Source organism: Lagopus leucura, unplaced genomic scaffold (genome assembly GCF_019238085.1).
Source record: "Lagopus leucura isolate 7727_CA_CO unplaced genomic scaffold, USGS_WTPT01 Super-Scaffold_73, whole genome shotgun sequence".
Taxonomy (NCBI): domain Eukaryota; kingdom Metazoa; phylum Chordata; class Aves; order Galliformes; family Phasianidae; genus Lagopus; species Lagopus leucura.
This window is the reverse complement of record NW_024962252.1, coordinates 85977562-86048408: the sequence shown is the minus strand read 5'-3', so window position 1 is coordinate 86048408 and position 70847 is coordinate 85977562. Positions and strand designations below refer to the sequence as shown.

The window sequence follows — 70847 nt, the reverse complement described above, 5'->3', positions numbered from 1 at the left end:
AAGCTCTGTTCCTCAAATACTTGAGAGCATTGCATGCAGTTCTTGATTGTCTGTAAGCGCTGGAAGTTTGAAACTGCTGCATGAAAATATGAATGTGATCATTTGAAGCAAATTTTCTCATGTTTCTCCCTTCAGAAGTTAAAAAGTTTCTTACTATTAAAGTGTTTCTTGTCTCTAGGAGTTGAGAGTTTTTAAGTGTCTGTCATTACTGTACTTTTCAGAAGAAATTAATTTGAGGGAGGAAAAAGGGAAGCTTGTTTTCTGCTATTTTGATCATCTTTGAAAGCATGCCTCTGTTCTTTAATGTTGATGTTTAACTGCTTTAATAAAACTGGTTACAATACAGATAACTGATGTAGACTGTTACCTGAAAAAAAAAAAAAAAGAAATAATTTAAGTTGTTCTCCTGTGTCTAAATTTCATATAATTTAAAACAGATAACTTCTAAATATTAGATGTCTTTATTCATAAGACAGTGATAGTTTGCAAGGATAAGTACAATTCTCTCCATCTTCACGCCCTTCCTTCCCCATTTTTTATTTTTATGTGGGTGAAGGGATGGGTAGGAGTTAGTGCAGTCAGCAACTGGAAACCTAGTAAAAGGCTGTTACAGGTAAGGAGAGATGCTTTGTACTCTGTAGCTGTTCCAGACTGCAGCAAAGTGAGAGCTAATAAAGATGATAGATGTCTTGATTAAGGAGAGTGCAAACAAGATGATACTGCAGGTAACTATTCAAAAACAGAAAATGAGATCTTTTAGGTTTGAATTCTGATCTGTTACTCATACAGTGTGACTCAATGCATACATGCAAGAAGAATGAGGACCTAAAGTTTAGATGACACAGTATATAAAAAACTAGGATGCATATTTTGTGTGTGTTTTTTTTTTCTTTTTTTTTTTCTTGTCTCTCAATATGGCCATGTCAAAATAATGGGGGTATGTACCTGCTTTTGAAATGTCTGTTCAGTGAAGGGGTTATGTATGTACTTTGAAAACTCTACTCCTGTTTTAATTGCTGATTTTTATAAAGTGCTGTAGATTCTACAGTTGAAAGCACTGGAAGATGAAATGGCTGCTCCCCATTTGTAAACTTCAGATGTGTTTTTAAAAGCTACTTGTGGATGTTGGATGGGGAGGATGTGGATGGGGAGAAGACAGTCTGCTATTTATTTCTGTTTTCATCAACACAACTGAGTGCTGTGTATTAGCAGTATAGCATGCGATTAGCCATGTTTACTTTTCCAGCATGTAAGATACAGCTGTCTTGAGACAAACTTCAGACTTGAGTCAAGCATAATAATTAATTTTTTTCCTTGGGTAGCACTTAAAAAATATCAGTTCCTAGTTAGCCCAACATTTTGCTTACTTTTGAGCTGTGCAGGCACATTTTAACATCTGTCTTGGGGAACCAACTGAATGTGGGATAGAATCTAGATATCCTATGTCTATAGTTTTAATCTAGAATATACTTCACAGTTGTGCACTTTACTTTTTTTCCCATTTACTTGAGTTTTCCCCAAGTTCTGAAAGTATACAGCCTAGGAATGCAGCATAGAAAGTTATTGACTAGTGTCAGTGAAGTGCTCCACCTGCCTGTGTGGCAGCTCTCTTGCATTGAGAGGTGAGCTCCATTTAAGTGACGTGATTTGATACACTGGATGCCTTGTTCAATTCTGTAGGGCAGAAAATATTCAGATCTTTACGTTATCAGGTCTTACATTCAAGTTTTGGACGTAACAGTTGTTAACTGTTTGTATTTATTAGCGTTGTGGTTTTACAAGACTGTCCAAGTGCTAAAGATAAAAGTCATGGAAACCAGGGGCTTAGTGCTGCAGGCCTGTAAGTAGATAGCTACTGTGTTGAGAATATCTGTTGAAACATCAGGTGATCACTTCAACATGTCTTCTGGTTACCTTTTTTTCATTTCAAAGAAGAGTTGTTTCGGTATTTTGAACCATAGGCTCTTAGTACAGTAGAGTTGTCAAGATATGCAGGTCAAAAATAACAGTAAAATCTAACCCTAAAATTATGTACTTATGCATCCTGGTATTTAAACTACTGAAGATTTACTACTGTAACCAGTGTCAGAAAAATCTTATTTTCTCAACTATAGTAGGATACTTGTCCTGTCATCTTCAGTTGTTTTAACCTTTAGTTTGTGCTGGTGAATCATGCTGCATGTCAGGCTTCCTAGAACTTTAGGTTCTGCAAGGGGCTTTTCTGCTAAACATGAGTGTTAGTAAATAAAGGCTGTAGTTTGGGTGTACATACTCTGGTTTTGCTTTCTTCAAACAAAACCAGCAACTCTAGTTCTATTGAATGTCTGTGTTTTGCCTCAGGATGACCAGAGGCCCAGCCTGTACTTAAATAATAACCTCTAGAAACAGAAGTAATGTACTTTATCTTCATCCTGACTGTAGCGTTGAAAGACAGGGTGAGAGGGTGTTAACTGAATGAGAACAGTCAGGCTGGTATGATGAAACTGTTGTATTGAGACTCTTCAATGTTTTTTTGTAGACTGAAGAGACTTTTCTATCATTTGCTATAATCTTAAGTGGTGGTAGTATCTGGATTGAAATTGTTCAACAGTAAAAAATGTAATGATGTTGAATTTCCATTACAAACACTGAAATGGTAACAACAAATTCCAGGCATTTCCATTATATTCTGTGTGGTGTAACTCAAATTATAGTAATTTTCATTTCCATTTTTCATAAGGCAGCTAAAGAATATGGAAAATGAGCAAGTTGTACTTGGTGAGTGCACTGCATCTGGTCAGTTTTAGTTTCATTGAGATAAATGATGGGATTTCTGCTTTTGAGCTACAGTTGTCGATGTACCAAACAGTTCTCTTTTCTTCATAGAAGTGATTGTTTAGGTTCTAGAAAAGTTGTTATGCTCAAAGTGGTCTTATCTGCCCTGAGAAGATTGTATTGGAAGTAATTAGCTGTTGTAGGGCATATGAAAGTAGCTGAGAGAAAGGGAAGACAAAACTCAGTTATTCAGTGAAATGTTTGTCAGGCAAGAGACAAGAGTTGCACAGAAATAAATAGTGGGAAGGAGTGTTTTGATATACACACACATGCACACAGGGGGCAAAAAAAGAGACTTGGAAGGATGATGTCACTGGAATCCTTCTGCCTTGAGGAGAATGCATTCATGGTATTGTTTGAGTATGCAATAGGGTAAGTTTTGGAGCGCTTAATAGCTTAGATATAATAGTTTTCCTATTAACACTTCAGTCTCTGCCTTTATGCTGTCATTATTTTACCATGTGAAGCCGTTTATCTTTTATTCTGATTCTCCATTATTTTAGCAATAGCAGAAGTCTATGGTACTACATGTTCTGAATGCTTTGTATTCCCAATACACAAAATGTGCACCTGGCACTGATGACCCTTCTTGGGAATTGTATTTTCTAAATCAAAACTGAAATTACACTTCTGTGGGTGACTTGGCAACAGTATTCTGCATGGTAATATTCCTGTAACAGTTTCATGGCACTGTTGAAATTGGCACTGCAAAAACTGGTTTTTAGGGATTTTGTGTGTCTGTCTGTATAAATTGTGTTTTCTTTCCTCTGAAGAAGTGAAATTAACATGTTGCTCTCTAGAAGTAGAGAAGAAAAGAGTAATTAAATACAGGTACTGTTACTACATTTAAGAGAGAGATAACAAGAAATGAGTAAATACTACGTGCAGTGACCTAGAGAAGAAGAATTGAAGGAATTATAGTTTTTGTTATAAACTGGAAACATCAGACTATTTTTACCTTTTAGTGATCATCAGTGTGAGGTGACAAAGGAGTGAAAAAAATGGTACGTGACTAGCAGCCCAGCTCCTCCATGCCTCCTTCTGAGCATGTGCGCAGCTGGGAGACGAAACTCCTAACCTTCCTGCTGCTGCTGAGTGCGCAGACAGCGTGAGGCCTGCTGGCCTAGTGGATGGGAGCAACCACTGAGGTTGGGTTTGGCTTTTGGCTTTTGTTTTTGTTAGTTGGTTCTCTACCTGTCACCCAAACATAAAAAGAAACTGTTGTTCCTGGAGGAAAAAGACAACTGTACAGCGATGCTCTATTTTCATGTTTTGTTGTAAGATTCCAAATCCAAACTAACTGAAGAGCTCTATAGGGGATGTAATACAGGCATGCCCTTCGCATACAGACGGTAGATAGTTGAGGCTTCACGAAGCTTTGTGATAATGATATAAGACTGTATATGGAAATGTTATTCTTTTGCAGAACTGAAAGTCTCTGGAAGTTAAAACTGCTTTGTTCTCTAGCTAAGACTTTACAGATTTGAAACCTTAAACTTCTGCATAAGCTTTAATAAGACAGAGATATCTTAAACTTCCCAATTATCCCTTTCCTTAAGGAGGCCAGCAGTCCGTCTGAAACTAACAAGTAAACATTGACCAAATATGTGCATGAAAATAGTGAGGTGGTGCTCGAGATCTGACAAAGCAAAGGAAACTGGTGGTTGAATTTGTTTGGTGTGTTCCTTACAGAAGCAAATATGATTTGCTACACGTGATTTTTATTTTGTTTTTCACTGATATGTGTATGAATGTAAGTTTTCCTCTTTAACCTGATGACTGGAGACCTCTTATCCCTCTGATAAGTGCTGGCAGTAACAAAGATGTGCAAACACTGAATAGTTTTGTCCAGAATTGGTCAAGCTGTCTAAGAATTTGGTATAACTGTAAGTTTCTAAAGAAAAGGCCTGCTGTTTTTTAACTCCACATACTTTACTTGTTAGAGTAGTAGGGTTAATTGTTTACTTAAAAACAAAACAGGAAAGAAAAACTTGGAGGAGGTGAAAGGAAAATGATGAAAGAACAAGAAATAAAGTGATTCCTGAATTTCGGAAACTGTTATTTATTTTTATTCTGTACTCTTGAAAATTGATCAAACACCCAAGGAAAACAACTGAATGTGGTTCTACAAAACAAGACCTCAGGCAGTGTCAGTTTTTTTTATTGCCATATGTTACACAGCTATGCAAACAATCCATGTCAGCTCCTTTGTAAGCAGTATGAGAACTTGTCAAGTTGGCTTCTTGTGTTCTGTGCTGTCATGTGGTCTGTAGTATGTGACTAGTTGCTTTTGGGCTTTTTTTCTTGAGCTTTTCTTTCTTCTTGGGCTTTTAAGTTTGGGAAGCCTCTCTAATTCAGGGCTGGAAGAACAGTGACTGAAAAGAATGTGAATATGAAATGGAGGCAAGTTGAAGGGGGGATCTGAGAAAGGAGGTAGGAGGATGCCTACATCAATAACTTAACTGCAGCAGTGTTGTTGAAAATCCAGCAAAAAGAAATTGAGTGATGAAACATTAGATATAGCTGTGTTTCTGAAGGGCATAGTAGAATGGTGTCTACTGTTCTGTTTAGGCTCAAACGTTTTCTGAAACTTCAGTCAACCTTTTTCCCCTGACTGCTGCTTTCTGTCATGTCAGAGGATGAAGTTTTTGCTGCTGCAGCAGAAGTACCTGGAGTACCTGGAGGATGGCAAGGTCCTGGAGGCACTTCAAGTTCTACGCTGTGAACTGACGCCTCTGAAATATAATACAGAACGCATTCATGTCCTCAGTGGGTAAGTGCTTGGACTTGGAGAGGACTTTTTGAAGAAATACTGTAGCTTTTATGGTAGCTTGTAGTGACTTTGTAAGCTCAAACTGCATTAAAGCTATTATCCTTTTGATAAATAATCTGTAGTGAGATGCACTATCTAAAGCGGTGAGTAAAGAAAAAGCATTCAGTAGATGATGTTATATTTTTAGATGCATGCGAGTTACTTGATATGATTTTTGTACTGGAACCCAAGCAAATACATATGCATGTATGCTCATTTGATCTTGAGAATTATTGGTCTGTTATCTTATAACTAAAAAATATGCTTAAGTTGGTGAATTTAGTCTAGATTGTACTTAGATGAAAATAAGGTATTTTTACCTTTCTGAAAACAACCCTCTTGGGGCTCTTTTTATTTTCTTATCTATTGACAATGTAGGTGTCTGTTCTGAAATATGTCTGTATTCTTTGCCTTTCTTCCTATCATTCTAAGCTTAAGTAACTTGCTTCCAGATAATATATTCTGAAATTAAGAATGTTATATATCATGCTTAAAAGTGGAAAGAATGATTCCAGAAAGAGGTGTGTTGGCGTGTGTGTTTTGTTTGTTTGTTTTGTTTTTAAACAGGTATCTGATGTGTAGCCATGCAGAAGACCTGCGTGCAAAAGCAGAGTGGGAAGGGAAAGGAACAGCTTCCAGATCTAAACTTTTGGACAAACTCCAGAGTAAGATATTTGAATGTTTAGAGTTTATTTCCACCTCTGTAGTTCAAATGCATACTACATAGTCATGTATCGCAGGAAATTAATTCTAACTGCATTTACCAGTTGTTGGTTTTCTTGTAGTTCTTTATGTGCCTCTGGGTTTTGGTCTTTGAGAGCTAAAGATTAGCTGTAATTACTTAGTTCTGTTGCATGCATTAATAATGTAATTTAGTGATGAATTCCTCCATTGGGTCAGGGGGAAGTTTGATTTGTAAATGCCAGCTGTAGTGAGAGGCTGAAACTGTCCTAGAACCACTGTGAATACCAGCAGTAGTTAACAGTGATCTCAAACTGCGCTGTGGATTTCAGTTTCTCCTCTGGTTTCTTGTGGCTTGTGTAACACCATGGATTTTTGCAGCTCTGACACATTGTATTCTTCATTTTGATAGTCTTAATTGAGAACTTCTCAGATGAGCCCAACTGATGCTGCTTTATAATCTGACAGATTTTGTGAAGTACTGGGTTGTGAGTGAGCTTGTGTAAATGATGTTTGCTTGCCAAGACAGCATATACGGTAGCTGTAAATATCTTACAGCTCTGTTTTCCAGAGACTCATGCTTGCCATGTCTACAGGTATACATCTGGAATTACAAGCTGTGTGCACTCTTTTTCGGCAGCTTTTTGCGTTATTCACTGAAGTCTCTTCCAAAAACACTCAAATCAATAAGTGCTTTTACTTTTAACTTGGTTCTGATATATGTATTTTTCAACAATTTTTTTAATAGCATACCTGCCCCCCTCAGTGATGCTTCCTCCAAGGCGTTTACAGAACCTGCTGCGTCAGGCTGTGGAACTACAACGGGACCGGTGCCTATATCATAATACCAAACTAGACAGTAATCTAGATTCTGTCTCGCTGCTTATAGATCACGTTTGTAGTAGGTAAGAAGCCCTTTCTACTTGTAAGATGGATGGCAATATCTTCCCTGTGTTTCTTAAAGTAATTTAATTGTGCCTACTGTTTTGAGGGTTGTGAAAATGATTCCAATGTGTTTAACAGTTCTGGGAAAAGGCAGGCCTTATAAATTGAATGGTAGAGGTGGAACTGGATACATTCATACATTGCGCGTATGGAAGGCTTTGGTAGCTGGATATGAGGCAATGGTGCCATACTTAAACTTCAGAATTGTAATTGGGTGGGTATGAGTAGGATATGTTTTTATGCTAAGCCTTAGCTACTTGTTTGCTCCGTAACTTTGGGCAGCCATTCTGTTTATTAGTCAATACATGACTGCCACATTTTAACTAGGCTATCACCAGTACGTTAAATAGGTTCTGCCTTCAAGCTTACTGGGATGAAAAAAGCCTACTGAAGCACACTAAATAAAGTCAACTTTTAGCTTTTAATGGTAAACAATAAGGTGCTTCTAAGATTTACGGGTTGGGGAGCTGAAATATGCAGTATACACTTGTTTAATGTCTAATGTGAATAAAAAAAGTTTGGGAAAATAGTTCTTAATAAGGTAGTAAAAACTGAGGATCTCTTCTACGTGCATATTGGTGCTGCTTCTGGATCCTTAAAATGCCGTGCTCTAGACAGAAGCAGGAGGCTCTTGTTGTGGTGTATTTTAATTTATTTTAACAAATACCTAATTTGACTGGCTTTCTTTATATACTGAAAACTTGGCCAAGGATCTAAAAATTCAGTGTAGTTTTTTTTTTTTTAGAAAACTGGTGTAATACAGTAATTCAGGAATGAGGGTTAGAACACCTGCAAAACTGAGCCTATAGACAGTACCCTTCTATGTTTTTCCTTTTTCATTTCTTTTCTTTCATGTAGCGGGCTAAAACTTGGGCTTACATGAGACTTTTTTTGAGTCAAGGTTAGTTCATCTGAAAAGTTAAATTACTGTCTGATGAACTTGCTTTTAGAGATCTTATGAACTTGGCTGCTTTGAATGCTTAGAATCTATTTTGAAAGATACAGGCTTTTGTAGTACTTGCTTGTAACCATCTTAAGGTTTTAAAATTAATATATCTGGTACTTTATTCAAGTATGTGTTTTTAGATTGTTGTTACACTTTGTCTGCTGCATCACGTTGTTCTAGTGGTTTCTCATGTGCATGGACTTCTGACTGTTGCTCATTTTAAGAGCTATTGGAAGTGATCAGATAAAGGAATTGTGGCTTTCCCTACTTCAGAAGTGAGTCTTAAAAACAAACTAGCAGAGTGGTTTAGTCTTTTCACAAGCCCATAAATAACAGTAGATGTTCTGTAGAACATCAGTGTGTTTAATCAAACCTTAAAGAGCTTAAAGTCAGCTGTAAAAAGTGTGAAGGTGGACTAGGTAGAACTGGATACCACATGATAAATGTGGACTCCTATTCCACTGATCTGAATCTACTTGCTAACATGAAGGTTTGGCCAAAATAATATTTAAAAAAAAAAAAAAAGCAAAAAAAAAAAAAAAAAGCAACAGAAGCTCTTCAAAATAAAGGCTTCCATTCTGTCCTCAACTCAACCTGTTGTAACTACCTATTGCAGGGGTCTGAGATCAGTATGTGATACGCTGTACATGCTGCAATGCTTGGGCATAATGAGGTGAGTTAAAGACAGTGGAAGCCAAAATTTGATTAAACTGACAGATGCAACAGTAGTCTAATAGTTTAGACAACTTAAGTACTGTAACAGCTAAATAAACACTGACAACTTTCCTTTTTTAGTTGGAACTAATGTTTTGGACTTCTGGCAATACTTTAAGCAAGCATGCTTACAAGTGCACTAATGGGTAGAATGTTTGACTAAATAACTTCACAAGGGCAGGTGGTAAGAGAGAGGAAACTGCTGGGAGTGAAGGTGATACATGGAGTCTTACTGTGCATTCTGTTTTGATAATAGATGCTATTGGAGGGGGGTGATCACTTCCATATGTGGGTCACTCTGGAAGTAATGCCTTCTGTTTATGTACAACAGACACAAAGAGCACAGTAACACTATTTGATAGAGTGAGTTCTCAGCTACAAAATGCTATCTGTCAACACAGCCACCTCCATGAGCTATGCATTTTTGCCAGTGTTAAACAAGAGCCTGCATGCTGCACTCATTGAAGTCTGGCTGCCTGGAACATGGCTTGTCTTTCACATTGCTGTTACTACTGCTGAAATGCGCTGCGCGCCACCTCGCTGTGCTGTTATTCACTGTTTGGTCTCCATAAATGCTCAGCAAGCATTGATGAATGTCAGTGGGCTCGGTTTTTTCTGCGTGGAGGAAATCAGTCAGACTTCTTTGCTCCGTTCGCGCTTCCATGTCAGATGCCATTGTGTCAGAGTGTCCCTCTGCTGCCATCTGTTGCACAGCAACAAAAGGTAGTGGAATATGGGTGGGAAGGTTCCACCTCTACTGCCATACCACCACCACCTGCCTCTGATGTTGTGAGCCAACATAATACAGTAGGAGGCATTACTTTGGGAGCAGCCCTTGTGTTTACATGTATGAATTTTTACTTATTTACTTATTTTTACTTGGAAAGCCTTTAGGTGGTTTTTGTTTTCCCCTGGAATTTTCTAGCTTTCATGTAAATACACCTAAGTCTGAATTCATAGTGAAACCTGAGAGAAATGAATGCTGTTGCATTTCTGCATGCTTCTAATAGGCTAATGCAGCATTTTTGAAAAAGAACTCTTGTAGAAGCTGAAGAATAAATCTTTCATTCCACATACAGTGAAAAGTAGCTGTTAGTAGTAGTTAAATTTAGGGTTCTGTACATGCAACAGTGGATAACTTTATTAGATACTTTATTTCAATATGTGAACAACGTGACTCAAGTATGTTGCGCTGAACAGAACAACTTGTAAGGAAACAAAAAAGCAAAACAGTTTGAGTTAAAATAGCATCTCATTATATAGACAAGAAACTACTCAATAACTGCAGCATTATTTAATGTATCACTTGTCTGTGAAGTAAATCTTGCTGGGTTCTGTTTCATTTGGTGGACTTTTGAGAGAGCTCGGATCTGACTGCGTTGTGGATAGCATACTTCAACATTGGATGGGTCTGCAGCTGTGATATTGGCTGTGCTTGTTAACTTTTTTTTTTTTTTTTAGTAACCTCAAGGCTTCCTTTCTGTGGAAATGGTTTACTCCAGCACTGTGCTGCTGCTTCTTGTCTTTAAGAAAAGCACCCAGGGTTTTAATTTTGAAAAAGCAGTGCTTGTATTTTAGTTGAGTGTTTCTTTTAGTGGCATATGCTGGAATGGATGTCTTGGGATGCAGTACACCCTTTTTACTTTGTATGAATTATGGATAAAGAAGCTAACTTTCAAGAAGGAACTGCTGCTCTGAGGAGAAATGTTAATTTACTACAACATGGCTAAATAATAATGAAGCGTAGCTCTTGCTGTAGGTGCAGGTATCTGTGTAAGGACTTGTTTGCCTCCCTTTAGGCTTCAATAAAACAAAGTCATCTTTCATGGGTGGAGCTTTTAACCTTGGACTCAGGGCTGTTCCAGTGGCAATTAGACAACTCCTGGTCAGCTTAAGGCAGAATAATACAAAATAGACTTGTGTTAGTCTATTAGAAGTGACTAGACATACCAAAGGAAGATGGATACAGGTATGTGTATATACAATGTGGTTATCCTCCCCTATCATAAGACAGGAAATGAGGGGATGTGTGGTGGTTGAGTGTTGCTCAGTGGTCTTTAAACACAGGCTGGGATGCATCTTCTAATAGAAGGAAATGAACTGAGAGAATGCAGTCATTGTATTAATCAGAAAATTCTGGTTTAAAAAGTAGCTTTTCAGGGTGTCTGCTAGCTTGGCTACCACCAACTGTATATTAAAATACAAATGTAAGGAAGTAACCCTTCTTAGGCCGGGTTTTTCTTGTAATGAGTGCAGCTGTGCATTTGCATAGGATATTGTTTTTAGAGTAGTAACTTAATATCTCTTTAGAGCTGTGTTGCCCTGTTGTGCTGGCATCATAAAAACTCACTGAAAGATTAACACTCTCCAGTATACCTGTAGTTCAGGAATAAATGTTAATGGTTAGGCGTTAACTTTTAGTGCATCCAAACACTGAACTTCATAACTGCAGTATTATTTAAAGTCTTTTACAGTCATCTGCCCTAAAAGCCTGCTTTTACTTTAGACTAGCTCCCAATTACTCTTGTAATGGGCAAGCAGTGAATGAAACAGAATGTATCTCCTGATCTGAATATTTTGACTGTTAGCCTTTCCTCAGAATGTAACTAGAAGATTAAATATTAGCTTTAAGGAAACACTTGATCCTTTCAGTAGTTTATCATATAATATTTAGTTTGATAAGTATTTAATGCATTACAAAATAGTGTGGCTTTGGTCAGGGGAACACTTAAAGCGTTATTAACATGATGAGGATGGTGAGGCCCTGGTACAGGCTGCCTAGAGAAGCTGTAGGCATTCAAAGCCAGGTTAGGTGGGACTTCGGACAGCTTGGTCTGCAACCCTACCCATGGCAGGAGATTGGAACTGGATGAACTTCAGAGTTCTTCTCAAACCAAGCCATTCTGTGATTCTGTTGTGTTATGCTTAAAGTTGTGTGTGTGTACAAGGAAAATGTAAAACAAACAAATGAAAAACATGCTACGCAATGAAGAAAACCCCACAACTTACTGCAAGCTCCAGTTCAAGAAAGACTATTCTTTTATTCAACTTCTAAGAATTATTTTTAAGTATCTTGCATGGTCTGGCTATAAATACATTAAAAGATTTTGCATGTTAATGAAATTCTTTGTGCATGATTCCATGAGACTGGCTCTAGTATTTTCTGTACATCATAGAAGTGTACAGTAAAAAAGCTGTCCCTGTCCTAATGAGGTTAGGTTTATTCCAGGTTATATGAAGCATAATGAATTATGTGAGGGTAATAAGACTATCTCTACAATTAGTTTTGTTTACTTGATACTTAATTTTTTCGGACTTGTCTAAGTTACCTGATCTGGCACTTAATACATCCTTAATTTTTATTAGACTGGTTGGGTTTTGTCTTGTTGTTTATATGTATCTTACTACTTTCTTTCTTTTTGTTTTGTTTTTGCTTAACGCGTCCCTTTCTTTTTTTCCCTAGGAAACAGTTCCCTTGCTATACACAGCAGATACTAACGGAGCACTGTAATGAAGTGTGGTTCTGTAAATTTTCCAATGATGGCACTAAACTAGCAACAGGATCCAAGGATACAACTGTTATTATATGGCAGGTTGATCCAGTAAGTGTGCAACATACGTTAAAATGTGTATGAGATTTTTTCCCCCTATATATCCACTTTTTTGCTAGAATGGTTTGATTTTATTTTTTTTTCTAAGAATGACTAGCATGTACTGTAGCCCTCTGAGTAGGGTATTTGTCTAGGATGGAAAAAGCTGAAGATCACAGTTTAAGTTAGTGAAGACACCTGAATACCCAATGCCTGTAGGGCCTGAAATGTTGGCTGCTAGAATGGGAACTCCCTGTGCCCCCTAACCAGCACTGCTGAGTAGAGCCTGCTAGTGCCCTCCAGGGGTGCTGCTTAGCTTGAAAGCTTTGAGAAGCATTGGTGAAAGTGGAATGAGCATGGCAGTGTTAAGAGATAATCGCTTTCTTCTAAGTGACTTGCTAATATATGTGATTAAATCTGTTAAATTAACCCGTGGCTACATTTGAGTTTAAAGAAATCTGTCCATATCACATGACTTCTGAGTAATAAAATGGTGTGTGCTTAAAGTTGCATTATTATATCACTTCGCATTAGTTTCTGTTTTGTCTTAGTTTGAGCTGACAATTTAAATGCTTGGCAGAATCCACTCGTGGGAGACTGTACCCAGCCATTTCCTTACAGGCCACGTTTTTAGCTTGTATCAAATGTGAGCCACATTTCCTGTTATATCAAATATCCAACAGATACAAGATTTGTATTTCCTACCTGTATCTATTCTTACCTAAATAAAAAGTTCAAGTGAATCCAAGACTACTGTCTTCTAGAAATAGGATGAAAGTATGTCCCTATCTTTCATAACAACTGAGGGCTATCAATAAACTTTAATATATGCACACAAGTAGCTGGAGTTGTTAATGCTTATAAAACACTATCAGAAATAAGATTCCTACAGGTCTTAACAACATATTTGCAAACTGTTAAGCTAAGCAGAAGATCAAAGGTTTTTATGGTCCCATACAAATTTCAGTAGGATTTGAGAACTGAATTTGATCCTTTTCTACAATTTCACATTGAGTTAAGCTATATAATTTTAGTCCTTTTTGATGTTCAGATAATGGGAGAACTTACAACCTTTTGATTGTGTATAATTATATGCATCTTATAAATTAGCAAATTTTCAGGTGTAGAACTGTTGTTTGGCTTTAGTCCTGTTACTGGATCCAATGTGCTTTGAGCTGAGAGATATACAGTAACATAATGTGACTTCTGTGCTCAATGTGATTTTTGAATTAAAAGAAAGAATCAACAGCAATTCCAATTAAATTGAGGATCAAGTGGCTTTGCTGTTGATTTGTTACTTGACTTTGTATTGACAACTTTTAATTCACAACATTCTTATGGTACGTTTCATGATGAATTGCCACCTAACCAAATAAACATATTGTGTTTTAGGTTATCTTAACACTTAGATTTGTGGGTTGTTATGGGAACAAAATCTCCAGTAAAGAGTAGAAAAGCTGTGTACAGTTCTGCTTTCTGTGTTTGAGTACAAGCAGGGGGGAAAACCTCTTAAAACATTTCAGGGAGGTAGGCTTCTAAATAATATGAAGCCACGTAACTGTGATTTCAAATTTGCCAGAGCATACTTTTCACATTTCCTGTAGCAGCTGACAATGTCTTTTGAGTAATAAATTTAATCAGATTCTCCTGCCTTTAAGTAAATAAATTTATTCTAATCTGCCTGTATAAGCTGTAAAGAAACAACCATCCAATTCTGGGCCAGTGATGGGGGCACACTGTTCTAAATGTGTTTCTTTTCCATACTAATGTATTACTAATATATTACTTCCTAAGACCCATGTATTTGTCATCTAAACTGTCTTAACCCATGCTTCTGTTTTCATTTTCGTTTGCTCATTTTGCTGTTCTTTCAGCAGCATTAAATAATACCTTGAGTAAACTAGATTTGAGTGTGGAATGCATTATTTGACTGTTACAAAGTGTGGCAGAATCTCTAAAGCACAAACATTAGACATTGTCTTGTCTGGAATGCATCTTCCTTTGGTAGAGTTTGCCTTTGACTTGTTTCTTACTGGAACTTGTTTTTTACTACACTTTCTCAAAAACTGTTGACGGATGTTTGACTTCTCAGCCAAGGAGCTTAATCATTACAAACTTAATAGCTGAATAGTCTTTTCTTCTTCATAACAAAAATTTGGGAAGTTATATGTAAGGGTAGAATTGCTAAGATTTATTTAGGTGACAGATGCGAAGCAAACTGACTAAATTTGGGAACGTTTACCTGAAATACCTGCTGTTATAGTGAGAGCAAGACAAATTATAGCAGTCCTATTGTATTTGTAGAAAGGGATGAGAGCAGTAGGAGAGTGACAGCCACAATTCCTATCATCGTAAGGAAAAAATGATACGCATCCTGTTCCTCTTGCCTCTCAAATGAGGTGCTGTGGAAGTGGCAGGCTACCCTTCCACTGGGATTAGTTTAAAAAAAAAAAATGCAGCAGTTGCAGACAAGCTCCAGGATGAGAGGTGTCAGATGTGACTCAGTTCCTTTTCAGATCGGTTCAGATAGAGACCTGGCAGTGTCTAATGTAGACCAAGGAATAATGAACAGAATGAAATAGGAGAGGCCTTGAGAAAGTCTGTGTGTTTGCTCCTGTTATTTCTGTTCTTTGAAGATTGTTCTTAGCCCATTTTCTTTTGGGGCATTTTTCAGCCAGCAGAATGAGGAAAGCTTCAGGCTGATGGAGTTGTTAAGTACCTTGCAGCTGATCCCAGAAAACAGACCACGTCAGGCTCTTTCTCTGTTGATGATGTTCTTTCTCTGGAATCCCAAGTCAAGAGATGCTCTGCCTAATGCTAAAACAAGTGAAAATGGGACAGTTAGAGAAATCAAACACCTTCAAATGAGTCAGATTCATTTTGAAGAGAAGTATGAGGCAAGAACAACCCCCTCCCCAATCATACAAAATCAGAAAAAAACCAACCAAAGAAACCTTCACAAAAATTGTTGTAAGCAATTCAGCAAGTTCTATTCTATGCAGCATGTTTACTGTAATTCAGAAGTTAATGTGTGATTTTTTTTCACGGTATCTAGTTGTACTACTTATCCTCATAAGAAGATGCTTGAAAGTCAAGTTCCTTTGACAAATCAGCATTAGAGCAGTTGTAAGATAAAGCTCATGTAAGATACTTCTGTGTGTGCAAAGTATGCTTCATTCACAGAGTCTGGTGGAAAGGGTGCAGAGCTTGTTGTAGGCAGCGCTTCTGAGAAAAAGAATACCTCACTTGTGAGCTTTTAAAGACATCTGTGAAATCTTTTTCTGACTAATGCACAAATACACTCGGGTTATTTAAAAAAAAACCTTAATGATGAGGGTTTTGGTTATTAATTCTGCTTAACTATAACAGTTTTCCAACATGTTTGTGCTTTACTTTTAAGAAAGTAACTTAATTCCATAAAATATGGATAACCGTACTTCTGTATCCCAGTAGAGGTAGGGACTTGTTTTGGCATGTAAGGTTTCTGTAGTATTGAGTGTCATGTAACATAAGACTTTGTACACAACAACATTTTGTGAGTTCCACGTTCAGAACAGTCATGGAAGGTTAGAACCAAATACCTACATGTTCTTGTTTGCTTTTCATTTCTGGCTTTTGTTTCTATTTTTGCACAAGCTTTTGTCTGATGGTCATACTCTATAAACTATCAACTGCTTTTCCAGTAAGAACTTATTCACATGACTTGTAAAGTGGACTTGTAAAATGCCTGTGCCAAGTTGCATAAAGCGAAGTGTCCGTGCTGTACTTGAACATGTTGTACATATGAAATGTGGTAGGAGCTCGTTTGTGTTGCCTCAACGGAATCTCTCTTGTTTCAGGATACTCACCAGCTAAAACTACTTAAGACATTAGAAGGTCATGCATATGGAGTCTCTTATATTGCTTGGAGTCCAGATGACAACTATCTTGTTGCCTGTGGCCCAGATGATTGTTCTGAGCTTTGGCTCTGGAATGTACAAGTAAGTGGTGACTCAGAGTATAAAAAAATAAAACTGTGGTCAGCTTGCAGCTTTTTTAAAAGAAGATGTATGTTAATGTAGATATATCTAAATCTATTAAGCATGAAGGATATGAATTCTTCAAACTTTCCGTACGAAAGTGTGAGCATATAGAAAACAGACTAAACTTCTTCCCTAATTTGGGAAACAGCCAACAAGTTCTGTACTCGTTTTGTACAGAACTGAAAATAGAGTTGGAGTCTGAATGCCTGAGACTGCGTAGCAATTCTGGTGTATCTGATGACTGACTCTTCATTTCTAAGAAGGGATTGCACAATTCCACAAGACCATAGAGAGCTACTGAAGAGAAGAACAGCAGAAATAAAAAGAAACAGGACAGAAATACAATCTAAGGAAATAAATAATTAGCAGAAGATTTTAGAAATAGTGTGCATCTTTTAATTTGTTTCTTGTTGTTTTGTGTCACCCTCCCAGTAGTTCTAGTGAAAGGTCCACAGAGACTCAAACTTCTGTCTTTCAGTCAGAAAATAGGGAATTTGGTTATTTTCTCCATGTCTTTGAAAACCCTTTTCTGCTGTTGATTTTTATGGGCAGCTGAGTTGATACAAAAGCTTCACTGGCTTCAGCTGTGGGCTGTATAGTCTTTATTGCACTGTTTAGACTCTGAACTAATTTAGTTCCCTAGAAACAAAAAAAAAAAAAAAGGGTTTTTTTTCCACCCTTGAAATACTTTTGTTCTGTTTCAATTTATTTAATTGGCTTAGTGAAGTAAGTTGGCTCAGTGAAGAGCATTAGAGCTGGCACAAGGGAATAGAGAGAAACCCTTACTGTTTTGGCAATGGTAAGCCATTTGTTGGCTCTGTGTCCTGTGAAACAGCAGTGTTATGAGCTGGGCACAAAAGCTGAAGTTTGACATGAAGAGCTTCAGCTTAGTGAGGAAAACGTTGTGAATATATATGTATATTTTTACTAAACACAGTCTTGTCATCTGTTTTCTTTTGTTCTACTGTAGCCTTCTCACTCCCCACATTTTGGTTTGTTTCATTTTGTATTTCTGAGTTGAGTTCCCCTCTTTAAACTGTAATCTCACAGTTGTCTGATGTACCCACTACTTCACCCCTCTGGATTTGAGGGACAAAATGATAAATTTCCCCAAGTCTGAGGAAATGCTTGAGATGCTGTGGTAACTCTCTCTTTTTATTGCATTATTCATAGGGTTTTTTTGTTTGCTTGCTTGCTTGTTTTGTTTCTTAAATTAGTGTTGAGATGTGTGTACTTCCAGGTACTGCAAATTAGATAAAGTTATCAGTATCATTTTAGGAGAGGATTCTCCTGGCTGGTATTGGGCATTACTGTCCTTATTTTCCAGACTGGGGAGCTGAGGACAAAGATGAGCCAATCTCATGAAGACAGTTTAACAAGTGTGGCCTGGAATCCTGATGGGAAGCGTTTTGTAACAGGAGGTCAGCGTGGACAGTTCTATCAGTGTGTAAGTTCTCTGTATCTGTCACACTGAAAACAAAGATAGAAAGAAACATTTTGTCGCAGTCCAATGTGAGTTTTGATGCTTTTTTTTTTTTTTTAATTTTCTTTTGTGTATATATTAAAAATGAATCTTCACAGATAAGCTTTTAAAAAAAAAAAAAACAACCCTTCAAGTACTCTGAAATTTGTATGTACAATACACAGATGCTATTATTTCAGCTGCATTTCTGTTTCTGTGTACTAGTCAGAAGGGCTCAAATGCATTCACAAAGCAATTACCTTGCATAAGGGAGGATTGGTGGGATGGAAGTTTTTGTCATAGCTTCTTTTGAAAACAGACCATTAAAAAGCAGTGCCTTTGCCCATATATTTTGTTTATTCCTTAGAATTTTCTATGCTTTCTTTTAGTTTTTGCATGCTGTCATTGCCTAGTGTAAACAGAAATTTGAAGCCCTCATTTGATAATTAGTGTTAATTTTTAGATAGTGTTCTGCAGTCTCACCAGTACTCTTAATTGTCATCTGACTTGGTGTCCGGAAGGATGCTGCTGTATGCAAGCCTCACTCACTGCATAAGTGAGCTTGCAGATTGCTCCCTGACATGAAGTACTTGCTTCTTTTCTGGTTTGGTATGTGCAAAGAAGGGGATTCACACCTCTCCAGGACAGATAGTTACAAAGGTCTTCAGTTAATCCAATCCAAGTCCTAAATCATTAAGTCCTCTTCATTAAATGGTAAGATTGCTTTTTGTAGCTGCTGTGTGAACAGAGGGTGGAAAAGATGTTTGTTGCATAACTCCTCCAGAAATCTGAGCCTAAAAGCTTGTTTATCTATCTATTTATTCATTCTGACCAGGACTTAGATGGTAATCTCCTTGACTCCTGGGAAGGGGTCAGAGTACAATGTCTTTGGTGCTTGAGTGATGGAAAAACTGTTTTAGCGTCGGACACACACCAGCGAATTCGGGGTTATAACTTTGAGGATCTTACAGACAGGAACATGTAAGTATCAGGTTTTGAATTCCTGGCTGTGTGAGAAGATTGAGAAAGTGTGTGGGGCAGGATGAGAAACAACTTCTTGGAATGCTCTTGGAACGCTGTCTGTATTAAATGGAGAATAACATGGGATAAAAATTTGTGGTTTCCAACTGCAGCTAGATGTGTTAGGTCAAGTATTAGAAACAATTTCGTAAGCACAGGAGTTTTCTTGTCAATGTTTTGGCATTTTTGTTGTTGTGTTGTGATTGCCTCACATATATAGTATATCCATCCATTAATATATCCTGCTTTAATGTTAGGAGCTGTATTTGAGGCATCAGGTCCATTTAGTCCTGGAATTTATCATAAGTATAAGAAAACTAACAAACTGTTGCAGGCCTGGCTAGTATTGACATAGAGAAACACTAAATATCAAATAGAAATTCAAATTCAGCACCGTCTTTCTCTGCTGATAGAAGTGCAGAGATGGGACATACTCTTTGTCATGGTGTTGCACTATTATTTGGTTAAGCATACTCTTAACAGTGATGTCTTTCAATTTCAGAGTACAAGAGGATCACCCTATAATGTCGTTTACTATTTCAAAAAATGGCCGCTTAGCTTTGTTAAATGTAGCAACTCAGGTGAGTTTGTGACAACTCCAAATGGAACTGCAAATAAATCTGTTTGCAAGTACTAACTGCTTTTAATTTTCTTTGCTTTTATCTTGATGGAAATTGGAATATTTGATATTAACCAGTTGTATTTAGTTTAATATGAAAACCTTAATGTCATACTACATTTGTGAATATTCTGTGACAAGAAAGTAATCTTATCCTTGAGACTTGCTTTTTGAAGTGATTTATAATCAAGGCTTTAATACTATGAAAAATGTATTCTTAAATGTAATTATCTGGCAGTAACACAGAGAAACTAGAAAATGCAAGAATTGTGGGAGGTTGACAAATCTGGGGGTGAATAGAGGAGGTGTTGGGATTAAATTAAAATATATGTATTTCTGGTTTGGGGACCTTGATTAAGTATAGTTTTCAAAATGGATGGTGCTACAGCCAGGAAGTTGCAGCTAGCAATTTAGAGTATCTTTACTCTCTTGATCTAGTAACACTACCAAAGTTGTCTGAAGTAGTGCACTTTCATCATATTTAAACTTTTTATAAAAAGTTTCAAAAGAATGTAGTGGGTAAAGTTCAATGGTTTAAAACAAAGAATCTTCTGTACTTCTGATTCACAGGGAGTTCACTTATGGGACTTACAAGACAGAGTTTTAGTGAGGAAGTATCAAGGAGTTACACAAGGATTTTACACAATTCACTCATGTTTTGGGGGTCATAATGAAGACTTCATTGCGAGTGGCAGCGAAGGTAACATCATCCCTTTTGTACAGAAAACTGGAATGCTGTATCCTTCCTATACCTTGCTGTTATAATGTTAGCATCTGTAATCTCTAAAAACAAGCAAATGGTTCATTGCATAAGTCTGAGGAGCACCAAAATTATAGCATACTTCAAGAAGTAATTGTGTGCTAGCAGAATGAATCTTTTGACAGATTGGTGCCAGGAGAAAGCACTAATGAATTTATTGTGTTGTCCTCTAAAGCATCTGAACAGTTTTAATTAAAAGTGGGTGGGATGTTCTTGAGGGTTTTTTCTTTCCGTGGAAGGATGCACTTATGGCTTGAATCAGAAATACTACTACAGAGTAATGGCCTCATTTGCCTGTTGAAGGTACAGGTGTGGTGAGGTGATCTGAATTTCAGTCAGAGTTGCCAGCTTCATTACAGAGGAGTAGTCTCAAATTAAGCAGTTGCTGACATATTACTAAGGAGCCCTTCTAGAATCAAAGGCTTTGTGTGATGTGTTTTTATTCACATTTTCTGTGGTAAGGAAAGAAATTATTAATGGCTTGTGTCTCGAATTGATTCAGTGCTGTTGCTGATGTGATGCCATCACCTCCCACAGAGGTTACGTGCAGGGCTAAGGATTACACTTTGAAATATAATCACTGTGTAACTCATGTATGTTAGAAAATAGGACCAGGACATTGCTAATATCCTCTTTTAGAAAACAGCAAATACATCTAAAATCTTTTCTTTGACAAGGACTGCTGGTAGATGATACTGACTGAAGGTCAGCATCTCCAATCCAGTGCGAACCTCTGTGGATCAACAAGTTCCCTGTTTTCACTGTCTGTAAACTACTCGGCACTTGTAGGTGCTTATGCCACCTTATTTAGATTTGGTCTACCTGAGGCTATTGCCTCTGCACAATTTGGAATTGTTGCAAATGTGGCTACTGACAAAAAGTCACTGTTTAAACAAACAAACCAAAACAATGAAACAAAAATGTAATGGATTACGTTGTCATAACCTCTTACGCTTAGGAGGTCGCCCTGTCAGCTAGGTAGACCTTTTTTTCCTAACAAATTAATCAGTAGGAAGAAAATGAAGGTCTCTTTCTGAACAGGAAATCGGCTGCTGCCTTACTAGTATGTTTTTTCAAAAACAAAATACAGGCATTCTGACAAGCACCAGAATACTGGTTTGTGTTTAGGCTTTGATTCTCCTAGACAGCAGAGGCTTGCGTGTCCAGTATTTAAGCAGAGAGTGAATTGTTTGATGAATATTTGATGAATAGCGTGGATGTGTAGTCTCCTGAAATCAACCAGAACATTTGCGTGAATACAAGTGTGTGTAAAAGTGTTGTACTCAAACGAGCTGGTTCAGCAGAAGACAGTTGAGTTATCACGTGATTCCGTGATGCTGTTCTAGCAGGTAGGTCAGAAAGCAAGTTTGTTTTGTAGGGGATTGGGAAGAGGAGTAGAGAAGGATTGTTTTGTTTGCTAAGTCTTCAGAATGACTTATGCATCAAAACCTTCCAAACAGATTAAAAAACAGACAAAAAATGATGCTCAAGTCAGTATGTTAGTACTTACTGTTTTTGTAATGCCAGTAATGCACGTTTGTTCAGTTTAAATAGCTCTATTTGGAATATTCCAAAGGCTTACTTAGCAAGATCAACCCACACGGTTGTTAAAGGCTGCTAATCTACTGTTGGGAGGAAAAAAATGCTTAGTCTTAAGTATGGTTGGTTATAAAACAAAACATTTTAAAAAATGGCAGTGGAGTGGACCATTTCACTTTTTCATTTCTTGTTCTATCTTGCAACAAAGAACTAAAAGCTTCCTTTCACAAAATAAGATCTGCAGGATTGTTTATTGCATCTATTTGTACTTGAATACAACTCAGGAATGAATTGCTGTCAAAAGCAGAAATAGCTTGTAATTTGATACATTAAGTGGAATATGGCAAGTCTCTAGTAGCAAGATTTATTCCATTAACTGCAGAGCTGTGATCTGATCTAGTGCATAGTAACATGTGGTGGTTGTAAATATTCTAGTATTTGTGATTTATAATCAGGTATTAATCTGTAAATATGATTGTTTATTTAAAAAACTAGTAATAATGTAAGTGTTCCCTTTGAATAAGATTACAACTATATATTCTTAAGAGTAAGTAGCTCAGCTTGTTTTTTATCTATGTACTGGCTTATTTGCATTGCAGTCACATGTTTTTCCTGCGAGGCTTAAAAGGAAGCATCATGTCCTCAGTGGAAGATCTTTGCCCATACTCTTTTGATCGCTTTCAGAAGAAAAAAATGTAGTGCTGTTGCCCATTCAGCAGATGCAGGTTTTATAAGAATGCTCATGTCTTTGTAATGGCTGAGAGCTTGCATGGAAATGCTGCTTGATATAACAAATCGATCTGTGTAGAGCAATGTTTCTCATGTTTTTCTTTAATGCACGTTTTCTTTAGATCACAAAGTATATATTTGGCACAAGCGTAGCGAGCTGCCAATTGCGGAGCTGACAGGGCACACACGTACTGTTAACTGTGTGAGCTGGAACCCGCAGATTCCATCCATGATGGCCAGCGCCTCTGATGATGGCACTGTTAGAATATGGGGACCAGCACCTTTTGTAGACAACCAGGATATTGAAGGTGAGTGTGTGTGTGTGTGTGTGTGTGCATGCATGCCTGTTTTCTAATTGCTATCAACTGCCTCAGTGGGTTTTCTGTGCTGTGGAGAAGCGTTTCCAAACTGATGCTCCCAATTTCTCACATGGCCGTACAGGAAACTGCGATGTCACTGAGACCTCACTATTACATTGACTAACTTGTGTAGACTTCTAAAACATTGCCCCTAGTGCTTGAAGTGCATGTAATGTCATTAACGTTGAAATAATGCATTCTGAGCAAGTATCATGCTATTACAGTGTTTACACAAGTGTTCTCCTGAGTCTGGAGAGTGAAATTTTTGCATCCTACAAGCTGTACATGATTGGTTCATTCCTGATCATCAGACGTTATCTGTGTCTTGGAGAGAGCCACATGTTAAATAAGTGTAACTTTTTTCACTGTCAAAATGCATGTTCTCCCAGCCCTTCTTACCTAGTCCTCAGAATTATTAGCAAGATGAAAACTAGGGGATTGTTGTACAGCTTGTAGACTTCCGTCTTTTAAGTTGCCCTGTATTGGATGCTGAGTGTGGATGTTATTTCAAGGGGAACCAAACAAAGTAATCAAAGAGAAATCCATGAAGTGTGAGCAGATAAGTAAACACTTCTAGTTCAGAATGTCCCTCAGGTGAAAGTGGCTGGAAGTTGGAAGGATGCTAAGACTAAGGTTCATCTCCTTTCCCTGTTCCTATGCTTTCTGACTATTTCTAGTACTGGATTAGGTTGACCAGCCTTGCCAGTCTCATTTGTAACATCTTGAACGTAACACACGGACCTGAAGCCTATGCTCCAGCTTGCTTCACTTGTATTTGGATTTTTGTTTGCTTCCAGTTACCTGCCTACTTACTTTCTTAGTTTCTCCAGAAAATGATTTATTAAAGTCTATTAAAAATAGAAATGATAAAAACTGGATTTCTCGTGGCAGTACATCTACAAGAAATGTAGATGCACAGAACATATCTCCAGCAACTTGGGAACTTTAAATTGGTGGCAGGCAGCTTTGTAATTAGCACAGTCCCCCTGGAACTTGAATGTAAATGTATGTACTTCATTGAACAGGCTGCCCAGGGAGGTGGTGGAGTCACCGTCCCTGGAGGTGTTCAAGTAACAGTTTAGATGTTGTAGTAAGAGACATGGGCTGGTGGGAAATATTGATGATAGCTGGATGGTTGGTCTGGATGATCTTAAAGGTCTTTTCCAACGTTGGTGATTCTATTCTGTGGTCTATTTTGCAAGAGGCAATTTTCATGTACCAACAGCTAACGTGCTAAGTTTAGATATTATGAGCGATGATATCTAAAGCTGCTAATTTTTACTATGGGATTTAGTTGCATTATAAATTCCAGTATAACTATGCATGCTTAGTAACACTTAACACAGTGTATTTATGTAATGTAATTATAGAAATGCTAACTGTTGATAAGATCTTCAAGGTTTGATTTTTTTTTTTCTCTTGTGTTTTTGTTTTTGCTCAGAGGAATGCAGTAGCATGGATAGTTGATGGCGAATTTGGAGCAGACGACTTCAGTTTAACTTAATTAGTCGTATTTTAAATGGCTTGGGATTTGGTGCAAACAAACATGATTGATAGCTGGACAGACATGCTCGTCATGAAAAAGAACCATTTCTGAAGCCCGGTTGGGGCCAAACATTTACCACCTTGCTTCATAGTAACCAGTCAAGATGAAGCACGTCGTTAGAACGTTGTTGGACACCGTGTTGAAATTACCCCCCATCGGTTGTGAAGAACTGTGCTACATTCAGGCTAACCATTGAACTCAGTATATATTTTTCCCTCCTGCCTTTTTGTCTGGCAGGCTACTGTTCTTGTTGCTCTTCTGTGTAATGAAGTTTAAATGCTTGTTTGGAACACTTTATTTAAGAGTTTAGAAGGCTTGATAGAAAGAGTGCTTTAGTCTGAAGAGTATACATTGGATAGGAAAGTATTTCCTTCTCTTGTTTCTCAAATCTCTCCGCCTTACTTAGCTTGAGATCTTTGCAGCTTGGTTCATGGATTCTAGCCTTGCCCGTTGCGCAGTATATATAAATTGAGATAAACCAATGAACTATGTCAAAAGCACTCTCAATATCACATTTGACAAAAAGTTTTGTACTTTTCACATAGCTCGTTGCCCTGCAAAGGGGTTAACAGCACAATTTTTTAAAAATAAATTATTTATAGGATTAAAATGACTTCATTTGTATACATTTGGAATTAAACCAATGCAAGAAGAAATGTGGAATGTGGTATCACTGATGCTCTTCCAGAGTGTCTTGACACCCAATCAAAAGCAGTGGCTGCAAGGAGCTTTACGTAGGCAGCGAAGCTTGTTTCAGAAGGAGAAACTCACTGTCCATATGAAAAGATAAATTGTATTATTTAGGGAAACAAAGAAGTGTTCAGAGTACACCAGGAGATTAAGAGCTTAAACAAGACAAGGTCTTTTTTTTTTAGTTATATAAATATATGCAACAATACTGATAAAAGGTAAACCTCAACAGAAGAATGTGCTGAATTCTTTATTTGCAAAGTCAACATTTTGTAGAAGTAATGAACATTCAAATCATAGATAACTTGTTTTGCAATGGAAAACTTTCTTTATTATTTGGTAAACAAAGATGTTTAGACTTTGAGAATTTACTTCTTAGTTTGCAGGCTTAAAAGTCTCTCCTGGACATTGTTGCAAGCTGGTGCTGTGAACACGTTAATGCTTTTTGGAACAGTTCCACTAATATGCCATGTTTAGCAAAAAGAGACATTTATAATTGAAGCTCTTTTTTTTTTTTTTAATAATAAACAGATGGCCTGGCATCTCTATGCTTCTGCACTACACACAAATTCCTTGTGGGATGGCACTGGATTTCCTTTCCCACCTTGGGTAGAATGGTAGTGTTGTTAGTGCTCTGAAGTAATGAGGGAGCAGGAGAGGGCATGCCACCAAGGACAATGTGAATGGAAGTGTGAACTCACAAGATCCACAATAATCTAGTGACATTAGTCATGTATGGAAGAAGGATGAGGGAAGGTTTGCCTGAGTTCCTGGGAAGAGCATGTAGCCACTTTGATGAGTGGGAATGTGGTGCTTAACATAAATAGTCTCTTTTTTTTTTTCTTCCCCAAGAAAAATGAAGTGCAGTTCAGCAGGTCAGATTTTTCTTTTTAAGAGTTCAGTAATTGGGTGGGTTGGCTTGTTGGTTGTTTTTTTCCTTGCCCTGTGTAATCTGCAAGATGATTTAAGATTCTGATAATCTCGTTGAAACCAGCTCTGAATCTGACATACTCATGTTCAGTACCTCCGAAATGAAGTAGGAACTTAACATTCTTATCTTCAGTTTAAGTTTGTCTTAAGGTGAATTGCTGGGATAGTAATAACTATTCCTGTAGGTTCTGAGTAGTACGTATGTAAATTGAAGGCTACAAATCCGTTTCTCTCCCATTCTCTCATTTTAGAGGAGGTGTTTCTGTTGCTGTTATGTTGGACAGCATAAGATTAGTCAGTCTTTCTCCTGTGGCACTGATATTGCAGGGAAACAAAGTTTTCCTACGGTCAGTTTTTAGTAAACCTAACTTCTGGTTTAAAAACAAACAAACAAATCCACACCAAAAACAGTGTTTTCCATCTTCAAAACATGGTATAATTCATAAGCAATGGTAGCATGGGAATCTTCAGAGGTTACCTCTGTTTTGTCATACTCTGAAGCTCTGATTTTTAAATGAAGTGTTACTTAGGGAGAGTAGAGAGGAGGGAGATCAGTTCTGGTTTGTGTCTCGTACAACAGTCTGGCACTACTTGCTTACCTCGTACTCATTGGACTTCAGTGGAAGGTTCAGGCAGGTGTTGAAGGATCAAAGTCTCGTTTAGACTGAAAGTCTCACATGCATTTCAAAAGGCATTTTTCATGTGGTTAGCAGTACCTAAACCGAAGTGAGACTCCTTACCTGGTACAAGCTATATGTGGGTACGTATGAGCTGATTTCTACTTTCTGCTGCAATGCATTGTAAATAAAAATTGGAACCTAGTGCTTCTTCCAAAATCTGACCTCTTCTGAAATAGGTATGTACCTCTAAAGAACACTTCAGGTATTTAGAAGCAAGTTAGTTAGAAACGCGTCCTGATATCTCTGCTTTAATTTAGTTTTGTGGTGCAACTATGCAACATAAAGGAAGGTTCCTTTATCGTACAGATGGCATTCTTTCCAATGTCAATTCCATCATACTGCATAGATGTCAGCTTGTGCCATGTAGCGTGCAGAGATGAGAGAGAGAATTTTACCACAGTACTTGATCCCACAGTGAAGCTGTGCTACAGATCCAGTGGTAGTGAGAACCAATCTAACCTGGCAGTTAAAGAGAAACCCAGACTGTTTCTAACATGTTGTGTATTCACAGTGCATCAATTGAAAAGTACCAGTACTTTTTGTGCGCAGACGATAAAATGAGACTTTGAGGGGGAAAAAAAACCAAGCTTGCTCATGCAACACATTGATTTCCACATGCTTAAATATGCTTGTAGGCTGGAGTCAGGCTGGAACAACCACATACCTGCAATAAACACTGTGTTTCTGGTGAACAGTTTCAGAGAGGAAAATACTGTAAGAGTGTACTACACTTTCCTAACTTTCTTTGGTAAGGTCTTTGCTTAATTTTTGCAGTAGCCACAGGTAATTGCCAAGGCAGATCTTTTAAAAAAAGAAAGCTGAAGCATTTTGTTATCTGAATGCTCATTGGCTGTTCAGGTAAGTAATTTTCAAGGCACAATGGAGCACGAAAGGGAAAACAAGCAGTGATGCTAGATTTGTCCTTGTTTGGGTGGGTGGGGTAATAGGGGGACGTGACACCTTCATTTCAAATTCTCTGTATTTTCTCAAGTTCTTCAAAGCTGACTTCATTTTTATGATTAGAGCAAAGGAGCAAGCTAGAAAGCTTTCCTGATCTTGCCTGTTACTTCTCATCTTGGCTTCAAACAGGTAATGTTGAATAAAACCCAGTATGCTTGGGAGTTTATGTCTAGTTGTATCTCCTTACGCTGATAAGCAGCGCTCCCATCCAGAACCAGTTATGAAGGCTTCCTTAGAAGGAAACAAGGACTTGTACAATTAGCTGTAGTTCGAAGGGGAAATGCAGACCCACATGGGGAGGTAGAGAAAGAGGAATGAAGATGAAAAGCTGGATTTACTGACAAACTACTGTAACTCAAGGGGGAGGAGGAGAAATGCACTTTCAATAGTTTGTCCATATTTTTTTAGCTACAAAACACACCTGTATTTGCTAAATGGTTTTCTTTTTGTTGTTGTTATCTTTGGAACAATTGAGGAACATCCTTCCCATAAATAGCTACACTTTTTACCTCCTCCTGTCTTTTCCACGTTGGCTGGAGACCATTTTCAGCTGCCATACTTAATGTCAAAAAAACTGCTACTTTTAAAGATATTTTGAACTTCTTAACTCTGACACTTTTTTAAACAGGGTGGACTTAATTGAAGTGTGCAGTGTTGAACTGCTGCTGCGGTAGCTGCCTCTAGTTGTTGAACTGTAGACAAGTTTTTTTGTTTGTCGATCCAGGTTATCTGGATTCAATAAGAAGTCCGTGAGAGTGTTCCTCCCATCTGGTATGAATGTGTGTGTGCGTGTGTTCCACAAACAGACATAGAACCAAACGTTCTAGGTACTTGTCATGTTTTATTGCATACTTTGAGTCGTGCGTATGTGAAGTGTCCTCTGACCTGAAGGTTTTGGTTAATATCAGTATATTTTTATAAATTGGAAATTCATCGTGCCCCATCTTTTCCTTAAACATCTTTCATTGTTAGGGTCTATGTGCTAGATTTGAATCTTAACGTTTTTAGGCACAGATGGAAAAAGTTATTGGCTCCTTGAAAACACATGGGACAAAATGGATCCTCAAAGCATGTATGTACTTACAAACCAAGCTGTAGAGATCAAGAAAAGAACTTTATTGTTGATCTCAAGATTTCTAAGTTGTCAAGATTTATATGGAGTTGTGGTGGAACTAGTTAACACTTAGAGCTTTTGGTATGTAATGACTATTTGCTATGGACTGATATTAAATGTTTCAAAGGATTGCGTTCTTAAACTCTGGATTTTTGTTACTCTCCTCGGATTATATTAAGTAGTTAAAATTTCTTTGCTATATTACATTAAAAACATAAGAACTTTGGGTCTCGTATTTATTTTCACTCATTTTACTAATTATTTACAGAACACCGTTTTAACTTTTTTATTTTATAAATGTGTAGTATTTTAAACATATCTTTACAAATTGTTCAATTGGAACTACATTAACTTCTGATTTGTTTTTATTAGGATTTTTAAAAAAAAAAAAAAAACAATACACTTTTTCCATGTTGGTGCACAGCACTTAACAGAAATGTTTGTATTCCCTTTCTTTCAATTCAATAAACAGAATAAATAACTGGAATGAATAGTTCTTAGTTTCCTAAGCTTCACTTATGTGACTATCACTGGGATGTTCATTTCTTGATCATTAATTGTAAAGTTCTTCCACATTTGCAGCATTTTATTTTTTGATAGGAGAAATCACTTGTGACAGCTCAGCTGAATTCTCCTACTGCTGTGTGCAGCTCTCCAGTTTTTGGCTCTGATCTCCTCCCACTTTTCGACTGCATGGAAGCAGTTCAGCGTGCTGCTCACCTGCATCCCATTCTGTGCTTATTTATGTTGTTGAACACCTGCTCTTTGAGGCTGGATGAGAGCCTTCTTTCTTAATGCTGGAGCTTACTCAGGTATCATAAGCAGGTTGCTGACCATAACCCATCTATACCTACAGTTCTTTCCCACAATAGGCAGGTGCTCTTAAAGTACTTCTGTTTCTTGCTTAGGCTTCTCTTACCAGCTGCACATCAGGAACATCTTATCTGAAGTTGATTTAAGCAGCTTTTGTGGCTCTTGAACCCACTCATCTGTTGCTTTTTTTTCCTTCCACCTAACCCTGCATTCTTGTTTCTCCTCCTACCTTGCAGGATAAAGTTGAGGTGCCATTGTATTTTGTATGTACTGGTACCACAGACAGAGTTGTTCAGCTGTAGCTAGCGTTCTGATAAGTAAAAACTGTACCTAAATTTGCCTTCTACTTCCTGTAAGTTTTCCAACTTTGAACACTTTGGCAAAGCGTGTTCCATTTTTTAATCCTTTCAGCTTCTATCTGGATTAGAAAAAAGGTCTTTATGCCATCTCATAGTAGTACTTTTTAATTAATATTTATCCCCTTGCTTAGAGGTTAAGCTGTGCATATATAACCGTGCCTTAAATGCAGCTGCAAACAGAACGGGCATGTCTTATGCCTTTCCAGGCACTTGTTTTTGCTGCTTCCCTGGGGCACGAGTACTTAAACGAGTTGCTAGATTGCAGACCCAATTCAGCCATAAATTATCCATATGGCAGCTGAAGGAAATTTAGCTTCTTTAACTGTTCCCCACCACCACCCCCACACGTTGTTGCACCTGTCATCCTACATCTGCCTCTGGCTGGTGAGAAGAGTGTAAGAGAAACAGGTACGTGATTTCCAAGAACTGTGACATAAGTAGGATGTAGAATGAATTGTGATTGTATTTTTTTAACTTATTAGATTGTTTAAGAGAATTCATGTAAAGAACTTACTGTTAGGTGACCACTTCATAATTAGCTTAAATACAAACTCCAAGGTAGGGTACTTCTGTGCTTCACATCTTAGCACCTATGCTTCCCATGCAGTCCTCTACTACCTTGCCATGTGTTGCACGTGCTTAAGCTCTCTGCTCCTTACAGAAAGATGGCAGCCTCAGTTTCTGCCTCCTCTTAAAAGAAAAACCCTGTATATATAATACATATTTATAGAGAATGTTCCAAAGATTAACCACCAAAGTTAGTACACATCTAGTTCTTCTGCCACCACCTCTAATATTACTATAATATCTTCATAGGCAAAAAAAAAAAAAAAAAAGCCTTAGCACTTGTACAAAATGCTTTGGAGTTTCTTGTGAAGCAAAGAAGAATTAGAATAAAGCTGTACCAATACTAAACAGGTGAAGACATGCTTTTATGGGGTCAGTTTCAAGTCAATTGGTAACCCCTATATAGGGCTTATTAAAATGGTTACTAGGGCTTCCACACATCCTATTAATTCCACTGCTTACTGTACTGTTACCATAATACAGAACGGCTCTAGAATAAAACATTCATTAACAGAACAAACAAAATAATCAATAGTCCACAACATATCAGTGAATTAGGGGGAACTGTATTATTTTTAATTAATCCCTCTCTCTTAAATGAACTGTATTTTCACTGAACAGTTGAGTACTAACGTAGTATCGAAGCTAACTAATTATAGACTGTGGGTAAGGAAAAGAACTTAATAGCCTTCTTCAAATGCTAGAGTGCTTAAAATTGTGGTCTTTAGACTTTCAAACTTTTATAATTAATTACAGAGGAATGATCAGAAGATTTATTAAAAAAAGTCTGCATTCATAAGTGTATCATTTCATATTTGACAACATCCATAACTGTTCTCATTGGTCTGCTGTGGTTATGTAATGTAATTCATGTTGAGGAGGGAGGTGGTGAAGAATGCACTTTACATTCCTCACAAATTGAGGCACACCCTACCCCCATTTTCTTTAATAGATATCAATCTTTTCTCTTACTCTTCCTTTCCTGCTCACACCTCAGAAGAAACACTTCACCAGATAGAGAACAAAAGCTTTTAAAATCAAGTGGCATCCTGTTTACATGATACATTGCAGCTTACATTGACCTTCTAATAGATTAAAACCAATGTAAGTGTAGATCTGTTTTTATTTTTCCACAGGAATGTAAGAGGCTGTAAGTTAAATACCTTACGTTGTCCTTGCATATAAGATAGCTTAACAAGTAGGCAATTAAGTTACTAAAAAAATTACTGACTTTCTTTTTTGAAATGCTATTTCTCTCCTTTTTACAGACCTCCATCCTCTCCCAGGTTCAGCTTTACAAGGCAGTATTTTCTGGAGTTTGGTTTTGGGTGGTGTCAAGCAGAACTGATGTGCAGCTGTGGTAGCTATTTCCCTGGTTGTTTTCTAATGAGCATACGTAGTTCCTGATACCTGCAACAGCTTAACTTGGGTTGCATCTACCATAAACTGAGGGCCAAACTTATCCTAGAACAAACACTGAATGGAAGCTTCAGTGTTGTCTTTTTGCTACCTGACCAAAAAAATAAACCAACCAACCAACCAAAGCCCTCAAACTGTTGCACACAGATTAAGGCCAATACACTCTAACTGTAGCTGTACAAGAAAGAATGACAAGTACTTAGCACTCATGAATTTGAGGACTTAATTACACACCCACATTTTTGAAATACTAGATTTGACATGTATGTTTCCAGAAAATCATTTTATGCTTATATAAAATGACTGAATAAGCAGCAGACATCAGAACTACACTTAAATTTGTTCTAGAACTGGTACTACTGTCTGCCTGAGCTGTTCAACTGTGTTCCCATCTCACCATTTTATTCCTGTCAGTTTTGTAAGCAAGGACTTCACCTTACAATAGCAACAGCTACAGCACTTTGAGTTATTAATAAAGAAAAAGGAACAAAAACTGCTACACAAATCCAATGTCTTTTGAAAATATTTTATGTTAAAAATACAGGAAAATATTTTTGTTCAAAGAAGAAAAATATACTGCATGATGCCACTGATCTAGGTATGTTCGGTAGGTGGCTGTGGCTCCATAACCAGTCACTGGAGTGATGACCCAATTTGGCAGCTAATGGTTCTTTTTCAATCATTTATCAAAGCCAGAATCATACTGTGATAAAACAGAAAACATAAGACCAGTGTATTACTGAAGCACATGCAGGTAGGAACAGCACTTGATTCTGTAATAGAAAGTCAAGGCAGCTACAAGTACTTGATTTATTTATGAAGGACTGCAGAAGGAAACAGCAGTTCTTCTCTCTGATGGTAGGTAGCCCCATCATAGAACTCATCAGGTTTTAACTTAACCTGATGAACTTTATTTTCTCAAATAGAACTTGTAAAATAAACTTTAATTAAACTTTTTCTTAATAGGCCACTTACTGTAAGTGCTAAAATCACGTAAATCTCTATGTTGTATTTATCATTGTTTTGAGATTAAGAACTAGTCTGACTTTCCAAGCAATGTTTGATCAGAAAGAATAAAGGCATACGATACGCTTGCAGCTGGCAGTCAAAATACATCACTGAAGCTTAGCAGGATGCAAGAAGATAAGACAATTATGAACATCAGCAATTATACGAGCAGAATAGAGGAGATAAAAATAGTTGGTAGGCAATTCCTTTGTTCTCTAAGAGCAATTTTTGCAACTAACCTGTAAAGGTACATGAAGAAACAGAGCAGATGAAAGCCTAGCTTGATCATAGCTTCTTTCATGTGCGATTTCAGTTGTCCCCGGTTATGGATCTCTGTGGGATCAAATACCCCCATGTTTCCACTTGGCACCATAATAAACCTGAAAGAAAAAAACCCACCAAGAACAGAAAAGTAGAGTTGTTAAAGCATGGGGGAGTATCAGGGAATGAGAGAGGAAGACTTTGCACAGAAGGGACTTTCATCCAAAGAGTTGTTTTGCAGTTAAGCAAAAGGGAGCATTTTTTCAATTCTATTTTGGTCTCAGGATATTGCATATAACTGCCATTGCAATCCACAAAGAATTGGAGCATTAGCCCAGCTTCCTATGTACAAGTGGGAGAGTTTCCAGTTATATCCAATGCCAGTGCATTTTCATTGCTGTTTGTGATTACTCAGTGTTAGGAAGAAAACATCTATCCGTGGTGGACAGATGTATTAAATGAAAGAGACTAGGAAAAAAAAAATAATTAAATGACTTACTTACAAAAAAAAAATAATAAATCAAGATGTATGTAGATTATCACAAATTCCAATGGTCAAAACAAGATAGGACAAAGGATGTGCATATTATTTCTGTCTTTGGCACAACTATGCTGCGTTATCCCAGCAAAGACGCAGCTTTCCTGTGGCCTACAGGTTGAAAGACTGAGCAGAACTGGAGAGCTCCAGTACTACTGCCTGAATCCACATAAGAACACAAGCTGAGTGAAACAAAGTTGAATGTAATCTAAAGGAAGAATAAAGCAGCAAAATAAACATTTGTGTCCTGTTAAAATTCAAGAAACAGCATGTTTACTTGTCATAAGCATTTCTCAAGAGAACAAATGCAGGCACTGTGAAATTTTCACTCCAGCTGAGCCTAATCTAGAACAGTATTGCCATCATTTCACCTACATCTCACAAAGGTTTTATCCTTTTAGGAAAACACTCTTCCTACACTTCAATTTAACTCCTGGTCTTAGACCTGGAGCAAAAGCAAGGTCTGTGAACAGCACACTTTTAGATTTTCTTTATATGCTTGAAGAATAACAACAAAAGAACCTCCAAAGAACACTCTCCCACATATTACAACAATCACTTCAATGATAGGAGGCACTTAGCTACACTACAAAGCACAGACTTCTTCAGCATCAACACTTGTTTGGATTGGTGTCCTCATTCTGGAGTAGAATAATTTAAACCTCTCTGAATTCATGCGCAGCAACATTTACTCCAGAAATTACTTCTTGAAATACAGTAACATAAAGAGAAGATTCAAACACACCCACCTGGTGCTGGAAGTTTGCAGCTCATGGTAACAGGTTTAGACTTAATCTGTTCCCACCTGATCCTAGCTTAGTCATTGACACCCCCTCTTTTTACTGCGCTCAAACTATTTTACAATCCAAGATTTTTCTGACTACTGTACCACTTGGCCTTTAAATAACTGAGGGAAATCACCTTCACTATGGATGTGACAGTCCAGGCTGCCAGTGTGGTTGAAAGCCCTTGATCCTCAGAAAGGAGGCAGGATTAACAGTAGAGCCCTAACTAACATTTCGACATCCTCTGTCAGTATAGGCAAAGTATCACATTGTATTCATTTAATAAGTGCATTGCACATCTAGAATTGAGGAAATAAACCTGGATTTTAGGGTACTGTGAATGACAAATACAAGAGCTGTCAATGTAAAAAGACAGCACTCAAAGCTTTCTGTCTGAAGTGTGGAAATGGTGATCTCTGCATCATTAGCTTGCAGAATTCCTTCTGACAGGTTGGATGGGAAAACAAGAGGCTACTTTACACGTTAGCGTAAGTGAAAGGAAGTAGCAAAGGGGAAACTAGTGTAAGAAATCTTCTCAAATCCAAAGAAAATGCATTCACACTCTAGTGTCTCTGTAGAAACACGCTACTCTAAAAGAAACATAGTAATACTACACTCAGCAGCAGATACCAAAGGGAACATCGGTCATTTGGTGCAACAGCATTGCACAAGCACACAGCTGTACACACAGGTGGCCAAACAAAACTATCCTCATGTGGGCCTTTAGGCAACGCTCAGCAATTAACCACAAAGCGCTTCATGTTTCTTCAACCGAGAAACATTTGAGATCTTTGCTAGAAGCCTTTTGCAGAAAAGACATAATTATGGAGTTACAGTTCTACAGAACAATCAGGATAACAGGAAAGAAATCTCCTCTTTCATGAGAGCTACAATACCCTGTTTTATTTAACCAACAACCCAAAGTGTCCCAGCAGTCAATCCCAGCAGGTGTGTGGAAGCAAGAATTACAACCAATCCTACAACTTACACTGTTGGTCTGTTAACTGCCTGTAGTACAGGGAATGATTTGCCAAAAACCCATATTCAGTTTCATCAGCATAAACACCCCTTAGGACTCAATTCTCTGCACATCAAGTGATATCACATATTTCAAAATGATACAAAATAGAACACATTTGAACCGTCCACCCCAGTGTTGCCACATGCAAAGCTCTACTGGGAAGCAAACCATTCCAAAGCAGCAGACAGCTCACTGTGTGAAGACCTGCACCACAGGCAGCTGTCATAAAGAGACTCATATGGAAACCTTTCCAAACGGTGGACCCCCAAACTCTAGTAGATAAAGCAAGTGAGGGGATGAAACTGAACTGTACACAAAGGTGGGTGCTGGGGATAACCAGGCAGATGATTTTATAGCCACCAGCCAGGCTATGTACTTTTGTGCTGCTATCACTCTCAGACACAGAGGTAAAGAATGAAAGGCAGTAGCAACTGTGCCTGCAGCAGTACTTCATACCCCAACTAACATGCTGTTACTTCCTTCAAGCTTAGGAACTGCTCACATATCAAGATTTGTCAATCTTGATTTAAAATCTGTTCATGAGAAAGAATTGCAAACAAAGGCCAAAAGCTTCATGTGCTTGACTCTGCTGTGTTTCTTCTAATATTAACTGCAAAGAGAGGTGTATGGGAACTGCTGAGTCACGGCCTGAACCTCTGATTGATCACCTGAGGCAAGCCATGAGTCAGCCAGAGGAGCACAGGTGAAGGCAATTCAAGGCAATTCAGCTGTGCTGCAGGAAGGGGTGGAGCCTGGCTGCACCTCTCCTAGACCTATTTAAGAGCTGGCTACCAGTGGGGAAGGATCTCTTCTGGAGATTGCCTCTGCTGTTGTTTTGTGAGTGAGCCCAGGATAGGGGTGAGCTTTCTGTTTATTCTCTTTTGTTATCATAGTCTGCTTTGCCTAACTCTCTTGTTTATTTTGTGATTATAACAGCCAAATATTCTTTGATTATACAAGAGGAGAGCCTTGTTAGTTAGATCTGTGGAGACTTAAGAGCTCAAGAAACTGAAATGTTTCATTAAGACATATTACGTTCATGCTAGCCTTAAAGCTGAGCTGCTAACTGTGAATGAAAAGCACGCAAAACCATTTGCACTTACCGATATATATTCCATGTTGCTATTGGCAAATTAAGGAGGAAGATGAACCAGTGCAATGAAATAAGCATTAATACAGTGACAACAGCATGGCCAATCACCTCAGGGACAACCCACTGTAAAAAATAACAATAATAACTTTTTAAAGAGATGGAAAATAAAGTTACATAGACAAACATAAATTCCTTTCTGAAATAAAAATCTGCATCATTCCCTAATAATATCAAACAGAAAACTCATGGAGGCATGTGATTTCATCATTATGTGGGGAAATTAATACCTTCAATCAGATTCCACATGAGTAAGCCAAAAATCATGCCCTAAAGTACTAAAACAGAGGTTCTATATTTAACACAGTGATTTCTAGAATGAAACACAGCAGCCGTTCAATCACAGCTATATTACAAAAATGTTAAAGAAAATAAGAAAGTATGCAGAGCTCATCTGAAATCACTGCAGAGAATGCTTGATGTAGGAATGTAAGAAGCAGATAACTAAAACTGCAGACACAGGACATACAAGCACCTTCAGGCATGGCAGAAATAAGAACATGGACCAATATGAAAACAGACATGGGTAAACTGGGTCAGCCCAGAACAACAACACATCAAGACATCACATCAGCAAGAACACATTTTTGGCTTGAGAGGTATCCTGTAGTGTTCTTATGTTTAGAAAATACCTTTGAATCAGAGCAAACAGACATATGTGAATGTTGTACTGATTTAGCGAAACAGTTCCAAGTGGATTTGATTAAAATTGTACTACTTTTTTTTTTTTAATCCCAGCAAAATTCTCTGCTGCTCAGGAGGTTTGGAACTATACACAAGTGTCAAAGACAGCTGCTGTAAGGATCCCTGAGTTCAGCCACAAGCAGACGTTGCTGCTTGGTGGCACACGCACACAGAGGAAAGCTGAAAAGCTCTATGATGAGTAAAGTTCATGTGCCATGAATTCAGAATAGCAGCCCACCTCCAAGCTCTGACAGCCAGCAGAATGGCCTCTAGGGACTAACTTACTGACAGACAGGGACCTGACAAAGACAGGCAGACTGAAATAAAGGATAGACAGTTTGAAAAAGTGTTGCCAATCCAGGCTCTTCAGATATACATTAGCTTTTGTTATTTGTGATGCGGAGATGCCAGATTGTTTTTTAAAGCCCCACCAAATGCAAAGAATAATCATTTACTTTATTGAGTTTTGAACAGCAAGACCTCGCGTTGATGTAGTCGCATTCCAAATCTGACAGTGTAATTATCTGAAGGTAGCAATAAGGAACAACTGTACTCTAAGTCAGAATACTCAGGCACTCAAAGGAGAGGTTCAAGCTGGTTCTGCCCAGAGGGTGGTGGGTACGGCCCCAGTACTGGAGTTCAAAGGGCATTTGGGCACTGCTCTCAGACACAGGGTTGGGATTTTGGATGGAGCCAGCAGCTGGACTCAGTGATCCTTATGAGGCCCTTTCAGCTTGGAATCTTCTACGATTCTATATTTGCATGCAGGATGCTGAGGAGAGCGCTGTGCCCTGGGCGCAGATGGCTGTTCTGCAGCACGCCTGCCACAGGCACATTTCCATCAGCCCTCCCTGCAGCACAGCATTAGGCCACGCTTCGCTATCAGTCTCAATGACTTTATGGCACTTCTCCACCGGCAGCTATTGGACAAAGTTCAGCTCGAGGCCGAAAGCAGAGCAGGGAGGTACACTCAATGATTTCACAGAACAGCGAGGGTTGGAAGGGACTCAAGGATCATGAATCTCCAACCCCCTTGCCACAATGCAGGACCACCAACCTCCACATTCAATACTAGACCAGGCTGCCCAGGGCCCCTTCCAATCTGTCCTTGAATACTTCCAGGAACAGGGCATCCACAACCTCTCTGGGCAGCCTGTGCCAGCACCTCACCACTCTCTCTGTAAAGAACTTCCCCCTGACATCCAACCTAAATCTTCCCTCCCTCAACTTAAAACCATTTCCTCTTATCCTACAGTTATCTACCTTATCTATCAAAGAGTTGATTCCCCTCCTGTTTGTAGGCTCCCTTTAGGTACTGAAAGGCTGCAATGAGGTCACTCTGCAGCCTTCTTTTCTCCAGGCTGAACAAGCCCAGCTCCCTCAGCCCGTCTCCACAGAGGAGGTGCTCCAGCTCTCTGATCATCTTTGTGGCCGTCCTCTGGACCCTGTCCAACAGCTCCCTGTCTTTTCTGTACTGGGGGCTCCAGACCTGGGCACAGTACTGCAGATGGGGCCTCACAAGAGCAGAGTAGAGGGGGACAATCACCTCCCTATCCCTGCTGGCCACCTTTCTTGTGATGGATCCCAGGATACCATTCGCTTTCCGAGCCGCAAGCATTAAGCATTTCAGCATTAAGAGCCGGGAGCACGAGGGGCAGCACGAAGAGCGCACCGCACCCCGCCCCGCCGAGCGCCCTCCCCAGCCGCACACCGCCGCAGCCGCCGAGCCCCGCGCGGCTTCCAGGAGCTCAGCACCCCCCACAGCCCCGTCCCGAGGTCTCTCCCCGCCGCGAGGCCGGGCCCGCTCCGCCCGCAGCCCCTCGCAGCCGCCACAGAGCCCGGCCTTCGTCGGGCGCGGCCCCGATCCGGCGCGGCGCGGCCCCGACCCGACCGCAGAAGGATACGAAGTAGACGGAGAGGAAGATGAGAGCGCAGCAGTCGATAAGCGAGAAGATGAAGACCACCGACTCCATCCCGCCGACCTCCCGGCCGCCGTACGCCCCGCCCGGATCCCGCAGGACCCGCCCCGCCGCCGGGCACGCCGGGAAGAGGAGTCCAGCCAGCCACGGGGCGGGCGCGCGGCGGCGATGCGGAGCCGGCCGGGCTCCTTCGTGGACCTGCGGCTGAAGCAGCGCGTGAAGCAGGTCCGTGCCTCGCCTCTTCCCTCAGCCCCGGGGAGCGGGACGGGCCGCGGGCGGAGGGCGCGAGGGGAAGGGCCTCGTCTCGTCGTTGTGCTTCCTGCTGCCGCTCCGGCCTTAGGATGGTGCCGAGTGAGCGGAGGGAAGCAGAAAAGGTGCAGTTGCCTCCGCAGCCCGTCGATGAGGGGCAGACCGCGCCGCTCCCCCAGCCGCAGCCCGCCTGGGTTTGTGGAAGCTTCGCTCGCGGGCGGGATGGCTCGGAGCTGTGCCCGGCCTCCATGTGACTGCCGAGCCTCGAGCAGGCGGGTGCTCTGGTGAAGTGAGTGACCAGGTCTGATTCGCCTCCAAACGTGTCTAAGTTCTTTACAGAGACAGTGGAACGGGCTGCCCAGAGAGGTTGTGGATGCCCCGTCCCTGGAGGTGTTCAAGGCCAGATTGGATGGGGCTCTGGGCAGCCTGGTCTAGTATTAAATGAGGAGGTTGATGGCCCTGCATGTGGCAGGGAGGTTGGAGGTTCATGATCCTTGAGGTCCCTTCCAACCCTGGCCATTCTGTGATTCTGTGTCTCATTTCAGTATCTTGCAAGCAGCAAGTGTGGCCATTATGTGGACATTGGGATCCTGGCCTCTGATCTGCAGAAAACCTATAGGTGAGCAAGGATCAGTGTCCTTATATTCCACACTCGGGATATAAAACGTATCATTTTGTATTTGTGTGCTGTCAAAATTCGAATCTTCTGTTACCTTCTTTGTCCATTGTTGAGGTTAATTGGAACAGAAAGATTGTTTCTGCTCCCGTGTTTTCCTCTGCTGGTGTATCAACTAGCTTACATTATGTCATTATGTTAGCTTCATGATTCAACTGTTAGTGAAGAACTACAGATACATTAGAGCATGTTAATCCTTACCCTACGGAGCTGAAAATGTAGAAGAAAATAACACCTGGGTGCAGGCAGATGAGGTGGCTGCAGGACACTGACTTTTGCTCAGTGGGACAGCCAGCCCTGCCAAATTATTTGTCAGCCATTTTCACTGTGGGGAGAAAGATTGTGTTCCAGCAGGTTGTGTATGGATGTGGGAGTAAAGGATGGTAGAGAAGGATATTCATTTATGTTTGCACTATCTATTTTTTAATGTCTTGTTAGAGAAAGGATGATAGAACAAGGGGAAATGGCTTTGTGTTTAAATAGGGTAGGTGTAACCTGGCTATAAGAAGAAAGTTTTTTACACTGAGGGTAGTAGGGCACTGGAACCAATTGCCTAGAGATGTGGTTGATGGCCCATCCCTGGAGGCTTTCAAGGTCAGGCTGGACAGGGCTCTGAGCACCTGTTCTGCTGCAGGTGTCCCTGTTCATTGCAGGAGAGTTGGACTAGATGGCCTTTAAAGGTCCCTTCTAACTCTAATGATACTGTGATTCTGTGAAACCCTTGCCTTGGATTTTTATGGATCTTGGCATTTTGTTTTTCTGTCAGCTATTGTATAAAACCAAACAAAATGGGCTCTCCTGAAGTGAAAGTAAAATGTTAATGATAATTTATTTGCAGTTAAAGATACTCATTGGATCAGGTTTTCTTTCATTGACATGTTATTATACATCCCAATTGTTCTAACTGGATTGTCCTTTCCAGGATGTAGTCCTGTGTCCACATGTTCTTGTCTAAATTAAAATAAGAAAATCAGTAGCGTTGTTGTGAAATAGAATCCATTGTGCTCATCTGTACGTTATGTCTCTCTATAGCAAAAGAAGGCTTAAGTACTTTTTACTGAACATCCCTTTAGAGATTGAGGTATTCTGATATTGTTTTCATCCTGCTGATTGACTTATTCCGGCCTTAAGAAAAAAATGATCATGCAATCAGGCTGGTTGTTAATAAGAATTTGTGCAAAACTTTGGCTACCAACTTACAATGCATGATGTTTTGTTGGTTTTCTTTTTTTTCAGTACTGAATATGGACGAAGAAAACGAAATGCTTTTAGAATACAAGTTGCAAAAGGTAGTTCTGTCAGTATCGTGTCCACAGTGCCAGAATTTTGGTTATGCTTTGGTTGTTTGGCTAACGTGTTTCGTCTTTTTCTTCAGTGTTTGGAATAATCAGCAATGAAAAAAAAAAAGAAGATTTAACAGCTTTAGAAGCTGAACATTTGGCAAAAAGAGCAAGGCATGAACACAAGAGAAATGAGTAAGAAGAATTTTTACCATTTGATAACTTTAACACTGCCCTTAATAGTTAGCTTTTCTTTAAAGCTTTCTGTCTCTGTATTATTAAGTTTTGGTAGTTCAAAGGTTATAGGCCTGTCCTTAATTTCCTGTAGGCTTGTCTTCCAAGCATATGCTAAAGACTAAATTATAGTTTCTCTACTGTAGTAAATGTATGGCCTTGAATTACTGGATATCCTTGTGACTTCCTGATAGTTTTCTATATGTTTAAGTTCCTTTGTTTTGTTTTGTTTTTAATCTTTGATGTGTGTTATAGATATCATCTAAATCTGGAGAAGGCTACAGGAGAAGCTATTCTAAGTAAATCACAGCTAGCAGGGAGGTTGGCATTAAGCTTCCTGACTCCTAAATCTATGCATAGTCTCATGGAAGATCATGTTTTCTAACCTGTGATAAATATCAAGGATCTCAAGAACAATTAAGACACTGTAATCAGAAGGGCTACTATAATTCAGCAGTGATTTACAGTAGCTTCCCTTGTGCTAGCCTTGGTGATTATGTGGTTTCATGGTGAGCTGGATCACATTGGTACCACATTCCTACCCTGACTGTCTTTCAGGCAGGATACCACATTGATCCAACCCATCGCAGCCATGGAAAGAATGCATTTTTAGACTCTTCACAGTAGTAAATTTAGAACACAGTTTGTTTTCACCCTTATCCTGCGTTTCCTACTTGCAGGGAGCAATGTTGTGAAAATTGCATTTGTTCAGTTTTGTGCGTGTTTTTCTCTGATAGATCTTGTTTTTGTCTTCTTACCATGTAAAGGACTACAGGAAGTTCTACAGAAGACTCTGAGGATGATGATTATCCAGAAGATTTAGTAAGTTATATTAAATTATGATTTCTTGTATTTATGTAACACATGATTATGTTTTGTAAAATTGCAGTGGAAGTTTAAAAATAGTGCTAAAAGTTGGCTAACTTCTGGCAGTAAAGGAAGAAGCTGTGGTGAGGAATCACTCTTGAAGAAAACATGCTGGAGGGCCAGAAGAGTTGGCCATCAAATGATTGAAGTGATGGAAGGAACTGACACATCTGACTATTACTGAAATTATAACTGTTGTTTCGGGGTAAATCGTAAAGCCTGTTGCCTGTTCAACCAGCAGATGTGGTTTTGTCTGCAGTGTTTGACCTCAAATGGAGTGTGATGGAAGATATATGATTACTTTTTCCAATGAGGTTAATACTGACTGATGTTTATGGAATGAATACTTTTCATTGGCTTCTTAACATCTGTAACCCAAATTACAACCTTTATTTTCTGTTTATTTTCTTTTAAAATACATGAATTTGCAGTCTACAAATCACATGAACAGTTCTCTGATGACCTTATACAAGAAAGGAAATCCTGATTCTGTTCTAGTCACTCCAAAAAATGAACCAATGGAAGCCTCCACTCCTGTGCAAACTGCTCCTCAGACAAGCACCCTATCACCAGCATCTCAGGTTGAAACACGCATCTCTAAAGGTGGCTGGTTCATCGATAAGACTCCAAGTGGGAAAGACTTTTTCATTGACCTTTCTGAGGATGGAGAAGGAGATGAGAAGAAAGTGATTTCTGAGGTATTGTATTTTACAAACCCCATGTAATTTAGTAGCAGGTGGCTATTAATTCCTATGTAATTTAACAGGCTTCCGAAGACAGATACTAAGACCAAAAGGACTGTCTGTCTTTGTGGATTTTTAAAATTACTTTTATTACAGATATACATGCTTTTTTAACTGCAGCAGAAATCTTAAATAGAAGGGAAGATTGGCTTGAGCCTGGTAGACTACAAATTTTTAGCTTGGTTTCTAAAGAAGATGAGGCTTAGGCCGTTGATCTGTCATGTCAGAAGTGATTTTTGAACCTTCTGGCAGATTTCAGTCCAAAAGTTAAGAAAACTTGTATAATTTTGGAGAAAGATGTAGTCCTTAGTAGTAGGGAGACCCAAATCAGTGCCCCTACTGAGGGAAAGGTAAGTGGAACTTTATTGTTATTTATTCCATTTGCCAGTGACCAGTGTTACTAGTCACCAAGCATATTTTTTGCTGTAGCCATAGCATGTGGTCTCCCTTAGTCAGTGGCTACTTTCAGTGAGCCTGGAGAGATTGTTTGGATGGATGAGGATTGGGGAATGTATGGATGTATAATGCAGTTAAAAATGGAAGGTACCTCCTATCCAAACCTACTGCTGGCTTTGTGTTTTTTCACCATGTGTTTTGGGTTTTTTTTTCCATTTCAAAACCTTTGTTTAGCTATTGCAAGCTCTATTTATTTGTAGGAAACAACATTTAATTTTATTGTGTATTTTATTTTAATGAAAGGATAACTGCATTTACAGCTACCTTTTGAATAGACAAAGTGCTTATTGAATAGGCAGATTTGACAAATTATCCCTTGATTAGGTTAGATTGTGAGTTTTTTTTAGTTGTAATTTGGTTATGTGTCTGTACTTCTAGCAAAGATGTGACTGATATAATGCTTGTAAAATAATAATTAAAAAAAAGACAAGGCAGAATTTAAATCTAAATAATGTGTAGTTAAGCATCATAGACACTGTGATGTTTTGTTCTTTGAAGTATTTGCAGGAATTCACTGACTGGTTATATTATTCTGTTTTTATACATTAGAAATCAACAGAATTTTCTGTCTTGGAAAGTGAAAAAAAGAAGACAAAGGGTAAAAGAGCAAAAAGGAGAAAAGAAGAATTTCCAGATGTAGATGAAGAAATTGAATCCATCTTACTTAAAGGGAAAGGTGAGAAGTTGTTTTTGGCATGCTGCTCTAAAAAGAGAGATGATGGTGGGTGACCATGGAATCCATTAGAATGGAGAGCTGTTACTTTTCTGAAGTACAAAGAAGTGACCTTGAGTGTGTTGTTCATAGGCTTAGCCTTTATGTTGCATTAAAACATATTCCAGGCCTGTATGTGCTACCAAAAATAATACTTATGTACTTAGTGTACCATGTACTTAGCTCACTGTTGAGGCTGAGATCTTTTTTGTTTTATATCAATAACTTTGTGCTTTGCCTAAATTTGCATGACTTATTTTCTCCTGAGCAGGTAAAAGTAAGGGACCAGAGCTTTACCACCCATCAGTGAAGTTTGAGGATGTAGGAGGCAACGATGAAACTTTGGAGGTTAGTTTAAGTGTTGATTAAAACATCATGAGAAGTCTATCAGAATTCATCTGTGTGGCACTAAGAATAGTTGCTTATACCAACAGCAAGAGTTGCTGTTCTTTTTTTCCTCTGATCAATTTTTCTGAAAGCAGTCACTAACACTGTATTGATAAACCAAAGTTCTTTTTGTTTTGGTCTGTGTATAATATTAACAATTTATAGTACTATTTTATTTTTATTTTTTTCGTTTTAAATGGAGATATCTCTTGTTCTTAATAGGAAATATGCAAGATGCTGATTCATGTTCGTCATCCTGAAGTCTATCTCCACTTAGGTGTGGTTCCACCTCGTGGTTTTCTTCTACATGGACCACCAGGATGTGGAAAGACACTACTTGCACAGGCAATTGCTGGAGTAAGATAGCTCTAAATCTAGCTTTTTCCTTTCTTAATTATGTTTAGAAAGAGAAGAAATAACCCTTTTTCATGATAGAGTAGGTCTTTTCCTCTTTTCTCTGTTCTCTTAATCCAAACTACATTCATATTCACTTCCTTCCCATCTGCATTTGTACTTTATGGGACCTCCTATGAAGAGGGGATGTAAGTGAATTAATTGTGCTGAGGCATTCCCTGGTGCAGTGGAGGCACGAGTAATGGGAAGGTTATACATGGAAGGCACTTTTGTTGAAATTACCATAGCAAACTTGGCTTTTGTATTCAGTTCTAGTCATACAGCAAAATGGCTTTGAGGATATTAATTTGAGGTTTAAAAAAATAAAATGAGGTTATTAATTATCTTTTTAAAAAGCACTTTCAGATTTATTCTTGAATACAAAATCTTCAGGTGTAAAAGATGTTGTATTGGAAAATACTTATCCTTTAGGACAATCAACATTCCTGCTGGTAATACTGTGCAGTGTTCCTCGTTTCTTTCAGGAACTTGAGCTCCCAATGCTGAAAGTGGCAGCAACAGAGATGGTGTCTGGAGTGTCGGGAGAATCTGAGCAGAAACTGAGAGAATTGTTTGATCAGGCTGTGGTAAGGCACCCATTGGAAATAACATGGAGTTGTTTGCCTTTTTCTTTGTAGAGATTCATGTTTTGTTGCTGTGGTTTGAGTTAGAGTGAATTATTAGTGACAATCTTTATAGCGCTGCACACAAGCTACAGTGTCTCCATTTCTGTGACCAGGATTCCGTTGTGCTGTCGTGCAGTCACAGACCACAAAGGTTACTATTCTAAAGTCTTGACAGAAGATAGTGTCAGTGGAATGGGAGCAATGTAAATTATTTACCCTTTTGGAGCTACTTGGAATTATTTCTAAAAATTAAAAAAAAAAAAACCTATACAGGCTGTTTACTGTTTTTTTTTTTGTTACAGGTTTTTATTGTAGTTTTTGTGTGGCTTTGAATTTGAGTTAAGGCTTTGGGCCTTTAGGCATGAAGTAAGAAGTTTGGGACAAATACCAAAGAGCAGAAGTAAAGTTGCATTTAAAGTTTTGCTCTGCTTTTATATGAATATTAAACACGTAAGAGAACTGAGCTGCTATGTATCAGACATTCAGATTTGTAATGATGAAACACCCTTGTGATAAAGATGCAACTTTCAGACATTGTGAGAAACAAAGAGAACCAGGATGAAATAATTTTAGTTTGAGTGAAAGCAGATTTTCTGTTTGTTAATAACAAAATAATGAAGACAGTTTTCTGTTTCTGGTCTCTGAGAATATTCTTGTTTTCTAACTACTCCTTTATTCTCTTTCCCCATAATTGCATGCCAATGTTTAGGGTGTGTATAAAACAGTGATAAATAGGGCAAAGTGCTTAATTTTGAAACTGTTAGATTGTGATGTTTCAGGTTTCTACTATACTTTGATTTCCAGAAGGCCTTATTAAGATGTTGTTTAGAACAGAATTAAATAAGTGATCACAGAGTATTTAAAGTTCAATACCTTTTGTCTATATATTAGTTCATAAAAGGTTGCCTTAAAAGTTATTTTTAATAGATGAAATGCGTTGTAGAAAATAGGTTTAAAAATAAAAATCTGTTGCTTTTCCTGCTGTACTCATTTAAGTGGATTTTCCTCTTGGCTTTTGTACTTTTGTAGGGAAGGGGCCGTTCCACCGCATGCTGTGCATGTGCTGTGGAATCTTTGTGGCTCCGTTGTTTTCTTTGTCCTCTGTCAAAAGGAAGAAAAGTTGAACGACCGCTAGATGGCGCAGTTGGTGCCCGATAGCACTGAATGCTCGGGGCTTCAAACACCGCTTTTCTGACTGGGAATTCAGACTTTTTTAGATGATGATTCAAGTGTTTTCCATAAGTGTTCCTTTGCACCAGAAGTGCTTTTTGATAGCATAATCTTATGTCAATTAAATGCTGCTGTTATTTTATGTTAGTGTTGGCTTCTATGAATGCAAAGGGCTTGAAATGTTAGAGTACACCTGGGTAACTTTGTAATGATTAGTAATTCTTGTACCTAGCTCAGTGCACCATGTGTCCTTTTCATTGATGAGATTGATGCAATCACCCCAAAGAGAGAAGTTGCTTCAAAGGACATGGAACGGAGAATTGTTGCCCAGCTCCTAACTTGTTTGGATGGTCAGTTTCACAAACCTCTGTGCTGAGCTTTCTAATTATCAATCTAATTAGCTTTTCTTCATTAGTGACTTGTGGTTACTTTAGTGGAGATGGTAGTAATCGTTTTTCATGTTTTGGCACAGTTTACCTGTGTGTGAGGGGGGTGGGAAACTTCTAATAAATCCAAGGGGATGTTACTGCATTATTTTGACATCTTCTCTGTAAAAAGACTTGATGGGAGAATCAAATATTATTTGAAATGCATATTTCTGCTTAACTGTGCAAAACACCTATTCTGGACAGTAGAAGTAATGATATACAGCATCTTAGTGTGATTGTTGGTTACTTTGTGCTGTTCTAAGTATTACTGAGTGTGGCAGAAACAGAGGAACACATATATCAGAATAAAGTTGGGAAGGTGGTTATGAGTGCTAACTTTCTTTCCTTCCTTTAGACTTGAATAATGTGGCTGCCACAGCCCAGGTCCTTGTTATTGGAGCAACTAACAGACCTGACTCACTGGACCCTGCGCTGAGGCGAGCTGGGAGATTCGATCGAGAGATTTGTTTAGGGATACCAGATGAAGCAGCAAGAGAAAAGTATGTGTGATAAAGCTTCTTCCTTATGGAAAAAAATAAATTGAAGGTTTCCAAACAAATTAGGGAAAAGTACTTTTATTACACTTAGTTCTTTTTGTGCCTGCATCTACTCTGTGGCTTGGTAGCTGTACACTTGGAGTGGTTTCCTTTCTTACATGCAAACCTCATTTTAGCACTATATTAATGGGTTATGTATCTCCCTACATAACTATTGAATTAGGGACATAAACTAAGTATAGCACTTATTTTAGTCCTCTTGAGCACATTTTAAGAAGGCCCAGATTCTTCTGTTTTAGTTCTTGTAGAAATACAGCAGTCCAGGCATTAAGCCAGGCTGCAATCACCCTGCTGTGTGTTACTGGTATTTTTTATTCAAAAACCTGTGACCCTTAGATTAGATTTTAAAACATATATTTGTCTTTCATGGTTTTTTGCTACTGATTTCCACAACAGCAGAAAACACATGAAGAGAAGTATAAAGGCAGCTGTGGCTTATTTTGTTGTCATGGGAAGGAAAGTAAAATTAAAGGATAAGTTACTGTAGCTCAAATAACCTTATTTGTGGGTTGAAAAAGCAAGCCATTTTACATGCAGCATTGATATGGTCATTTGTTACTGTCAGCACTACTGCCATTCTTCCCTCTTTTCATTCCACCTCACTGCAGATTTATAGCTGTATATGTCTGTGTTCCTCTCCTTGGTTGTGGGAAAACATGCAAGTGGTTAGAAGTTGAGACTGATTCATGAAAATTCTGATTCAATGGCATTTCTAATGTTAGTGTTAAAAATATGATGTCCCCAGAGACAGCGCTGCCTCAGAGGGTGTGAGTTGTGAATAGATAAGCCACTGTGTGTAACAGAGATTGTGCACAAGTTGGAGCATAGTTGCATTCTCACATTTTTTTGTTTGGTACAATTGTTTTACTCCTGTCCCTTGAGGTATACCCTTATAGGAATACTTATTTCCTCCTTTTCTGTTTTGTCTTGGGGTGTTTTTTGTTTGGGGATTTTGTTCCCTGCATTAAGGTAAAGGATCATTTTAGAAACAAATAAAAGGTGCAAGGAAACACAGCACTTAGCTGTCAGTTACATGGAGCTGTTCAGCATTAGTGGTGAAACTGCATAAGCTTGAGTAATTTTAGCTCTTGGCATAAGAATGAGGTAGCAACTTGACAGGAACTCCTTTTAGCTTGTTTTCCCAAATAAATAAGCCTAGTACAGTCAGATTGTTTCCTTTTTCACTCACAAGCTTTTACCCACTGAATGACATTACCTGACTGATAGTGGTGTTTTTCACTTACCCTCCGAAAGGAAATAATATGGCTTTCAGCTTAGTTACTTTGTAGCTGTGTGTAAACTGTACACACCATACTGCTTCAGTTCATGTGGGCTGAAAGAGACCTTAAATTGTTGCTAACGTTTTCATATGAAAATTTTTGAAAGGCCACTTTCATCTTTATTTTGCTGTTCTTTTTTTCCCTTCTTGATCAGAATTCTTCAGACGCTGTGTCGAAAACTTAAGCTCCCCGAGTCCTTTGACTTTCTTCATTTAGCACATCTGACTCCAGGTTATGTGGGTGCTGACCTGATGGCACTTTGTCGCGAGGCAGCTATGTGCACAGTGAACAGGGTGCTGATAAAATCTGAGAAGCAGCAAAGGAAATATGCACAGGCTGGAGGAAACGCAGCTGAAGAAAGCGTGGGAATAGAAACAGAGATCCTGGTGAAAGAGAACAGCAAACAGCTTCCTTCTAAGGTATTTGTTCTCCAAAGTGCCTGTGTGTTGTCTTAATACAGAGCTATTTTACAGCTGTGAAAGCCTTTGCTCAGAAACCCTTAAACATCTGTGGCCATATCATCACATAGTGTTAGATTTAGGCACATCAGTTTGGAAGCCAGAAGTTTAGCTCATAATGATCTGTATAATGGGATGGGACTGAACTACAGGCTCCCAAAAACCAGACCTTCTATAAATCATGCTAATATTTTGCAAAAGGTGGGGTTTTGTAATTTGTTGTTGTTGTTGTTTGTGCTGTGGCGTTACACTGATTGTAAGAGAATTGTAAAAATACCAAAATTGCACTCAGTTTTTACCAGGCCATTTGCCTTGTCCTCATTGAAACATCTGTCATGATGCCCAACCATCTTCCCTAATGTGGTAGACTTAGAGCTAGCCAAAGTCTGGAAGTATTTATGCCATTTACATTTTCCTTCCAGCTGTGTGATTGTGTGCATTAAATCCCACGCAGTATGTAGTACCTACAGCAGGTTTGAGGAAGAGGCATTTAAAAACTCTGTGAAAGAGAAGTTGGATTAGTAAATGCAAATTTATCTGCAGAGAAAGACCCTATTAACCTGTGGTACAGCTGGAATTCTGTTGCAGGAAATAGTGTTTGCTGTGCTGGAATTATTCTATGCCACAAGTGTTGTGGCATGTGTGACATGCTGGGGACAGTGAACCAGAATATCTTTATAGGCTTTTGGCCCCGTTGCTCAAAATTTTGAGCATATTGCTGGCTGTATGCATTACCTGCAGGATTCCTAAAGATTCGTCTTGGAGAAGTTGAAGTGTTTTTAAGTCCACACTGCCATCAGATTCTGGTTTTAGAAGGACTGTCAAAGAAAATTGTTAATGTTATTAATAAAAAGCAGTGTAAAAACCTGCAGAGAGCCTTTGTGTGAAAGTAATAGGGCCATACTGCATACCTCCCAGCGTTTCCTGGGGCCTGATGTAACTACAAGAAAAGGGGAGGGACAGGTAGTGGCTGCTTTTATCAACAGCACCATGATCAAAGGAATTATTGAGGATAAGGAAGTCTAATCATAACAGAGACATATTTTGATAGCTGGCGGGAGGTTGACACAGTCTAATACAGGGTATTGTCATTAAAACAGTAGCATTATATTTATCATAGAAAAATAAACATATAAAACCCTTTTAAAATAATTCGCACAATTCAATAAACAAATCTGTTGGTCTCAGCTATTTCATAGTTTCTCTTAATGCCTCTGTTAGAAAGAAGAGAGAGATCTTAACAGAAAATATTGGGCTCTGTAAAACACGTTGTGATGAGTTTCAGGGCCATCTTAGTTGCAACTAATACAAAGTGACAATTTTCCCATATTCTGCTGTGGAGAAAAACGTTGAAACTGGAAGGACTTCTGCAACTTTTTATTCCCTTTGTCTTCTAGTGAAAATTCTAGTTTTACTTGAGGTGCAGTATCACTTTGCTTTCGTATGGCCTTTCTGTATTACAAGTGTTCTTTAATGAGCTGTTTTCTCAGATAGCTTCCTGAATTAGGAATTGGTTTTCACTAACTGTTACATACCTGTCTTCCCCAGCCCTTGGCAGGCCGTGCTCTGCAGGATGGAAAGTGTTAGAAAGCGTTTTGCTGTATCTCTTTGTTTTCCATTTGCCCAAACTTTATCAGGTCCTGGGTACAAAACCAGGTCTCGTCAGCATGAGGAAATGAACTGCCAACTTGAAATCAAATTGCATTAAATAAACACTTATCATCTAAGCGTGTATGTTAAGAGTTCTAAAGATTTACATGAAACGTGGTATTCCACAAATTGTCCAGTTTGGTAGAGTTGTGAGAGGAACAGCAGGGAAAAAATTGAGGACGGAATAGATGTGTTAGTTCTGGTTGTGTAGCATTTAAATCAAGATTGTTGTCTGTCAACTCAACGCTTCAACTGAAAAAAATTTACGTAGTGCTTTTCTGGAGCACTTTTATTAATGTCAGTCTTGAATGCTATTTTTATGTTCTACGTTACATTATGCTATGTCTTATACACAGTACTTTGTTTTACAATAATGAATATTATCACTGGAGGAAGTATTGCTCTAAAAAAAACCCTTGAAAAAGGTTTTAAACATCTGAACTCGTGCAATGTTTTCTCTGCGTTTCTCTGTACCCTAAGGAAGAATTACAGAGACTTTTGGATTTGCTGAAGAAGCCAGAGCCCTTGCCTGAGGAACAGCTGCAGAAGCTGTGCATTGAGATGAATGATTTCATTGTCGCACTGTCATCAGTGCAACCCTCTGCCAAGAGAGAAGGCTTTGTCACAATTCCTGATGTGACATGGGCAGATATTGGAGCCCTGGAGGATGTTCGGGAGGAGCTGACCATGGCAATATTGGTATGTGTTAATGTTACTTTTGAAAGGGTTTGGTTTTTTTTTTGCACCTCCCCCTATGCAGGAAAGAAAACTATTCCTGTATGTTTGTGTTTATTTAAGCTATAATGTGTCGCTTGTGAGTTCTAGTGTGCTACAAACTAGAAATATTGCAACATCTTCATTTAAAATAGACTTTTATAATTTGCTTTCCAATTTGTTACAAGTCTGGTGCATGTATTAAATACTTCATTTTTTGTATTCAAGATTTGATTTTTCAGTATGCTCATTATTACTGAGTGCTGAGTATTCTAGAAGTTTTCTACCAATAACCTTAGTTAGACAGTTGCTATATGGGGGAAAAAAACAACATGGAGACTGCTTAATAGCCTTGCTGCTGGTCATAGCATAGAATCATTGAGGCTGAAAAAGACTCTAGGATCATCTAGTCCAACTGCCAGCCCATCCCCACCATGGCTGCTAACCCCATGTCCCTCTGTGCCACATCTCCATGGCTCATGAACACCTCCAGGGACTTTACCATCTCCCTGGGCAGCTTGTGCCACTGCCTCACCACTCTTGTCTCTGAATAATGATGCTTCTCCCTCTTCTGGGAGGTATTTATCAATGCAAGGTAATAAGATTCCTGTTGACTGACTGTGTATATTCATTTAAATTGTAAAGCATTAGAACTACTTGCTTATAAATGAATTTTCTTCCAGCTGCAACTGAAATGTTGGCTTTTTTGTCACAGATAACCATGATAACTTATTTCATAGGCACCTGTGCGGAACCCAGAGCAGTTTAAAGCTCTGGGCCTGACTACTCCAGCTGGTGTTCTGCTTGCAGGGCCTCCTGGTTGTGGCAAAACACTATTGGCTAAGGTAATACACTTTTCTGAACATGTTTAAAGATAATGGAGAGTCTTGGTGAAGTGGGGTTTTTGTGAGAATGACTGAGTTTGGATGATACTGCCAGAAGCATCATCCCCATTAAAGTAGAAGTAGCACTGTCCCATTAAAGAGAGAGCGCCTTGCTAAATCCTCCAACCTCTGACACTCTTAACTGCATACAGTGATGCTTCGTGCTCTTTTCAGTAGGTGACCACTATGCTATGTTCCTTCTCCAGGTTTTTGTAGTTTCGTGGACAGAACCAAAGAATACATGAAAAAATGACTTTCTCTGTATACATCTTTTTGATAGGCTGTGGCAAATGAATCTGGGCTGAACTTCATATCTGTGAAAGGTCCTGAACTGCTAAATATGGTATGTGCTGGTCATTGTGCTTCTGTTAGAAGCAACAGAAGTTGTGTTGTTTACTCTCTGCTTAAAATGTTCAGTAGTGATGGATGTCTTGTGATAAGGAAGAAGTTATCTCTGTAGCTTAAATGCTTCTTGGTTTAAATTACTGTTTAATGCGTTACTGGGCAGATGGATCTTCTTGAGTGAAAGAGAATTTCTAAATGACCAACTACATGCATTAGTGCTGTTATGTAGATCAGAACAAAAATTCACATCAAAAGTGAGAACAGTTGGTAATCGGTAGCAGCAAGTCAGCAGTTTGCAAAGTTTTTGATTTCCAGTTTTGGTCATGTGTTTGGAGACTCTTCATCTTCTTAACAGAAGACTGAAACCTTGGGAAGCCATGGTTTTGAGTTGATCAGAGTAATTGATGAAGTTTTTATATGTTAACAGATAAAGGCACTGTAGTCTGATTATATTTTGTTAGAGTTAAGAGTGTTGAACTGAAAGGAAATGGCTGCATTCCATATCTTAGAAGAATGACAGTTATGGATTTATCAGTAATTTGGAAGCTGAAGCCAAAATACTGGATTTGTTTATTCTTTCTCCAAGCTTTTTGCTGTGTATTTCAAGTAATGCTATCAGCCAAGAAATATAAGTTAATAAAGAGTCCCGTTTCCTTGTGAAGGGAAAAAGTGCTTGGCTGTGATTCAGAGACTGTGATGAGACATTAATTGTATCAAAACACGTATGTTTAGAAGAAGCTGTTTCCATTTGCAGCTTGACAAACCCACTCATAATGACTGAAAGTGAGATTCTGGCTTATTTTCCAGTTCCCTGTCTCCCAGTCCCCCTGTCCTTGAGCAATTCTGTTAGGAACTTCAAATATTCACTGTGTTTTTACTCCCATTGTTTATAAGCAGATAAGGAGCAACAGGATCCTTAATGAAGATTGTACTTGTTATTTCTCATCATCAGAATGACAGCAAGTTAGATTAATTCCCTAGAAAGCAAGAATTCTCTTAAACTCTTAGAGTACTGGGAACTGCCAGAAGTGAGCTAATGACAACCAGTTCCCATGTACATCTAGTCCACTATTGTATTTAAGGCTGATTTTTTTCTTCCAAGCATTACTGTCATGGCTTACACTGTTTCATTGTGATGTGTCACTCATTTCAGTATGTTGGTGAAAGCGAACGCGCTGTACGTCAAGTATTCCAGCGTGCCAGGAATTCAGCCCCTTGTGTTATATTTTTTGATGAAGTTGATGCTTTGTGCCCTCGGAGGTCTGACCGTGAAGTGAGTCTGAAAATACTTTCATAAATAAACTCTCAGTTGTGCCTTTTGAGGCAATGTGCTAGCAATATGTTATAAGCATTTTATTTTAAATTGTATAAAGCTTAATTATTGTGTTAGCATCTATGTATTTAAAAAATAATAGCTAGAGAATGTGGCTGCCTACCAACTTGAGAAAGCCATAGGAAAAAATGAAGGAGTGCAGTTTAATACCGTAATTAATTTGTGGCCAAATCCTGATGCTTATATGCAATGTAATGCTTGCATGAAGTGCATACAGATTGGAACAATGTGAGTAATGAGTATATTTGAGACCGGAGCAGGTCTGGAATGCATTACACTTCAAAGCTATTCCACTCATCAAATTTTCTGTCTTGATTTTTGTTTTGGAGTTGTTGTTTACATATACCTAAAATTAACGTGTGCTTTGGGGATGGGGAGGTGTTGTTTCTGCTGCAGACTGCTTGTATGTTGAATGGAAAGGTGTTCTTTTTTTATGCAGAGAAAATGTGTCTGGTTTAATCATGATGTACTGGGTCATTGGCTGAAAGAGATATATGCTGTTTTCAGTATAAAAGCTGAGTAAAGCACTGTTCAGATATTGCCACCCATGCCTTTAACAGAAGTTAAAGTTCCAATCTGTAGGAGAGAGGAGGTTTGATCAGCTGTTTGAATTGAGTCATACCTTGTCTTCCAAATTTGCATACTTTTTTTTCCTCTAAAAGACAGCCAAGCTGAAATGTTCAGACTTGACTCCTTGAAAGTGCTGAGCTAGTGGTTTCCACAAAGCCTTAAAAGAGAATGTTGAGTATTAGCTATCACAGTAGGCAGTGGTGATAGCCAAGGAGTAGAATAAGCATGCTCTGGCCTTGCTATGTTTCCTTTCTGTAGCAGCAACAGGCAAAAACTGGTTGCATAGACCAGCTTGTCCTGCTCTTACAGCCACTTTGAACAAGTAGAGGTGTTGTCTGAGCAGAGTGATGGCTGTCTTTTGCCAGCTGTAATTGAGATTCGCAAATGTTTGGTGTTTTTACTGACTTCTTGAAGCCTGTATGCCTTTTCATCATCTATTCTGCTTATCTGTAGGCAAATGTATATTTTTGTATGTTTAATATACAGCGTTGCTCAAAACCACAAAGAAGTTTTGCTGCATATCTAAAACTGTTCTCCAACTCCAGTGCTTTTTTTGTCTCCCCAGCTCTAGGATGAAATTCAAATTAATCTATTGAATTAGGTCATAGAATCTTAGTACTATGAATTCAATATTAAACTATGAGTTGCTCCTTTCCAGTGAGGACAGATGCAGAAACTTTTTTTTTTTTTTTTTTTTCAAAGCCCCAGTAATGAGGACTTCTGGACTTTTTTGTGCAGGTAGATGGGAGAATACTTAGTACAATTATCTAATCATATTTAAGTGAGTCCTTCATTTTTAATGGGGAAGAAAAACTTTGCCAAGCTACAGCAAGCATAGGGATAACTTGTTTGTACCCCAAATTTATGCGGAGGATGTGAAGAAATTCAGAATGCATCTGTATTAAAGATGTTACATAGAAGCTTTCTTAGGGGAGTGTTTCTGTGTGGAGAATGAGTACATCTTTTGTTTCTTTTATTTTAAAATATTTACATTCTCACTGTTCTTGTTTTGTTTGTTTGTTTCTTTGTTTGGGTTTGTTTGTTTTGGCATGTTTCTCCTTCTAAAGTCAGGAGCCAGTGTTCGAGTAGTGAACCAGTTACTCACAGAAATGGATGGGCTGGAGAATCGCCAGCAGGTTTTCATTATGGCTGCCACAAACAGGCCAGGTGAGGACCCAAAAACCATAAGCAAGAGAGACATAGCAAATCAAACATTACTTCTCTTGTCTGGAAGTGACGTGTTCTTGTATGTTTGAATTTAGTAATTAGCCATGTTTTGTACTTAAAATTACAGTGTGTCATCAAATTCAATCCTTTCCTGATCAATTTATTTGGTTTCCAAATCTCAATGTGGAGAGAACGTTATGATTTATTGTGATGGAAAGCTTTGAAATTCCTAAAAGGGAAGCATCATTCCTTTGTGTAAATGAATATGAAGTGCATCTAATTAGTGAATTTGACCAAAGAGTAAATACTAATGGCTGTGCTACATGGTTTTAATTTTTCAGGTTCTATAGAGAACTTGAGTCCCAAAGGTTGAGGAAAAGCCCAGTTCTGAGCTAGCAGTGAGACATGAATTTATTTGTAAGATGGGAAGTGCAGATCTGTTTTGAACTGCCATATGGGCTTTGCTTTGTAAAACTTCATTACTGCAGCTTTTGAGTTAGTGGGAGTTATGTCAATTCTTTGAATGCAGGCCATGCATTTGTTTCCATAATAAATGGATGAACACATCTTTAGCCTGGATTAGTAACTTCACATTGTTGGACGTGTGGCAAGTGCTGTTATCCCAACGTGTAAAATGGAAACAGTATTTTCCATGCCAGTACTGTTAAAGAGCTTTTTAATGGAAAATTTAAGTGCATGATGCTGTAATACAATCCCTATTGAGAGTTTTTGTTTTGATTATTACAATTCATCTGTTGTGTAAACTTTATAATCTCATCTTAATAGGCAGCAAAACTTCCTTCTGCAGAGAGAGACAAAAACAGGAAAGTGCATTTGTGCCGATAGCAAGAGAAAGTCTGATCTAACACTGAGCACAGAAGTACAGGAAAGATATTCTTGTCTGGGCCTGCCATGGCAGTGTTGTGTTTAAACCGTGTTTCATCTGACTGGATTAAATTCGTGCATCATCTTAAAAGTTGTTTTCTTTTTTCCTGCCATTCCTGTCATATTCACAATAGCTGGTTTTACCAGAGCATCTATGACCAGAGGCATCTATCTTGGGGGGGGAGGGGGAAATGGTTTTTATACTCCAGAAAAAAATAGCGGAGCAATTTTTAATGTATGCATTCATTCCAGTTTTTGCCCTCTAAGCACAGGTGGCAGCTTGAGCAAAACTGTGTTCATCTTTCAGAAGGGGAGAAAGATCACACTGTGATAGGACCAGGTAGCTGGAATCTCAGTGGAGTCAAGCAAATGTTTTTATTTTCTCCTCCAAAATAGGTTTGTTTGTTTGTTTGTTTTTTTGCTGTAGCTGCCCAAGACATCTGTAGAGCTTACAGACTTAGTTTGTTATATTAAAAATACAATTTTCTGTATCTTCGGTGGGTGCTTCTGTGACTTTGGTCTTCACACTATTGTACTACGTAGGATATGGATTTTTAGAATCCCACAGAAGTAGGGCAAGTAATACCTTCATCATTTTTGTAGATGGGGAAACAGGGCATCAAGGAGCTAAGTCATTTAGAATCCAAGTATTTGTGCTGAAACATGGATAGGAATGACAGGAATTTAGGTCTTTCCCAGATTATACGTCCTGTTTGTGTCTCTTGTTATACCAGTATAACAATGCTCAGTATTTACATCCTGATCTGCTGTTTGTAGAGGTTCTGTAGTGGAACCCGCGGTGCTGAAAGCCTGCTGGAGATTTCTATTACATTTAAGTTTTAAATGTTTTTCTAAGAACTTCTGTGATAATTTTTGATTTCTTCTTCAGACATGGTAAGATCTGTAGTACTTCCTGGGAAACAAATTCTGTACTTTGAAGGTCTGTTTTGTGTCTTTGTGGGAATCTTATATTACCATCCATAAAGTTACTGAAATTAATGTGTAGTAGAAAAACAAACAAAAAATAAAATTAAGTTGTGTGTGAGTAATTACGATTGGCCCCATGTACTTGTGAATTAATTTATCATGGTGGCTGTCATGCAGATTTGCAAGGTTAATATAGGTAGAGTTTTTTTCTAACAGAACAAAATGAAAAGCAGACTTTTGCCTTTTTATATATTGTGAAATTCCTCACTTGACTCTGCTAGGTCTGGCAGAAAAAATGTTCTACTGTATATTCAAGGAGAGTCGTCCTTGTTTGTGACCAGATGAAACTAGTGCTTACGAGCCATATTTGACCACGTGTAGCTCAGCTGCACTGGGTAATAATGTCTCCTCCTGGACAGAGATGAAACTACTTCAGTCGATAGTCTTAGTGCTCAGAGCTTCACCTCGTGGCATGAGCACTTTCTGAAACTCTGTTCAATTCCCTCCATGTATTACTTTTCATTTCCTAAGGGCACATCTCACTTCTGGATTATTTTGTCTTTTTCCCCCCCACCTAAGATATCATTGACCCAGCTATCCTGCGTCCTGGTAGACTGGATAAAACACTCTATGTGGGATTGCCACCTCCTGAAGATCGCCTTGCTATTTTAAAGACAATCACCAAGGTGAGTATTTGGAAATGAATTCTTACCTGGGACCTCGGTGGAATGGTGTAAAACAAATTAAACCTGACAAAAGAATTGCAGGATCCTGTCTCATGAAGCATTTTTGAATATTGCACAAAGCCATGAAAATACACAATCAGCCACATCTGCTGCTAAATTTGCTCTAAGGGATGATAAATGTTGAGCAACGCTCACCTGTTAAACATAGAAGCTGCTGCCTTTATAGTCGCAATTTAAAGAGATTTAATTAAAAGATTCCTATCTATGTGAGTAAAGGGCCTGTAAGTGTTTTGTAAGCATTTTGAGGGAGGAAGGAGGTTTCCTCACATTCAGTGATATGATTCAATAGCTCCAGCTGTATTTACTCAATACTTAATTGTGACACTTAATTCTCTTTACGAGTAATAGCAAGCGTGTGATGAGGAAGCTGTAGGTCCAAGTGTATGTTAAAACTTTAAAAATTGTTAAAATGTATAAAGATTTTAAATATTTTAAGGTGTAAAAATGTTAAAAAGACTGGTCTTCATGGGTCTTCCTTACTCTACTGGCACATTCCACCACTTGAGAGATTTGGATTTCTCTCAGTACAGCAGTAATCGAAGCCTAAGAAGAAGCCTTAGAATCAAAGCCTTGAATGCTTAGAAGCATCATGAATTATTCAGATATCTGCTACTTTTTCTAGTAGATCAGCATTGATTTTTATGAGCAAGCATCCTATCAGATTTTCTTGAGCTGCAAAGGAGACCAGGTATTACTTACAGAGGAGATAAAGTGCTGATGTTATAAAAAATATGGGAAAATGTTATAAAAAGAGAACTCTCAGACGTACATCAGCATAAAGTGATGGCATAGGCACTAGTTAATGCTGTAGGAGAATTCAGGAAGTTAGGACAAATTCAAGTGTATTTTTTCATGCCAAAATAGTTGTTCAAAAATCAAACTGTTGATATGAATTCAAAGTCTTACTTCCCTATGTTTGTTTCATTACTTCATTAAGGAAAAAAAAAGTATATATTTGCCATTAGCATTTTATTGTTTCTGAGTTTTATAAAAATGTGTCAGTAGAAAATTTATACAATGTGATTCTTGCCTTTTAAGAAACTGAGCAATAATTTGAGTGTTTAATCCAGATTACAAGCCATTTTTCAAACATCCTGTAAGGAATTACTTCTTTTTTTATTTTGCAATTTATTTCAAAGGCTTTGAAACTTATTTAAAAATCGGGCTTATAAGATTGTTCTGACTTAAACTGCCTCCTTCTTCTGGAAGAAGTGGGTGGTAATGGTCGGTTGTTAGACTTTCTAAAGGGAATGGAAAGATTCTCTGATTAGGATAGTGTATACTTGCTCTCTTTTTATTTTTTTTGACATACAGGTATTAATTCTCACTATTTTTTGCTGGAGAATCTTTGGATGTTTGTAACCACCAGTTACAAATCAAGTTGTGATTAGACTAATTAGTGATTTTAGTAAAATGATGCAGCAGATCTTGGTTCAAGACTATGTGGGAGAAGAAGGTGGTATTAAACAAGACTTACTTCTGTCACTCTCAAACTTAACACTTGCTCACACTCTCACAGCCACGTGTAGTCACCAGGATGCATGCATCCAAGTGGAAAGGCCAGAATCACATCAAAGATAAGGACTTCAGGGTGTTTTGACCTCACTTCATCTCTTGGCTTCCTCTTGACTAGCAATGGCAAACTTGCTGTTAGAGAAAACTGTTTTCTAGGTTCTCAGACTCTTAGTTCAGCTGCCGTAAATCTTGGTGAGTTTGCTGCAAGTTGTCCTTGTTCTCTTCTTCTGAATAACTTTATGGACACAGTCTGCACAACACAAGAGGAGTGGTACATCTGATGTGGTAACCTTGTCATTATCCTGTTATCAGAGCACAGATTTTCTATTGACAAACAATCTCTGCTGTGACCTTATCTGATTATGGTCTTCCCTGTTATCATAAGCAACACATTGCACAGTGTTTACCAGCTTGATTCCTGTCTTTAGTTATCAGTGCGTGTTATTTTTGGAATGCCAGACATTTCCATGCACACTTAATTCATATTAGTCGATGTTTTGGCTACAAATCTTTATAATGAAGATGTTAAGTCACTAATTGATTATTTTTCTCAGTTTTTAGTTAAATGACCCTGAGGATAATTAGAGGGCTGTAGAACCTTTTCTATGGATTGTTCAGCCTGGAGAAGAGGAGGCTTTGGAGAGACCTTATAAGTTTCCTTTCCGTACTTTTTGAGGGCCTACAGTGGGGAGGGACTCATTATAGGGAGTGTAGTGATGGACCAAGGCTTAGAGTTATAAGGACGATTTAGGTTAGGTGTTAGAGAGAGACATTCTTTGCTCAGTGGTGAGGCGCTGGTACAGCATATCCAAAGAAGCTGTGGTGCTTGTGAATCTCAAGGTCAGGTTGGATGGGGCCCTGGACAGCCTGAGCTGGGGGAACCAGCCCTGCCTGTGGCTGGGGGTTGGGGCTGGATGATCTTCCAACCCCAGACACTCCATGATTCTGTGATTTTAAGATGCCAGCAGAAATGAGATTCATTCCATGAGTGAATCTTGTTGCTTAGTTCCGTGCTCGTTCCATGATGAGAATGGTGCTGTTCTCACTGTACTACTACTGCATTTATAGAGTTCTTACAAAGTTAGGTAAAGATCAGTATTTCTAACATTAAGAACAGGAAATATGTTATTCTCTTGAAAAATATATAGGAGACGTTTTTCTGTCCCCAGGTTCCTGTAGATATTTTAAATTAATTGAAATGCCTTATTCTCTGTCAGACTTCATCCCTGCACTGTGAGTAAGAAAATTTGAACAATCTCTGTGCAGGAGCACATGTTTAAGGCATCAGATAAAACAAAAAATGTTATCTAGATGTGTGGGGATTCTGGGTGATGGTAGTCATTCCCCAGAATCCTAGAGGAATACTTGCACAGTAATGTTGAAGGAAAATCTGCTTACAAAGGCAGTGGGAGGAGTAGGAAGGGGAGTTGTGAGAGCAGTGGGGTATAAGGAAACACCATAGATGGAGTTTGAAGCTTTGAGTTTTATTTCAGATAACTTGTACAAATCAGTCATTTTCAAATTGCATATTAATTATGCAAGAGAAGCATGTCTTCACACGCCTATGTTCCCAGTGTACTGATGTTCCTGTAAGCTCCATCAGCTTCTCTGGTGGACGTAGTGCTGAGCTCATCCCACTCACAAAATGCTCAATGTATTCTACTCACAGTAATTGGTAGAATGTTTCTTGTTAGTAGAGGTGTCTCACTGCCTTGCAGTCTTGTACAATTATTAAAGTATCCCACATGCAATTGTATAGAGCTTCCTTGTGCCCATGTTAGGGTCTCTTATCCTTTCAAGGTGTTTCAACATGAGGCTGTTCCCTTGCCTCTATTTCTTCCTTTCCAAGTTGGCATTCTACCCAAGGTTCATTAGAAATTGCTCTCTTAGTCTACCTAGGCCCCCCTCCTTGGTTATTTGACTGTCAGTTTCCTGTTCAAGGCTTTTAATTTGCCAGTTGCTATACACTTTATTTCTTTATCTTGAAGGCGTTTTAGGTATGTGGTACTTTAGGTTCACCTGAACAAGTCAGAAAAGGATTATTTGTGTATTCCTGTCAAATGAGTTAAATTTCATGGCAGAACTGAATCAGTCCTATCAAAAAATGTCCTTTCACACCTAAATTCAGGTGTTAGTTCATACTGTAGACATCCAGAATCTCTCTACTGCCTTACTGTACGGGCTTATAGTATTTGAAATGATTTTGTTGGCTGGCTTATACAACATATAATGCTGAATATTTTTTGTTGTTGGAGATGCAAGAATAAAAATAAGCCACTTCTGTGGTCTTTGTGGAGAAAGCAGCACTAGTATGCAAGCTTGGTGTCAACAAGTCTACTTTCTATATGAACTCAAAGAATCCAGAATGAAAAACTTCCAGGTCTGAAAGTGTATGTTTGTCTAGAATATAAAAGGTATGCAGTAATTAAGTTTTAAAGGTGATGAGGCAAGACTAAATCTCCATGCCTATTGCTGAGCTATATGATTTCAACATCTAACAAAAGTGGAGGAAGTTCAGATAAACAGTGCTGTTGATATAAGCAGCTACATGAGCTCGTCTGTGTATGCAGTGGTGTCAGTGTGACCACACTGTGACAAGCTGGCCGTCGCTTTGACAACAGAAAATCTAATCTGCTGGTGGGAAGTTACAATTGACATCATAAATTATTTCATAATTAAATGCTGTTAAGGCTGATGATCCTTCCTGTCACTTTGATATAAAAACAATGGTGGTATTTGTGAATATCTCAGAAAGCTTCTCAGACTCCTTTATCCCTATTTGGTAAATTTAATCACTTAGGAGATGGCATGTGTAAAAAAAAAATAATAAAAAAAAATATATATATATATGTACGTGTGTATATATATATATATTTATACACATGTGTAACAATAATCAAAACAAAAACTTACATTTTTATCTTTCATTATCAACTCAGGATGGCACTCGGCCTCCGCTAGATACAGATGTAAACCTTGAAGAAATTGCTTACAGTCAACAATGTGATTGTTATACGTGAGTATTTCCTAATTTTTACTTTAATTTTAGTGTGCAGTGATGCACAGTAATTTGTGCTGTTTTTCTTACGTTCATTTGTGCATTTTTCCAAAGACTGGGTGGGAGTCTATGGATGCTAAAATCTTTGTCATCTGGGATAGCTTTCTTCATCTTGTAAATCCAGATCAGGAGAGACTATTTTTTCATCTTAACATTGCTTGGCCTTATATTTCTTGCATCATCTGAGGATAAAAGAGCCCTGTTTAAGCTGTTGATCCATATACAGCGATGATGAAAGCAAATAGGTTAAACAACCAGAACTAACTTGTTCTCTCACACAACTGAAAGCAATGTGTTTGACACAGTAATAGCGAGGGCCTATTCCAACCTGTGCTTTGTGAATACTGACATATGTTTTTTAGGAAATCTTGATAACCATCTGTCAGAGTAATTTGCAAAGTCAGTGTTTTACAGAACTCCAGAAAGTTTCAGTCTGTTAGATATTTTAGTATTTGTGTTACTAGTTGATTATTTTCTGGAGTTCACAAAAGATAATGACATAGCGCATGTCACAATATTGCTTTTGAGTCTAGAAGTCGAGGCTACCACAGCAATCATTTATAGTTTGTCTGTGTTTTAGATCTAGGAAAGAGGAGCTTGTGTTCTCTCCCCAGCCTGGGGCAGAAGGGTGGGGAGTGTTTAAATACAGGAATAGTCCTGCCATCACCAAAGGAAGCATGGGCTGTTAATTGCAAGTGTTTTATTTCAGCAGCTTGCACTAGTCTGAAGGCTTGTGAAAAGTTTAACAGCTGGAAACTGGGAACAAGGTTTCAAAAGTCTGTTCTGACCGCATTTTGTGGATGATGTTATTTTAAGAGCATGTTCATTTATCTGGAGATCCAGCTTTGGGCAATACCTCTGTGTTGTAATAATGGCTGATTTCATTTCAATCTTTCGTAAGACCAATTAAAAAAAAAAAAGTATCATGTTCCCACTGAGTGCACAACATTAAACAATTCCTGGATATTTTTGATGAGGCTAGATGGATTTTGCCTCTTCCTCTGATTCTCATTCTTTTGATCTAAATCTGAGGCTGAAAGCTGGAGGGTTTCATTCCACGATAGAGCTTGCAGCACTGGACAGTCCTTGAACATCTTCTCAGAGTTCACACAGCGATCCTTCTCTGTCATATTTTGCTTTCTTTCTTCTGAAGGTACCCTATAGCTTTTCTGTGCTCTTTCTGTTGGGTAGAAGGAAGAATGCAACCATGTACAAGAGAGAAAAGGGGAATGTAGCCCACTGACAGCATTTTAACTGTTGATGCATTTAGCTCTGCAACTAAACGATCTTCAATTTCTAAGCCTGCAAGGTATTCTAGGTCTTAAATTGAAACTAGAGTGAGTATTTTTTCATTTTTTAAGTGTAATAATTTATGTGGTAGGTATTTAAGGAGCTTTTGGAAATTCCCTTACCTTTTGCCAGTCTCCTCTAACTATCTGTAGTGTCTTCTGTATCTATAGATTTGATAAACTCATTCTAAGATAACTTGCTCTGGTTTTGTACACAGAGGTGCAGACCTTTCTGCTTTAGTGCGTGAGGCTTCGATTTGTGCGCTGAGACAGGAAATGGCCCTGCCAAGCACTGAAAGCAAGAAAGGTAAGAAAGCTTTCCAAAAATCCTAATTGAACAGTGAGAAGATAAATGGAATGTGAAGTGTTTAATACAAGTCCAGATGTGTTTGCTTTCATAAATGCTTGATAACTACTGCTCCAAACAAAAGTCAAGTCAGATTTGTTTTCAGAAAATGAATGAAGCAGTTATAGTGGAGAGGAACAGGGGAAAACCACTGATCCTGGAGCCCACTTGTTCTTCTGAACTTATCAAAAGTCAGCATTAAATGGCAGTATAAGCAGATAATTTACATGCCTGACTGAATACATCGTTGCCCAATTTTCACATAATTATCAAAGACTAATTATACTGATCTATTTGCAGATTTGAGTAGCAGTAGCAGCAGTAGTTCCAAGCCTGCCTTTGGCATGCAATTGGGTTGTGTAATTACGTGCAAGCAATCAGTTGTAGTGGTGCTAGGAAAAGCTGAGTGTTTTTCATTTTAGGTGTTGAGCTTATCTTTGGCTTTTATTTATCCTGGCCTTTTTGCCAAGATTTTAACAGGAAGTTAAAATTGTTTCATGTGCAATTTCTTGCCTTTTCTATATCTCTACAATTGTTTCATTTTTCTTTCCTTTCTTCAGTGCATTCAGATAAGAAAATGTAATTGAAAACTGTTCTTTGTGTGCATCTTTTTTTTTTTCTTCCAGTAACTTCTTCTGTTATTTTACTTAAGTCAAAATGAGAATGGTAAGATGGAAAGCTAAGGTGTCAGATTGCCTTGAAAAATATATTCAGCTTTTATTCTGCTTTGTGAGAGTCACACTGACATTTTATGGTTCTGAATCATTCTTTCTGATCCCAGCCCCTTGCTGTAAGGTGAAGTGAGCAATTCAATTTAGAGGGAGAAAAAGAAAAGTCTACAAAAAGTCACAATGTTGTGTGAAGGGATTACTCATTTGCTTGCTCTTGATTCTTAGATGGAAATCTTTGAACTTATCTTGTTTGGTTTTATGACTATTCCAGATGGAGCACATTTGAATCAAAGATGTTATTCACTTCAGTCTGGTCTTTAAGCCCGAGGTCCCAGCCTGACCACTGATTGTATTGATGAGTGGCAGCCAGGAAGTCCATCAAATGGGCACAGATTGATCCACATGCATAGCAGCTGTTTGTGTGGGATGTGGAGTTCCAGGGTATCACCCTTAGCCAGTATGAAAGGTGAAAGGTACAATTTGATTTGAAGCCTTGTTCATTTACACCTTCAGAAGGGCAGTGCGCATACACAATCTGGGAGTTTCTTTCTTCAGTCTTACTACAGGACACACGCAAGGCTTGAAATCATCTATAAAGCTGATCTTGTTAAGCAAAGAGTATGTGGAGTTTTTCTAAGAACTCTTGTTCTTAGCTGCTAAAAACAAGTGTGATTTACTAACCGAGATAAAGCTTCGCATTTCTGCTGTCCTTGCTTGGTATTTTTGAATTAAAAGTATTAGAGGAAGCAGTTATCCTTTACTCATCTAGATAAACAGGAAAAATCTTATTTGTTTAAATATGTAACTCAAGTTTAAATATAATGCCTGGAAAGAAATGCTGATATATTTTGTGATTTGAATGCAACATGGGGAAAAAAAAAATTGCTAAAAGTAACCACACATACTTAATTTCCCCACACTAAATAGTTTTGCAGGCAAAAAAAGCAAGGCAAGCTATATGAATGCAAGTAGCAAAGGTACAGATTACTGCCACTAACCTGACATGAACAGGCACTGTGCCTGCTCTTACCACACAGGAAATGCAAAGCCCCCTACCAGACTCTTGCTGAGAGGTAAACTTTTAAATAGCAGTAGATGAGTGAATGCTTGTCACAGCAAATACATTTAGATTTGTATCACAAACTATTTCACCAGAACTTTTTCTGATAGTTAATGAGGAAGACACTAAGGACATCACTAATGCTGTTTTCTTTTTATTCTCCCTTTAGCTGAGACTATATTTTGTTTAATAATTCAAGTAAACAGACTTTAAAAAAAGTGAAAGCAAACAATTCTCATTGCTGTCTTTTTATATTTAATGGAGTTTTGATGACTTGCTATTGAAGCCACATGACTTCTGTGAAGTTGAGCTTTTTCCTCACTAACTGTAGGTGCTGTCTTGGGGAAATAGGATACTTACATTCAGATGTTAAGTTTACACCTTTTTTTTTTTTACTAGTATAAAATCATATTGTAGTGGGAACCTTGAATAAAAGATTCAGAGAACCAAGATGAGAAGCAGCAAAGCTGTGTGCTTAGTTTGCTGAACTTAATCTGCATCTTGAACACGTTCTCATATTTAGGCATCTCCACCTGCTATGCAGCAGAACACTTTTCTGAATTCTGACATCAAATATATTGAAAAGTTTCAAGTTTTGTAACATCTGCACATCCTATTCTCATGACAAACATGTCTGCAAAGGCACTGGCTGTACATATCCCTGGAAGCAAAAGGTTTCTTAATGAAATGCATGAAAAATGCACCAAATTAACTCGAAGCATACTTTTGTTTACCTCTACCTTTGATAACTATGCATGCTAGCACTGTACTGAATCCATGGTAGTGGCATCTAGACTACAGAAGGGTTGCTTTCTGAGAACAGAGGAAGCCATGATTTATTTGAGGTATGCTTACCTGGTAGCAGACCAGAAAAACCAAACCACAAACCTGTTCCTGAAGTATGGTTAGGAAAAAATTACTCCAGGCAGCTGCTTTAGGGTCAGAAAGGGGATTTGTGTACACACACAAAAAAAACAGCAACTGAAAAAGTAAAGACAGCTTTCAGTTCTGGTTGAGGTCAAACAAAATGATATGAAGTGAATATTAAGGAATTGAGCATCTTGTGGTGGAATCTGGATAACAATCTAGGTATTCAAATAAACATAAATATTAATTTATACATTTATATAAATTTCTAGGTGTTTATTACATAGCATTCCATAGGGAAGCTTGATGTTGAACATGTCTAAGATAGTAAAGCCCAGAAATAAAAGCAGCAGGATTAGCACATGGAATTATTATAATATATAATAATTTGCATTATAATACATGCAAAAAAGAAATCACTTGATGTCAGGTACCTGCAGTCTCCCTGTATAATGTATTCACTTTGTTTTAAAGGAGGAATCAAGATTTCCCATAAACACTTTGAAGAAGCTTTTAGAAAAGTGAAATCTTCAGTATCAAAAAAGGTAAGAACAGCTTCAGGTGTGCGAGGCTGACCGCCCCTCTGAAAAGGATTCTTTTTATTTGCTAGAGACTGGTAGAAGTACTTAAAGCTGCAAACTATTTGCATGCATTTCACTAACTACTGACGCTACCTGTTTCTGCATTAAACAAACCAGACTTTCGTTTCTGAACTTCTGGGAAACACCTCCCTCTTCATCTGCAGATAAATGATGGTTTGTGGTAAATGCATTACCACAGTGCCAAGGTTAGCATTTAGGGTAGTACCTTGAACTTTTAATTGATGTTTCCAGACTAGTTATTCACCTGACCCTCACCTCTTAAATGAATATTCCACAGGCACAAAAGTCAAGGCATTGCACTTTGCCACCACTATTTTCCCCCCAGTGGATGTGCACCTAAAGGTGCTCAGCCATCTCTGTTAAGGTGAAGATGCATCATTTAAAGTTTTCTTTACGTCCTATCATTTTTTTTTTTAAATCATTTGCATTTGTCAAGGAAGTTCATTTTAAAGGTTATCTTATGACTAGTTATTTTGAAATGAAAGTTGCTCAGTTATCTTAATTACTATAATTGAGAATATAGAAATTGCTAGTTAATAGCTCTTCCTGTACAGCCAAGAGTGTTCATCAAAATAAATATTTTGAACTGTCTTTTAAAGTACAGAATACTGATCCCCCATTTCCATATGCTATTTCTTACCTGCTAGATAAATTGAATCAAGCAAATCTCTACATACTCTCCTGTCAATACTGGGAAACAGCTGAATCTGACTGATTCATTTCTCAGTCTTTTCCCTCCTACATACATCTCTCAGTTGACTTACTGTGTATTTGATTGACCTGAGGCTAACCATAAGTTATTTTTGAAGCCAGATATCTACTGAATGCTGATAATTTTAGTAGAAGTTAACATTTTTAAAGTATTCACTTCCTCAAAACTATCATTTTGAGTGATAGGTGGAAAGGTAAAGGAACAGTTACTGTTAACCAAGACCAGCAAAAGATATACTTGTCTGCTTATTTTTGGCAGAAGTAGACAAGAGAGTGACAATTTGGGAGCTCTCCTGGCAAGGAGAACACTAGTGCTCTTGTGATGTTCTGAGCCTAGCATGGCAACGTGAATGACATGAACTCTGCCAAAGCCTTCTGTTAACTACATACCACTGCTGAAAGCCTCATCCACAAGGCCAGCAGGATCTTGTTTGCCCTTAGTTAGCTTTCCTTCTGGTAAATATTTTAAAAGTTGAGCCAGTGTCTCATATAGCTGGTAAGTTTTTTTTTTTTAAAAAAAAAAGAAGACAGAAGACAAGCTCTTAAGTGCTGCATATGTTTTTTCCCATTGTCTAAAGTCTTCTCATCTTTGCACTTTTAGGATCAAATAATGTATGAAGAACTGCGTCGGTCACTGTGCAGGTGATACATTTTCTCCTAGAAGAGACTTTTGCAGAGAATTTTGTAACACCTGTGCCAGATTTCAAGATACAGGTTGGAAAGTACCTCATCTCCCTGAACTTGTCATCGTGCACCTGAAAAAAGTCATTGTAATCTACTGTTGTAAGCAATCCTTAAACTATTTATAGAATAGAAGATGCAATATACGTTTTCTACTCATCATATTTACAGTTTAAAAATAAATGCTTTTAGTGCTAAAGATCTGAGGCCATTCTGCATTAATATTTGGTGTCCTTAATCAGAAATACGTCAGAAGCAGACAGGCTTCTTCCACATTTCTACTACTCAAAGAGGTACCTTCAACTATTAATTAAAACACCTATGTTTTCAAGAACAGGGATTCTGGAAGAATTACATGGAGAAGAGAGTTGTGAAAGGAGACTGGGAATACAGTGCAGTGTGTAACTCTATTAATCATGCTGTTTGGAAATAGTGATACACTGATTGTGCCAGCACAGCTACTCACAGTTTGACATACAGTTTTCACCTTACAAAAATGAGCTAGCCAGACTTAAAAGTTACCCTGGAAATCTTGGAAATCTCAGAAAGGGTGTGATGTTATGATTAAGCTACTTAAGAAGTACTTCAAATTAACTGTTAACAACTGTTAGAATTGTTAGTGTTAAAAACCCTGAGAATTCTTACCAACTTGAGTTTCTTAATTCAGCATTCTGATATCCTCTAGACGATATTACTGTTGTAAGAAACACGCCAAGGAACAGCCTCAAACTACATTTTTTACTTTAAGTGATTGTTAATTCACAACTGAGAAACAGCCTTAATCAGCAGAAACACACTTGAAACACTCATTCTTTTACACGAAGTAAAAGAGACTCATTTTGCTCAATTTCATT

The 70847-nt window shown here is 38.3% G+C and overlaps 3 protein-coding genes across 5 annotated transcripts in view; 2 read left to right on the top strand and 1 right to left on the bottom strand.

The window, feature by feature from the left end:
* WDR26 (WD repeat domain 26) overlaps positions 1 to 25168 on the top strand; it is a 28104-nt gene extending 2936 nt beyond the window's left edge. The window contains exons 4-15 of one of the 2 annotated variants that reach the window (XM_042891839.1): positions 5451 to 5587; positions 6194 to 6291; positions 7056 to 7212; positions 8815 to 8871; positions 12376 to 12514; positions 16342 to 16482; positions 17852 to 17971; positions 18822 to 18967; positions 19509 to 19587; positions 20196 to 20325; positions 22776 to 22961; positions 24454 to 25168. In XM_042891839.1, the coding sequence (XP_042747773.1) occupies positions 5451 to 5587; positions 6194 to 6291; positions 7056 to 7212; positions 8815 to 8871; positions 12376 to 12514; positions 16342 to 16482; positions 17852 to 17971; positions 18822 to 18967; positions 19509 to 19587; positions 20196 to 20325; positions 22776 to 22961; positions 24454 to 24479 (1416 nt within the window). In that variant the 3' untranslated portion in view covers positions 24480 to 25168. The remainder of the gene's footprint in view (positions 1 to 5450; positions 5588 to 6193; positions 6292 to 7055; positions 7213 to 8814; positions 8872 to 12375; positions 12515 to 16341; positions 16483 to 17851; positions 17972 to 18821; positions 18968 to 19508; positions 19588 to 20195; positions 20326 to 22775; positions 22962 to 24453) is intronic. The other variant, XM_042891848.1, reaches the window with a different exon arrangement.
* A 7432-nt stretch (positions 25169 to 32600) lies between these two features.
* Positions 32601 to 39552, bottom strand: CNIH4 (cornichon family AMPA receptor auxiliary protein 4). The gene is made up of 5 exons (XM_042891872.1): positions 39442 to 39552; positions 37993 to 38061; positions 36807 to 36919; positions 33338 to 33478; positions 32601 to 32793 (listed from the first exon to the last, which is right to left on the bottom strand). The coding sequence occupies exons 1-5, from the start codon at positions 39508 to 39510 to the stop codon at positions 32766 to 32768; spliced, it is 420 nt and encodes a 139-aa protein (XP_042747806.1). The 5' UTR covers positions 39511 to 39552; the 3' UTR covers positions 32601 to 32765.
* A 49-nt stretch (positions 39553 to 39601) lies between these two features.
* Positions 39602 to 70196, top strand: NVL (nuclear VCP like). Of its 2 annotated transcripts, XM_042862217.1 has the most exons (23): positions 39602 to 39681; positions 40251 to 40324; positions 41618 to 41670; positions 41757 to 41856; positions 42663 to 42717; positions 43194 to 43460; positions 44511 to 44637; positions 44945 to 45021; positions 45283 to 45417; positions 45939 to 46040; positions 47482 to 47599; positions 48033 to 48177; positions 49669 to 49933; positions 52103 to 52321; positions 53077 to 53181; positions 53501 to 53563; positions 54719 to 54838; positions 56536 to 56635; positions 59027 to 59133; positions 63648 to 63724; positions 65274 to 65362; positions 68474 to 68544; positions 69914 to 70196. In XM_042862217.1, exons 1-23 carry the CDS (start codon positions 39625 to 39627, stop codon positions 69956 to 69958), a joined length of 2571 nt encoding a protein of 856 aa, XP_042718151.1. In that variant the 5' UTR covers positions 39602 to 39624; the 3' UTR covers positions 69959 to 70196. The 2 variants fall into 2 exon arrangements, with proteins under 2 accessions (XP_042718151.1, XP_042718152.1); XM_042862218.1 differs by lacking the exons at positions 39602 to 39681; positions 40251 to 40324; positions 41618 to 41670; positions 41757 to 41856 and having other exon boundaries at positions 43261 to 43460.
* Positions 70197 to 70847: the final 651 nt, after the last annotated feature.

What these genes read in the sequence shown, in the direction of transcription:
- CNIH4 (XM_042891872.1), bottom strand. Translation starts at nt 39,510, where the DNA reads ATGGAGTCGGTGGTCTTCATCTTCTCGCTTATCGACTGCTGCGCTCTC. An exon ending in GCAACATGGAATATATATCG is followed by an intron (nt 33,479 to 36,806) that starts GTAAGTGCAAAT and finishes TTTTTCTTTCAG; the next exon opens with GTTTATTATGGTGCCAAGTG. An exon ending in TTCTTCATGTACCTTTACAG is followed by an intron (nt 32,794 to 33,337) that starts GTTAGTTGCAAA and finishes GTTTTATCACAG; the next exon opens with TATGATTCTGGCTTTGATAA.
- NVL (XM_042862217.1), top strand. Translation starts at nt 39,625, where the DNA reads ATGCGGAGCCGGCCGGGCTCCTTCGTGGACCTGCGGCTGAAGCAGCGC. An exon ending in GATCTGCAGAAAACCTATAG is followed by an intron (nt 40,325 to 41,617) that starts GTGAGCAAGGAT and finishes CTTTTTTTTCAG; the next exon opens with TACTGAATATGGACGAAGAA. An exon ending in AATCTTCAGTATCAAAAAAG is followed by an intron (nt 68,545 to 69,913) that starts GTAAGAACAGCT and finishes TTGCACTTTTAG; the next exon opens with GATCAAATAATGTATGAAGA.